Genomic DNA, 58,973 nt, shown 5'->3' with positions numbered 1-58,973 from the left:
AATTGATTTCTTTTTAAGGGTGTAGGTTATTATTTTCACTGTAGAGGAGAGGTGACAACCTCTGACTGAGATTGATCCAGGGTGCCTCCTAAGGACCTCTGGACTGGTCTGAAAAAGGGTCCCTTGAGGCAGTGGGGACAACCTTGCTGCACATCTCCACAAGCCCACCATGACTCTCACCAGCCAACTGGGACTTGCATCCCTTGTCCTTACATTAGGTCTCTGCTGCACTCCACAGTGGGGCATTACAGCCCCTCTGTACCAGCTCCCCTGCTTTCCTTAGAGAACTGGCTGCAAACAGCCAGCACAGAGGGAGTTATTTTCCCTTCAACAGAAGAAACTTGACAAGATTCATCATTACATTCAACACTCCTCACTCTATGCCAAGTGCAATCTGCCACCAGTGAGGTTCACCTGCCACAAAGCTTAACCCTGTGAGAAATGTTCTAGTGAGGAAGGAGGCTTTGAAATCACCACAACTCAAGAGCTGGCTAAAGACAGAATGAGTCAGACAACTGCCAGAAAGGCAAGGGTTTAACTCCCTGAAACTCAGAGAAGCAGCTGGATGGTTGAGAGGTGTCTGAATGGTCCTAGGGGAAGTAGAAGGGAAATTTTGAGAGCAACCAGAAGCACTGGTGTGCAGATCCACTGTTGGAACAATAATTTCAGACATGGACAATTGACTTTGGAAAGGTAGAAATACGTGACAGACAGGGGAGATTAAATGCACAGCTGTCCTGCTTCTGGACAGGCAAGAGTTCACCTCCCCAATTAGCCAGCAGTGGTGACTTGAGTTAGTACAGTTGAGCTGAGTGTGCCCAGGCTGTTTTCCTCACCACCTCACATCACTCCCCCATAAAAGGGGCTGGTTGGGGAGCGGCACTCCTGGGTTCCTTAAGGGCAGTCTGAGTGTGGCTGTGGCGTTTGGTTGGTCCTTGCATTGTGCAGTACCTTGTGATCCTTTGGTCAATAAAGTACTCTCTGTTATCACTGGATGTGAGTGTAGTTTGCAATGTGCTGTTATCATTTTTTCACAGTGATTTTGTCAGTAAACTGTCTTCCTCCAAACCCAAAGAGGGTCTGTCTGTTTCTCCTCGAGGAGTGAGCATTATAACCTGATCCTTGTACATGAGGGAGCTGGGAGAAATGAGAAAAGGTTTCAGCTGCCTTCCAGGGGAGCACATCATCACCTGGCTTCTCCGATGCTGAGACAATGGGGCAGGCAGCCTGGAATTAGAAGGCAGGGAGACCAAGCAGCTGGGATCCCTGTCCAGAAAATGAGTCATTGACAAGGCGATTGGAAAGAAGTCTCAAGCCCTCAGGATCTGGAGGCAACTTCTGTCAAGTCTGGGGGAAAGGTACCTGTTCAGTGAGTATGTCATGTGTTGGCCAGGCAAGTGCATGACCATGGATCAGAGTATGCAGTGTTTGAGGGGATTAACCATGTGAGAGATGAATTACTATGATCCTGATGATCTGCAGCTACCCACCAATCCTGATGAAGTCCCATGCATGATGACATCATCAGTGAGCAGGGTTAAATCTCAACACTCACCCATCAAGGGAATTCAGACATGACTGGTGGAGCAGCAGTGTCAAGGAGGAGGCTTTGGGCATTCTGAGGGATGCCACAGCAGCCAGGGCTGCTACACAGGAATGTTGCCATGAGCACATTGGGCAGCACTGGAAGCAGTACAGCCACCCAGGCAAAGGCACTTACTGTCAGTTTGACTCAGCACTGGTGTGGCAACCATCAGAGTCCAGGAGATGGGGGGTCCCCAGTCAGGACGAGTGTGGAGGAACTGTCACGAGGTTGAGAAAAATTCTGCCAAGATAGGGTTAGGGGTCTTGTGTGGAGAGGCTATGAGACCCAGGCTTCTTTAGCCTGGGGAAGGCGAGTCTGTGAAGAGTATAGGGGTAGCTCAGAGAGCTTGAAATTTCCTTTTCAAATGAATGGCAATTAAAAATAGAGGTGCAGATGGGTTATGAGCCTAAAGAAATGCCATTCTGAGGGTAGTGCTGTGGTGTTTGGAGTTACTTGGTGGAAGTGTGTATGAGCTGGTTGCTTGGTTTATCTGGGAACAACTGGCGAGGAGGGGGAGACAGCAGTACAGGCAGGGACATCCTGGGGTGAGAACAAATTGGGGAAAGTGGTTAGGTGCCTGCAGCCTGCAGGGAAACAGGCACAGGTGTGGGGCAGTGGTGCAGAAGGTCAAGGGTGTTGGCCAGGATGAAAGGGCCTGATAGAAACAAGGTCTTTTCCCCCTTGGCAATGGCTGATGTCCCTGCAGAGGCCTCAGAAGAGACACATTGTCCTCGTGGCCATGGAACATCATTGCCTCGCTGAACCTAGGGACAACCTAGGGAGTCATCCATGTGTCATACCCCTGTCCTACCCTTGGCATCACACTGCCCACATCCCATGAAAGAGCCCTGAGACACAGGTGAGGGTCAGGATCTCCGTGCCCAGGGGCTGGGGATAAGCGCTTGGCATTTCTGTTTCATCAGAACAAGCCAGGGTGTCCTCAGCATCAGAGCTGCCTGCCCTGTGCCCGTGTTTGTCCTCATGGCCTCCACTTGCGAGGTGTAAGATGTTCATGGGGAGGCTTTGTCAGTAATGGCTCCCAGCAGGGCCCATGAATGCTTCAAGGTTCTTTGGACATTAGGTCTGAGTTTGACATTTTGAGAGGTTTCTTCAGTGTCCTCTTAATATCTGAGGTCCGTGGACGCAGAAGCAAATACAAAATGGGACTCATGAAAATACAGAAAGCCTTAAAAAGCATATCCTTTAAGTGCTTTTCATAAAAAATATCCAGACTTCTACAAATAATTGGATTACAGTTAGGTATTTAATGATGAACAGTTCAAAGGAATATTACAATGGAGGATATTTTCCCTTCATTGGTATTTCCTGTCATGGCTCAGTTGATAGAAGAAGTGACAGCAGCATTCTGTGATGGGTATCACTCTCCTAAGGAGATCTGGACAGGCAGGTAAAGCAGTCTCTGGAGATCCAACCCTGCATGGAGAACCTTGCTCTTCCCCAAGCCCAGCAGATCCCTCACTGGCCTCCTGGGACTCCCAACACTTTTCCTGGCACAGACAGATTTCTCTGACAACAAACAGCAGTTCAACATGACACAGTTTAATACCCATGAAATCTCTCTCCTCAGCTGCCTGCTACGGCCAAGCAGCGTGTGAAGGGGGTCAGCTTTCAGAGGAGATTCTCTCCCAGAACAGTTTTAATCAGATACATAGAAAGGTCATTTATCAACACACTGACCTCCTGACAGAACCGTTCATTAGACTTCTGAGAGATGGGACATTTTCATGCTCTCTGGAGCTCAAAGCAGAAACCAGAGAGGTGAGCTGCAGCTGAATAAACAAAGAGCAACTGGAGGTGGAATCCTGTGAACAAGGTGAAGTGCATACATCCAGCCAGTCTGATGAAAAGATGTACTTAGGCATGGCTGTGCAATCAGGAGAGGTGGAAACAGCTGAATGACTAGGGAGATGAAAGAGACACACTGGAGGTAATGCAGGTATAGGTGAGTATGTCTTCTGCTGCTGTGGGTGCCAATACTGGAAATTCCTGCTCTGTGCAGGTGGGAAGTCACTGCCATTCCAGACATATGATTCAGCTGATGAAAATTTGCTTGTAAATTATTTCTAAATGTATGGGGAAAAAAAGAAAGGAAAAATTGTAGCCCTTTGGAGGCAGATATGATGCAGAGAGCACAGCTCGTCATTACGCGGCATCTGGGTCACACAAGACCAGAAGGTGCTGCATTAGAAATGGGATGAACATGAAACATGCTTTTACATGATAGTCAAAATGGAAGGAAAAACAACCAACAACTAAGAATACTACAGACTACAGCTGGTCATAATGAGTTCCATGGCCAGTGATATGCAGAATATGATCAGTTTATTGTTTCTTAGAAACATCCAGTCATCAGTTTCCACACGGCATCCTTGAGCTCCTGGTTCCTCATGCTGTAGATGAGGGGGTTCACTGCTGGTGGAACCACTGTGTACATAAATGCCAATACCATGTCCAAAAATAGGGAGGAGATGGAGGGGGGCTTCAGGTGGGCAAACACAACAGTGCTGACAAAAAGGGAGACCACGGCCATGTGAGGGAGGCAGGTGGAAAAGGCTTTGTGCCGTCCCTGCTGTGAGGGAATCCTCAGCACAGCCCTGAAGATCTGCACATAGGACACCACGATGAACACAAAACACCCAAAAACTAGACAGGAACTGACCACAATGGCTCCAATTTCCCTGAGGTAGGCATGTGAGCAGGAGAGCTTGAGGATCTGGGGGATTTCACAGAAGAACTGGTCAACAGCGTTGCCATGGCAGAGGGGAAGGGAAAATGTATTGGCTGTATGCAGTAAAGCATTGAGGAACCCACTGCCCCAGGCAGCTGCTGCCATGTGGACACAAGCTCTGCTGCCCAGGAGGGTCCCGTAGTGCAGGGGGTGGCAGATGGCAACGTAGCGGTTATAGGCCATGATGGTGAGGAGAGAATACTCTGTAGAGATTGAAAAGAAAAAGAAAAAGATTTGAGCCATACATCCTGTGTAGGAAATGGCCCTAGTGTCCCACAAGGAATTGGCCAAGGATTTGGGAACAGTGGTGGAGATGCAGCCAAGGTCAGTAACAGCGAGGTTGAGGAGGAAGAAGTACATGGGGGTGTGGAGGTGGTGGTCACAGGCTATGGTGATGATGATGAGGCCATTGCCCAGGAGAGTAGCCAGGTAGATGCCCAGGAAGAGCCAGAAGTGCAGGAGCTGCAGCTCCCGTGTGTCTGGAGGAACTGGCTGATGGAGCTGCTGTTGGACATCTGCTGCTGTCAAGTGTGGAGACCTGTCCAAGGAGGAAAAGGCAAAGAGAAATTAGGGAATCTTTCCTTGAGGAAAATCCCTTCCACTACTTATGGAATGCCCTCAGGTTGACTCTCTGTATTCAGGGAGAATTTTGTCAGGTCCCTTTTGGGAGGTCTGCTTTGTGCTGGCTTGATTCTACCACTGCTGGAAAGAGGGAAGTCCTACATATTGGGGTCCTGAAGTGAGGGTCATCTCAAGGTCAGCCCCACCAATGGACATGCCCAGAGCTCCAGGTAACGAGGAGACAAAGGCAGTAAGGACAGGAGAGGAAACAGGGAGAAATGCTCCAGCCCAGGCGGGAAGTACAGGGACAGACAGACAGGTACTCGGGGGTTTTTCCTCTCTGTGGGTTGGGCTGCCAAGGAGAAGGCTCAGCCTGAAACCCTGGCACTCTGTGTGCAGAGTCTGTGCTGGGTGACAGAAACCAGGAGGTCGGTGAGGGAAGGGGTCTGCACTGTTGGGGATGTCAGAGAGGTACCAAATCGCCACTGCCAGGGCATTTATGGGAGCAGCTTCTTCTCCCTCCCTGACAATGTCTCTGCTGCCTGGAGATGACCCTGAAGATGCTTCTCTTTGCCCATGTCACCTCCTGCTCTGTGCTCACAGACCTCATCCAAACTGCCCTGTGCTCAGCTCTGCTCTGCAGATCCCTCCTGGCATCAGGGCACTGCCCTGGGAACCTCTGTGTGTGCAGGGCTCAGGAGAAGCTCAGACAAGTCTTAATGACCAATGAGTTTGCACAGCCTGCTGCAAAGTTATTAATAAAAGCTCAGCTCCCACTTCCCACCCAGTCACCAGGAGCAGAAAATACAAAGCAAAGTCTCTTTACCTTTCTCCTGCAGTGAGCTCTCAGCATCCATCAGCTCTCTCAGCCTCACAGGTCTCCCCTCAGTGCCTACAGGCAGTGTCCCCAGCCCTGTGTGCTTGGCAGAGGAGCTGCTCCTGGGCAGAGCTGTCTCTGCAGCACTGCTGGGTTGCCATGAGCTCCTTCCATCCCAGGAGCCTGGCCCAGCTCAGCAGAAGACCAGTTCTTGTAGGCTCCCTCTTGGTGTCTCAGGCCTCATGGGGATCATTCTATGACCTCATCTCTGAGATCATTCTACCTGGGAGCAGATTGATCAGGACAGGGAGATATCATGCAGGGAGAAAGCACAGGAGGAGGCCATGCAGCTGTTACTCTCACTGGCAATACAGACTTGACACCAACAATAAAATCAATCTAATTCATTAGTCAATCCAAATAGAGCAGAGGAATGAGAACAAAACCTAAAGAAATGAAATTTTAAACACCCACCTACGACCCTCCCTTCATATCCCAGGGTCCACTTCACTCTTTCACTCTCTCTTCTCTCTGAGTGAGTGGCACTGGGGGACAGGGAATGGGGGTTGGGGTCTGTTCATCACACATCATCTCAGCTGCTCCTTCCTGGTCAGGGGGAGGGTTCCTCACAGTCTCCCCATGTTCCAGCATTGGGTTCCACCCACAGGAGACAGTCCTCCATGAACCCCTCCAACGTGAGTCCTTCCCAAATGGCTTCAAATCATCACCAACTTCTCCAGGGTGGGTCACTTTAGTGGGGTGCCGTCCTTCAGCAACAGACTGCCCCAGCGTGGGTCCTCCAAAGCCCTGCCAGCTAACCTGCTGCAGCACAGGCTTCCTATGAGGTCACAGCCTCCTTCAGTGTCCTCACATGCTCAACATTGGGGACTTCTACAGGCTGCAGGTAGAATCACTGTTCCACATCATCCAACATGGGCTGCGGGGTACAGCCTCAGTCATCATGGTCTTCTCCACAGGCTGCAGGGGAATCTCTGCAGTGAGGCTTGGAGGACCTTCTCCCCCTACATCACCGACCTTGTTCTCTGCAAATTCCCTTACTCTTTCTCACTCCTTTGTCTGGTGGCAAAAAGCAGCTGCTGGTTTTTATTTCCCTTCTTAAAAATACTGTCCCAGCATTGTGATTCACAGTGCTCTGATCCCCACAGCCAATACATTGTCACTGCGCCTCTGCAAGGGCAATGCCTGTGACCAGTTCTTCTGAGAAATCTCCCAGATCCTCAAGCTCTCTCACTCATGGTCCTACCTCAGTGAAATTGTCATCAGAGCATGTCTAGCTTTTGGGTGTTTTGTGTTCATCGTGGTGTCCTATGTGCAGATCTTCAGGGCTGTGCTGAGGATCCCCTCGCAGCAGGGATGGCACAAAGCCTTTTCCACCTGCCTTCCTCACCTGGCCGTGGTCTCCCTGTTCCTCATCACTGCTGTGTTCACCTACCTGAAGCTTCTCTCCATCATTTGCACCTGGTAGTGACAGTTTTTAGTCAGTGGTTCCTCCAGAATTAAAATTTCCCATCTACAGCATGAGGAACCAGGAGCTCAATGATGCTGTTTGGAAAGTGATGACTGGATGTCTCGAAGCAGCAACAAACTGCTCACTCTGCGTATCACTGGCCATGTAACTCATGTTAGGACCAGTCTGTATTTAGTAGGGGTTTTAGCTGTTGGGTTTGGGTTTTGTTTTCCCCCTCCTAGTTTGTCTAAGCTTTAATAACACGGACCACCTTCATCCCATTGCTAATGCAGTATCTCCTGGTCTTGTGTGACCCAAACACTGCGCAATGATGAGCTGTGCTCAAATTCCATCCTGTCTGCCTGGAAAGGGGCACAACATTTTCTTCTTTCCCACCCCCCCCCCCGACATTTATAAAAGCTTTACAAGCACATTTCCAACAGCAGAACCACTCAACTATGTTTCTGAAATGACAGTGCTTTCCCACCATGACAGAACAGGAATTTCCTGGAACTGTACCACAGAATCATAGAATCACTTGGGTTGGACGAGGCCTTTATGATCATTGAGTCCAACCAAAGCCAACCCCTGCCTAGTCCACCTTTAGGCCATGTCCTCAAGCACAACATCTATAGGAACCTTTTAATTCCCTCCAGGGATGGTGACTCCACCACTTTCCTGGGCAGCCTGTTCCAATACTTGACTAATGTTTCAGTAATGAAATTCTTCCTGATATCCAACCTAAATCTCCCCTGGTGCAATTTGAGACCATTCCCTCTCATCTTGTCACTTGTTCCCTGAGAGAAGACACTGGCTCTCACCTCTCTACATTCCTCCTTGCAGGTAGTTGTAGAGAGCGGCAAGGTCTCCCCCTCAGCCTCCTTTTCTCAAGGCTAAAATGCCCCAGTTGCCTCAGCTGCTCATCATAGGAGCTCCTCATAGGATTTGTGCTTCAAATCCTCCATGAGCTCCTTTGCCCTTCTCTGGACATGCTCCAGCATCTCAGGGTCCTTGTAGTGAGGGGCCCAAAACCCGACACAGCACTTGAGGTGCGGCCTCACCAGAGCTGAGGATAATGGAACAATCACTTCCTACTCCTGCTGGTCACACTATTCCTGATCCAGGCCAGGATGCTGTGTGCCTTCTTGGCCACCTGGGCACAGTGCTGGCTCATGTCCAGCCAAGGTATCCACAGACACCCCCAGATCCTTTTCCTCCAGGGAGTCTCCAACCACTCTGACCCAGGCCTGTAGCGTTGCCTGGGGTTATTCTGATCAAAGCGCAGGACCTGGCACTTGGCCACAAGAACCCAAGAACCTCATACAATTGACCTCTGCCCATCAATCCAGCCTGTCCAGATCACTCTTCAGAGCCTACATGTCGTCCAGACAATTAATACTCCCACACAATTTGGTGTCATCTGCCAGTTTACTGAGGGTGCACTCGATCCCCTCGTCCAGATCATGAATAAAGACGTTAGAGGACAAGTCCCAGCACTGAGTCCTGGAGAATACACCTTGTGACCTGCTGCCAGCTGGATTTAACTCAGTTCACCACATCCCTTTGGGCCTGGCTGCCCAGCCAGTTTCTAACCCAGCACAGAGTGTACCCATCTAATCCATGAGCGGTTAGTTTCTGCAGAGGGGGAAATGCTGTGGGAGACAGTGATGAAGGCGTCACTGAAATCTAGGTAGACCACATCTACAGCCTTCCCCTCATCCAATAAGAACAGGTCTCCTTGTCATAGAAGGAGATCGGGTTGGTCCATCATGATTTCATAGAATCATAGAGAGAGGCAATAATATGTTTATTGATATAAAACAAAAGGGTGTAACTGTGTTTGGTAATAAACGCGACAATGATTAAGATTCGATGGTAAGGTACTCTTGATTAGTTAGTGCATAGAGAAAAGGGTCAGATGAATCTATCAGGGAGACCCTCCCATTGAGTCACGAGGTTCAGAAAGAATCCCCTTGCTTTCTGAACTCCTGCTCAGAGAGGAGCCCAGGTGCAGCTGGATTCAGTCTTAGTCCCAGACTTGGTCAACGGTTTATGTCTAAAGGATTATATGTACAATCAATCCTTTCTATTTCTTAGCTAAGGTCACAAATGTTAGTGCACTTATTCTCAACTCACTTACTGAGGATCTGTTGCAGATCTGTTGTGGCAAGGATTCTCTCGACCTCGAGGAGCAACCTTGAGAGGCGTGCCTTTCAAGGGGAGATCCTGACGTGCAGCCAGCTGTCCTCTCAGGAGAGCTCAAAGGGCTCTTGGACTGCTCACTATTTATGGAGTAAGATGATTGGCTTGTAGTCATATTTACATACCACCCATATATGCCAGTGCACACTGACCAGTGTTTGGTGGGCACATTAGCATAGAAAACCCTTGGCTATTGTGTTGTTATCTGTCTTCCTCAACTCTGAGATGGATGGAGAAATCACAATCAGCACCAATGGTTATCAATCAATCCATGTAAACAGGATAAACAGGAAAACATGGGGGCAACGGGGGAAGCATACTGTCACAAGGGGCTCAGCCAGGACAAGGGAAACGCTCCCAATGGTTGGCATTTCTACCAAGACTGGCTGACCAGCAGAGAAAACTGGCTTTTCTGGGGTGCTGGGAGTGTGGGGTTTGGGGATTAAAGATGGGGGTTTAGTTGGGACATCCATTTCTTCCCCAGCAATCATTGACTTGGGGAACTGCATCCCAGAGTCGTTCTGCCCAGTGTGGCTTGTGAGCTTTTAGAAACCCTTTCAAAAGCCCATTAGTTCTCCCCACTATCCCATTAGCTTGGGGGTAACACGGGGGGTGAAATCCCCACCTGACTCCTCCTTCCTTGGCCCACTCCTGCCCCTTGGCAGCAGTGAAATGACTGCCCTCCTTTGACTGAACAGACTGGGGGTTGGCAGAAAGCAAAACCAGTTTGTCAGGGCCCGCCCTGGCTGTTCTCCTGCTGCTCCTGGAAATGCCTGGGCTGGGACTAGGCCAGAAATTATTTCCACTCCCACTAATACTCTTGTTTCCCCTCCGCCTTCCCAAGGGCTCCAATAGAGTCGATTTGCCAGGCCTCCCAAAGGGTCTTTTTCTCTCTCAGCTGGAGGGGGGTCTCTTCCATGGGGTGCCGCTCTAACCGCAGGCAGCATTGTTCACAGGCCCAGAGCCAGGTGGGGCAAGCTTCCCAGTGACAGGCCACCCCCTGGCATGTGCCTCCCTGTGGGAATCCTTGGATCCTGCCTGGCCACATTTCACATGCAGCCATTCCAGGAGCCTGTCCCAATTTTCTGAGTTGGTCCTCTTTCTGCAGAGGGGCAATGCTGGCCAGTTCCTCTGAGCTGAGGGCGCTGGGCCTCGTTACCTTGGAGAAGAGGAGACTGAGGGGTGGCCTTATTCAGGTTTAGAAATAAGCAAAGGGCAATGGGTAAAGCTGGAGCAGAGTTCCATGTGAATAAAAGGAGAAACTTTCTCACTGTGAGGGTGACAGAGCACTTGGACAGGCTGCCCAGAGAAGTTGGGGAATCTCCTTCTCTGGAGACATTCAAACCCACCTGATTGTGTTCCTGTGCAGCTTAGTCTGGGTGATCCGGCTCTGGCAGGGAATATTGGACTAGATGATCTTTTGAGGTTGGTTCCAGCTCCTAACATTCTATGATTCTTGGACCTTGGATCCCCCTGCACATCTCATGGACTCCCTCTGGCCACTCAGGTTTCACCGGGTGTTGGTGTTTGACACCTCCTTCCTGGCCTCCCCCCCATTAAGTCCCATGGGAGCTGGGACCAGCAGCTCCCAGGAAGTAGGTCCCTGTTTTGTGCCCATTGGAATTGGGGCAAGAGTACACCCAGCTTCGGTGAGTTTGAGGCAGCCATGGGCCAGAGCTGCATCCCTATCCAGCCCCAGCGCTGCAAACCAAGGATGAGGGGCCAAGAGTGACTTGTCATACACCTTACCGTCCCCAAGGGGAAAGAGTCCCTTTCCTCTCCTTGCCTGGGTGTCCTGTCTGATGGGGAGACAGGGAAGGGTGATTCTTCTGCCCAGCTCTGGTTTGATCAGGAGAAAGGTCTCTGCTGGACACAAGGATTTATCCCCAGCCAAGGGTGAGAACATCAGTGAGAACTTCAGTTTCTTTCCAAGTAGTTTCCCTGGAGCTCCTGGGAGGAGCCCAGAGGGGATGAAGGGTATGATGTCTTCACCTGCTCCTCTGCTCTGAGCTCAGCTGGGCTCCTGGGATGGACAGTAGGACCTGAAGAAATATTGCAGCGCTGCAGAGAGACAGCTCTGCCCAGGAGCAGCTCCTCTGCCAAGCACACAGGGCTGGGGACACTGCCTGTAGGCACCGAGGGGAGACCTGTGAGGCTGAGAGAGCTGATGGATGCTGAGAGCTCACTGGACGAGAAATCTCCACAGCACTCTGCCTGGTATGTCTGTGGGTGCAGGGCAATGCAGGTTCCGTCCCTGGAGGGATCTCCCAAAGCTGGGACATGGGGCAGTGTGTGGGGTCTGTCAGGAGGACAGTTCTCTATAGGACCAGAAAGTGCTGCTTGGAAGGGATGCCCTTCTGCCCCATCAGAGGGACAGGGCAGGACAGCTGTCTTCTCCTGGGCATGGCTGCAGAGGTGTGAAGCAGTGTGTGCACCCAGGAGTGCCCAGTGCTGTCCTTGCGAGCAGGGTCCCTGTGCCCTGACTGTCTGTGTACTGGGGCAGACACTGCTGCTGTAAGGGTCAGCACTAAGCCTGGTTTGTGGGCTTCAATCAGGGATATAGACAGGACCTCAGGATTAAAGTAGTGACCCAGGGGAGGACAACATAAGGAACTTGTATTGTAAGAATGTGTTGCATGGGTCAGCTTTGCTCCCAGCCAGAGCTGATCCTTGAGAAATGCCAAAGAAAATATTTCTCCAAAGGCAGAGTCTTTGCTTTGACTTTTCCTCTCCTGTGGGCTGTCCTGAGTGTGGTAGATAAGAAATTATTTCTCCCCTCGAGAATATGCAGTGAAAACTTGATTCTCATGAAGATGTCAGTGCCTGGCCTGAGCCCTGTACACAGAGAGGTTCCCAGGGCAGTGCCCTGATGCCAGGAGGGGTCTGCAAAGCAGAGCTGAGCGAAGGGCAGGTTGGGTGAGATCTGTGAGCACAGAGCAGGAGGTGACATGGGCAAAGAGAAGTAGCTCCAAGGACAACTCCAGGCAGCAGGGACATTGTCAGGGAGGGAGAAGGAGCTGCTATCAGACATGCCCTGGAAGTGGGGATTTGGTACCTCCCTGACATCCTCCTCAGTACTGACACTTTCCCTCAGTGACCCCCAGGTTTCTGCCACCCAGCACAGGCTCTACACCCAGAGTTCCAAGGTTTCAGGCTGAGTCTTCTCTTTGGCAGCCCAACCCACAGTGAGGAAAAATCCCTGAGTTGTGTCTGTTTGTCTCGGTCCTTTCAGCCTTTGCTGGAGCATTTCTTGCTGTTTCCCCTTCTGTCCTTGCTGCATTTGTCCCACCGTTACCTGGGGCTCTGGGCACGTCCATTGGTGGGTCTGGAACTGAGCTGACCCTCATCTCAGGACCACCATCTTTAGGACTGAGAACTTCCTGGGTTCTCCTGCTCGGCCGCAGGCTGCCATCCAAAATGGCCCCTAGGACCGCCCTCCTAAGGACTCTTGTGAATAGAAAGACAAAGTGAATTGAAAGAGCTTTTCCTGAAAGAAGAGTTCCATAACTTCTCATTGTGCCTTTTCATCCTTGGACAGGTCTCCTCACTTGACAGCAGCAGATGTCCAACAGCAGCTCCATCAGCCAGTTCCTCTTCCTGCCCTTTGCAGACACACGGGAGCTGCAGCTCCTGCACTTCTGCCTCTTCCTGGGCATCTACCTGGCTGCTCTCCTGGGCAATGGCCTCATCATTATCACCATAGCCTGTGACCACCACCTCCACACCCCCATGTACTTCTTCCTCCTCAACCTCTCTCTTACTGACCTTGGCTGCATCTCTACCACTGTTCCCAAATCCATGGCTAATTCCTTGTGGGACACCAGGGCCATTTCCTACACAGGATGTGTGGCTCAACTCTTTCTCTTTCTATTTTTGATCGCCACAGAGTTCTGTCTTCTCACTGTCATGGCCTATGACCGCTACGTTGCCATCTGCCACCCCCTGCACTACGGGACCCTCCTGGGCAGCAGAGCTTGTGTCCACATGGCAGCAGCTGCCTGGGCCAGTGGGTTTCTCTATTCCATGTTGCACACAATCAATATATTTTCACTGCCTCTCTGCAAGGGCAATGCTGTTGACCAGTTCTTCTGTGAAATCCCCCCGATCCTCAAGCTCTCCTGCTCAGATTCCTACCTCAGGGAAATTGGCTTCCTTGTGGTTGGTGCCTGTTTATGTTTTGGATGTTTTGTGTTCATCGTGGTGTCCTATGTGCAGATCTTCAGGGCTGTGCTGAGGATCCCCTTGCAGCAGGGACGGTACAAAGCCTTTTCCACCTGCCTCCCTCACCTGGCTGTGATCTCCCTGTTTGTCAGCACTGGAGTGTTTGCCTACCTGAAGCCTTCCTTCCTCTCCTCCTTCTTTCTTGACCTGGTATTGGCATTTCTGTACTCAGTGTTTTCACCAGTAGTGAACCCCCTCATCTACAGCATGAGGAACCAGGAGCTCAAGGATGCCATGTGGAAACTGATGACTGGATGTTCTAAGCAGCAATAAACTGCTCATATCAACAACAATGTAGTCTCTATTTAGTAGGTTTTAATTTTTGCAAGTATTTTTCCTTTTTAGATTGTCTATGTTATAATTAAATGGTGCACATTAGTCCTATTCCTAACCCAGTATCTCTAAGTGTTCTCTGCTTCAGACACTACGAAATGACAAAGTATGCACACTTTGCAGCATGTCAGCCTCCAAAGGGACACAATTTTTCCTTCTTTCTTTTTTTTTTTTTTTTTTTTTTTTTTTTTTTTTTTCTAATTTACAAGCACCTCTTCATCCTCTGAATCACTCCTCTGCTTGTCTGGAATGGCAATGCTTTCCCACCAGCACAGAATGGGAATTTCCAGGATTGGTATCCAGGACAGCAGAAGAAATACTCACCTTCCATTGTACCTGTCTTACCACTAGTTTGTCTCTTTCACCTCCCACATCATGCAGGTCCTTCCATCTCTACTGATGATGCGGCCATGCCTAAGGACAGGTTTTCAGCTGACCAGATGGACAGATCCTCACTGAATTCCATCTCAGATTGCTTTTTGGTCTTTCAGATGCTGCTCAGTCTGTTGTTCCTGCTTTTAGACTCTGAGAGTTGGAGAATGTCCCATATTTCAGAAGTCTAATGAACTGAACTGTCAGGAGGTCAGTGTGTTGATAAGTGACCTTTCCATGTACCTGATTAAATCTGTTCTGGGAGAGAATCTCCTCTGAACGCTGACCCCCTTCACACGCTGCTTGGCCGTAGCAGCAGCTGAGGAGAGAGATTTCTTGGTTATTAAACTGCATCATGTTTAACTGCTGTTTGTTGCCAGAGAAATCTGTCTGTGCCTATGAGCACAGATGATATGAGGAAAAGAGTTGGCAGTCTCAGGAGGCCAGCGAGGGAACTGCTGGGCTTGGGGAAGAGCAAGGTTCTCTAGACAGGGTTGGATCTCAAGAGACTGCTTTTCCTGCCTGTCAAGATCTCCTTAGGAGACAGATATCCATCACAGAATGCTGCTGTCACTGCTTCTATCAACTGAGCCATGACAGAAAATACCCGTGACTGAAAAAAAGGTCCTTCAGGAAAATTCCTTTGAAATCTTCGTCACTAAGGACCTAACTAACATCCAAATAGTTGTAAAAAGCTGATTTTTTTAATGAAAATGAGTTGGAGAGACATGCTTGTAAGGGCTTTCTGGATGATTAATGAGCCCCATGGTGCCTTTTCTTCTGAGTCCACAGACCTCAGCTACCACACGGAGAGTGAAGAATCCTCTCAAGAAGTCCGAGTCAGGAGTAATGCCCAAAGTACCTTGAAGCCTTAACAGGCCACATTGGGAGCCATTACTGACAAAGGCTCCTCATGGGCTCGTTAGAGCAGACAACTGGAGGGCATGAGGACAAACACAGGCAAAGCGCAGGCAGCTCTGATGCTGAGGACACCCTGGCTTGTTCTGATGAAACAGAAATGCCAAGTGCTGACCCCAGCTCCTGGGAAGCAAGATTCTGGCCCTCACCTGTGGCACCCTCCTTAGGTGTGTGATGCCAAGGGAAGGACAGGCCTATGACACATGTGGCCTCCCCTGTAGTGGGTGCAAAGAGGAAATGATGCCCCATGCCTATGAGGACAATATGGCTCCTCTGAAGCCTTTGTGTCAGGGACATCAGACATAACCAAGGGGGCAAAGACCTTGTTTCTATCAGGGCATTTCAACCTGGCCACCACCCTTTGCCATCTTCACCACAGCCCATCCCACCCTGCCCCACGCCTGTGCCTGTTTCCCTGCAGGCTGTAGGAACCAAATGCACTTCCTCACCTCATTCTCACCCCACCATGTCCCTGCCTGTACTGCTGTCTCTCCCTCCAAACACAAAGCCACCAGCTCAGCCAGGTTTCCTCCAAGGGATTTCTTGATCCACAGCACTACCTGAAGGTCAGAATGACATTTCTTTATCGTCATGTCCACTCTCTGACCTCCAAAGCTGTGGTTTCACGTGGATTTCCTTTCTTATTTCTACATAGCACAAAGATGGCTTCCCTCAGCACTCCACCGGCCCCTACAAAGAAAATTTACTTTGTCTTGGCTGAAACCAGGCCACCTTTGCAGACAAAAAGTGCAAGACAATGGTGGGCTCACTCCTGTAGTCACACAGTATGGACAAGCCCGTTGGTCAGCTCTGGTCAGCTGGGGCTGTTCTGTCCCCTTCCAGGTACTTGTGCACTCCCAGTTGACTCATTTCTGGAGCAGAATTAGACAAAAGCCCTTGATGCTGTGCAAGCCCTGCTCAGCAAGCAACAAACAGGTTTATTCAGACTCTTTTGGTTACAAATCCAAACCACAGAACTCTAGGGGCTGCCAGCATGAGAATTCATTCCAGTCCAGCCAAAATATGGTCAGGAGGAGAAGATCTCTCTGGTTTAAAATATTCTCAAAATTCCTGTTCATCAAACTCCCAGAGTTTCCCAAGGTCTGTTTGAAGTGAAGTGCCATTTTCTTAGCAGTTCACATCTCCTTGCAGGTGGCTCTTCAAAGTTGTGGTGCATTAAAAAAAATGACAGCAAGAGGTGTCAAAGAACCTGGGACTCTATTGCTGGATGTTTGGCATCTTCAAAGGTCAATTATGGTAGAGCCTGAAAATGACATCAGGCATTGCTAGGACCATTCCCATGGCTGGGAATGCCCTGAGATCCAAGTGTAATGGTGCTTCTAGTGTGGTACCTGGGGAGATTTCAGGCCAGGAACATCTTTCAGCCCTCACACCTTCTGTTTTGGTGGTGTAGTTGTACATTCAGAAGTTATGAATGTGGATGCTGGCAGAGCCAGAAAATGACATCCAGCACTGTTAGGATGATTCCCTTGGCTGGGAATGCCCTGAGCCTCAAGGTTACTTGGGCTGCTTGTGGGCTACCTGGGGAGGTTTCTGGCCCAGAACATCTTTCATCTCTCCCACCTTTTGTTTGGGAAATACTGCTGGACCATTAGCATGTTTGAAGGTGGACACTGGTAGATCCCAAAAATGACGTCAGGCAGCGTTAGGACGGTTCCCTTGGAAAGGACAGTCCTGACCCACAAGGATACTGGGGCTTCTTGTCTGTTCCCTGAGGTGATTTCAGGCCAGGAACAGCTTTCATCCCTCACAGCTTTTCTTTGCGTGCTATTACTCTGCATTTTACATGTTCAAAGTCAGATGCTGGTAGAATCCAAAAATGACAGCAGGTACTTTTAGGATTGACCCTTTAAAAACAAAGCCCTGAGGCCCAAATTTCTTGGGGCTGCCAGTGTGCAACCTGAGGAGGTTTCAGGCCAGGAACATGTGTCATCCCTCTCACCTTTTGCTTGGAATGTACTGCTCTATGGTTAACAGGTTGAAAGGTGGAGGGTGGTATAGCTGGAAAGTATAGCACCATATTGCTCCCATAATTTTCCTCTTCCCCCACCCAGATCCCCCCATATCCACCCCCAGAACCCTCCTTCAAAATCCCTATGTCCCCTCCCAGCACCTGTGATTGCTCATCCACTCACACCTTAAACCCTACCTCAGCCCGCCCTTAACCCTCTGTGGTGGTTTGGCCCTGGCTAAAGGCCAAATGCCCACCAAGCTGCTCTGTCAATCCCCTTTTCAGCCAGAAAGTGGAGAAAATATATATCAGGAGGCTTAGGACTTGAGATAAGGACAGAGGGATCACTTTCCAATTAGAACAATGGGCAAAACAGACTCAACACAGAATAAAAGAAAGAAAGAAAAGTGATTTATTACTACCACAACTACACACTGAGTGAACCAGAGTCGGGTAATGAGAAGCACAGCCAGGTCTTAAAGCACCTTCCCCCCGTCCCTTTCTTCTTAGCAGAGTTAAACTCCATCTCAATTTTACTCCCTTCTTCCCCCACCCAACATGGCGTGGGGAGGGGCAGGGAATGGGGAGTGGGGTTCTGGAGGTTCCTCACAAGCTGCTTTCCTTGCCCAGGTCTTAACACTTTGTCTTCCCCCACCCCCACCCCCCCCCTCCTTTCTTCACACACTTGACTTTAATCATCAATTCGCTCCCTTCTTTCCTCCATGGCAGCACAGGGAGGGTCAGGGAATGGGGGTTTGCAGTCCATTCCTCCCAAGTTCTCTTCCATCTTAGCTCAGGGGGGTGCTCCACACACACCCCCTTCCCCTGCTGCACCGTGGGGTCCCTCCCACACAAGTCATATCCACAAACTTCTGCAGTGTGAGTCCTCTCTACCGAGGAATCATCTCCTCACCACAGGCCTCTCAGCAGGACTCCCTTCCATGGGTGCTGATGTTCAGGCCCAGACTCCCCTGGCCTGGTCCCCCACAGAGTCACAACTCCCCTGGCAAACCTGCTGCAGGGTGGGTCAGTCTGTGCACAGGCCATAGATGGTCTCTGCTCCCTGTCCTTATCCATGGGCTGTGAGGGGACACCCGCTCCACCATGGTCTTCTCCACGATCTGCAGGGGAATCTCTCTCTCTGGCACCCATGGGTGGGGATAAGGACAGTTTACTGCCAAAATCACCATGAATGTGGAACAATAATGGTTAGATACACTCACACCCAGTGCTAACACAGAGTACCTTACTGACTCAATGATAACAGAAAGCTGCCTGATAGCAAGGCCAGACCAACAGACCCACCATCCCAGCCACACTCAGACTATCCTGGAGGCAGCCAGCCAGCTCCTCCCCAACCAGCTGCATTTATGGGGAAGTGGTGTCAGGGGCTGTGGGAAACAGCCTGGGCTAACTCAGCTCAACTGGGCTAACTCAGAACACCTGACATGGCTGATTGGGGAGGTTAACCCTGGCCTGGCCAGAACCAGGCAGGACAGTTGAACAATTAATGGGTTGACACCCAGGGAAGATACAAGGATTTCCACACCTGAAGGTCCAATCACACACACTACGACCAACAAAACCTCCATTGTTGTAGTTCCAATTCAGACAATATTCCCCCTTTTCTGGAACTGGGGTTTTCCATGGGATTGCTTCCTCATTCCAATAGAATTAATCATTACCAAAGGTTATGTCACTTAGATCACTCAGGAGCCATTTAGGGGATACTGTTTCAAAGTCCATGGCCAGTCTTTAAATCCTGAAGGGCTCCCACATCCCCAACCATTTGTCAGGTTAAAAGCGTTGGGCACCTGCTGGCCTAAAGTTATAAATCCATTTTGCCACCCCAGGCTGAAGAGGGGGGCACAAACGTTACCCCAGATATAATAGGTGGTGAGAATGGTCGACTAAAACAATGTTTGTGATAGTCTGCTAAACCTCCTATAAATATTAACAAAGCAATTATTAACTAAACTATACAGACAATTAACAGCTTCATCTATTCCTTCAAGCAGGTGTCAGAGATTCTATATGGAAAAGAAAAGAAGAAAGAAGCTGGACTAGGTTCTTTTTAAGAAACCAGAAGTAGATTGTTATTAGAAGGATGGAATAATCCACCTTGTATTGACTTTGTGTTCCTTTCCATGGGCATCTTTTGCTTTCCCAGCGTATTTGTTGAGGGGCTCAGCCAGTACTTGGGGAACGGTCCCAATGGTCGGCATTTCTAGCAAGACTGGCAGACCAGGAAAGAAAATGCCTTTTCTGAGGTGCTGGGAGTGTGGGGTTTGAGGATTAAAGCTGGGGTTTGGGACAAAAGGCATTGAGTTGAGACATCCAGTTCTTCCCCAGCAATCATTGACTTGGGGAACTGCATCCCAGAGTCGTTCTGCCCAGTGTGGCTTGTGAGCTTTTAAAAACCCTTTCAAAAGCCCATTAGTTCCCCCCACTATCCCACTAGCTTAAGGGAAACACGGGGGGTGAAATCCCCACCCGACTCCTCCTTGCTTCGCCCACTCCTGCCCCTTGGCAGCAGTGAAATGACTGCCCTCCTTTGACTGAACAGACTGGGGGTTGGCAGAAAGCAAAACCAGTTTGTCAGGGCCCGCCCTGGCTGTTCTCCTGCTGCTCCTGGAAATGCCTGGGCTGGGACTAGGCCAGAAATTATTTCCACTCCCACTAATACTATTGTTTCCCCTCCACCTTCCCAAGGGCTCCAATAGAGTCGATTTGCCAGGCCTCCCAAAGGGTCTTTTTCTCTCTCAGCTGGAGGGGGGTCTCTTCCATGGGGTGCCGCTCTAACCACAGGCAGCATTGTTCACAGGCCCAGAGCCAGGTGGGGCAAGCTTCACAGTGACAGGCCACCCCCTGGCATGTGCCTCCCTGTGGGAATCCTTGGATCCTGCCTGGCCACGTTTCACATGCAGCCATTCCAGGAGCCTGTCCCAATGTCCTCTCAGCTGGTCCTCTTTCTGCAGAGGGGCAATGCTGGCCAGTTCCTCTGAGCTGAGGGTGCTGGGCCTCGTTACCTTGGAGAAGAGGAGACTGAGGGGTGGCCTTATTCGGGTCAGTGGGTAAAAGCTGGAGCAGAGCAAGTTCCATGTGAATGTCAGGAGAAACTCTTTCACTGTGAGGGTGACAGAGCCCTGGACAGACTGCCCAGGGAGGTTGTGTCGTCTTCTCCTCTGGAGACATTCAAACCCACCTGGATGTGTTCCTGTGCGGTTTAGTCTGGGTGATCCTGCTCTGGCAGGGGGTTGGACTAGATGACCTTTTGAGGTCCCTTCCAACTCCTAACATTCTGTGATTCCTTGACCTTGGATCTCCCTGCACGTCTCTTGGAGCACCTCTGGCTCCTCAGGTTTCATCAGGTGTTGGTGTTTTAACACCTGCTTCTTGACCTCCACCCCCCCATTAATTCCCATAGGAGTTGGGACCAGCAGCTCCCAGGAAACAGGTGCCTCTTTTGTGCCCACTGGAACTGTGGGAAGAGGAATCCCAGCTTTGGTTGGATTGAGGCAGCCATGTGCCAGAGCTGCATCTCCTTTCAGCCCCAGGGCTGCAAAGGAAGGATGAGGTGCCTCTAGTCACTTGTCATACTTTTTACACTCCCCAAGGGAAAGAGTTCCCTTTCTGTCCCTGTCTGGGGGTCCTGCCTCATGTGGAGACAAGAAAAAGTGATTCTTCTGCCCAGCTCGTGTTTGATGAGGAGAAAGGACTCCGCTGGACAGAAGGATTTCTCCCTAGACTAGAGAGCAGATGGCAGGGAGGACTTCAGTGTCTTTCCAAGTTGGTTCCCTGGAGCTTCAGGAATACCTCAGAGGAGCCGAGGAGTACGTGACGCCTTCAGCTGCTCCTCTGCTGTAGCTGGGCTGGACTCCTGGGACAGTGGGAGCTGATGAAACATTACAGCACTGATGAGGGACAGCTCTGCCACAGAGTAGCTCCTCTGCCAAGCACACAGGGCTGGGGACACTGCCTGTAGGCATTAAGGGGAGACCTGAGAGGCTGAGAGAGCTGACAGATGCTGAGAGCTCACTAGTGCAGAAATATTATCAGCACTCTACCTGTGAGTATGTTCCTGGTATGTCTGTGGGTGCAGGGCAATGCAGGTTCTGTTCCTGGAGGGATCTCCTAAAGCTGGGACATGGCATAGTGTGTGGGGTCTGTCAGGAGGAAAGGTTCTCCATAGGACCAGGAAGTGCTGCCTGGAAGGGATGCCCTTCTGCCCCAACAGAGGCACAGGGCAGGACAGCTGTCTTCTCCTGGGCATGGCTGAGGGGTGCCCAGGGCTGTCCTTGTGAGCAGGGTCCTTGTGACCCTGGGGTCTGTGTGCTGGGACAGGGACTTTGCTGCTGCCAGGGTCAGCACTAAGCCTGCCTGATGGGCTTTCTACAGGGATATAGACAGCACCTCTGGGTTAAAGTAGTGACCCAGGGAAGGACAATGTAGGGTCCTTCTGCTGTAAGAATGTGCTGCCTGGGTCAGCTTTGCTCCCAGCCACAGCTGATCCTTGAGAAATGCCAAAGAGAATATTTCTGCAAAGGCAGAGTCTTTGCTTTGACTTTTCCTCTCCTGTGGGCTGTGCTGAGTGTGGTAGATGAGAACTTATTTCTCCCCTTGAGAATATGCAGTGAAAACTTGATTCTCATGAAGATGTTGGAGCCTGGGCTGAGCCCTGCACACACAGAGGCTCCCTGGGGCAGTGCCCTGATGACAGGAGGGGTCTGCAGAGCAGAGCTGAGCATAGGGCAGTTTGGATGAGGTCTGTGAGCACAGAAAAGGAGGTGAGATGGGCAAAGAGAAAGAGCTGCAGGGACAGCTCCAGGCAGCAGAGACATTGTCAGGGAGGGAGGAGCTGCTCCCTGAAATGCTCTGGCACTGGGGATTTGGGACCTCCCTGACACTTTCCAACACCCACCCCCTGGTTTCTGCCACCCAGCACAGGCTCTGCAACCAGAGTTACAGGGTTTCAGGCTGAGTCTTCTCGGCAGCCCAAACAGCAGTGAGGAGAAACCCCTGAGTGCCTGTCTGTCTGTTCCTGACCCTAAAGGTTTTGCTGCAGCATTTCCTGCTGTATCCCCTCCTGTCCTTGCTGCCTTTGTGCCACCATTACCTGGGGCTTTGAGCATGTCCATTGGTGGGGCTGGCACTGAGCTGACCCTCACTTCAGGACCCCCATCTGTAGGAATGAGGTTTTCCAGGCAGCTCCTGCTGGGCTGCAGCTGCCTCCCACAATGGCACTGCTCTCCCAGGGACTCTTGTCCCCCAAAGAGGAGCCCCATCCAGGACACATCTCGGCACAGAGGCCGTGGCAATGCCACTCATCACCTGTGTGTGGACAGCTGCACTGTGCCCTGTGTGTCCCTGGCTGGGAGCGAGAAGCTGAGATCCTCCTTGGGTGGGATGAGACCGCAGGAGGGCTTTGGAGCTCTGCCCTGCGAGACTGGATTCCTCAGCTCTCTGTGGGGTCCAGTTTCTTTTGCAGGGAACAGCAGGGTGTGATCAGAGAGTGTCCAGAACAGGGCAGCTGAGAGCAGGGCTGATGGACAGAGCAACTCTCCCCACTCTGCATTCAGGGTAAGGTTTCACTGGCACTGCAGCAGCAATGTCAGGGAGTTCTGACGGAAGAAACAGTCCTCAGCTCATTTCACAGGGGATTTAGTCTGAGATCAGGCCATCCTTCTATTTACTGACTGCTGCCAGGCAGGACTGAGTTCTCCAGAGCCCACATCCAACCCTCCTCACAGCAGTGGCACGTTTAAGCCAGCACAAAGCAGACCTCCCAAAAGGGACCTGACAAAATTCCTCCTGAATACTAAGTCAATCTCAAATGATTCTGTTAGAACTGGAAGATGTTTGCCTCAAAGAAGAGTTCCCTAACTTCTCATTTTGCCTTTTAATCATTGGAAAGGTCTCCATGCTCACAGAAAGCAGAAGATGTCCAACAGCAGCAGATCCATCAGCCAGTTCCTCCTCCTGACCTTTGCAGACACACGGGAGATGCAGCTCCTGCACTTCTGGCTCTTCCTGGGCATCTACGTGGCTGCTCTCCTGGGCAATGGCCTCATCATCATCACCATAGCCTGTGACCACCACCTCCACACCCCCATGTACTTCTTCCTCCTCAATCTCTCTGTTCTTGACTTTGGCTGCATCTCCACCACTGTTCCCAAATCCATGGCCAATTCCTTGTGGGACACCAGGGCCATTTCCTACACAGGATGTGTGGCTCAGTTCTTTTTCTTTTTAATTTTTATCTCTACGGAGTACTATATTCTCACCATCATGGCCTATGACCGCTACGTTGCCATCTGCCACCCCCTGCACTACGGGACCCTCCTGGGCAGCAGAGCTTGTGTCCACATGGCAGCAGCTGCCTGGGGCAGTGGGTTTCTCAGTGCTGTGCTGCACACAGCCAATACATTTTCCCTCCCCCTCTGCAAGGGCAATGCTGTTGACCAGTTCTTCTGTGAAATCCCCCAGATCCTCAAGCTCTCCTGCTCAGATGCCTACCTCAGGGAAACTGGACTAATTATGGTCAGTTCCTGTTTAGCTTTCGGGTGTTTTGTGTTCATTGTGGTGTCCTATGTGCAGATCTTCAGGGCTGTGCTGAGGATCCCCTCGCAGCAGGGACGGCACAAAGCCTTTTCCACCTGCCTCCCTCACCTGGCTGTGGTCTCCCTCTTTGTCAGCACTGCCATGTTTGCCTACCTGAAGCCCCCCTCCATCTCCTCCCTATTTCTGGACCTGGTAGCAGCATTTCTTTACTCGGTGTTTCCACCAGCAGTGAACCCCCTCATCTACAGCATGAGGAACCAGGAGCTGAGGGAAGCCGTGTGGAAACTGAGGCCTGTATGTTTTGAATTAGCCATGAACTGATCATCTTCGGCATATCACTGGCCATGTAGCTGTCATTAGGACCAGTCTGTATTTACTAGGGGTTTTGGTTGTTGTTTTGTCTTTTCATTAGCCTAGAGGGATGTATGGACTTCACTTGCTCAGCAGGTTTCCACCTCTTCTTGCTGTTTGGTCATTCAGGAGCTGTTCATCTTTCCAGTGTCTTCTTTGAGCTTCACAACATTTGAAAACGTCCCGTCTTTCAGATGTCTAATAAACGGTTCTCTCAGAAGTTCAGTGTGTTGATAAGTGACCTTTCTATCTATCTGAACAAAAGTTGGTTTGGAGAGAATCTCCTCTGAAAGCTGAACCCCTTCATATGCTGCAGGATGAGCATGAGCCAGCAATGTACCCTCCTGGCTAAGAAGGCCAATGGCATCCTGGGGTGTATTAGAAGGGGTGTGTTCAGTAGGTCAGACAGGTCTTTCTCCCCTTTGCCCTGGTGATACCACACCTGGAATGTTGTGTCCAGTTATGGGCTTCTCAGTTCAAGAAGGACAGAGAGCTCTTTGAAAGAGTCCGGACAGGGCCATTCTGTGGCTCTATGATTCTGTGGTACCTGCACAATGGAATGATCCTAAAAGCTCCTGTTATCATTTTCAGGCTCAACCAGTGTCCACCTTAGGAAGTGCTAAATGTGCAGGTAGGGCTCCAAAGCAAAAGATTTGAGTGCTGAAAGATGTTCCTGGCCTAAAACCTTCCTAAGTACCCAGTAGCAGTCCAAGTAACCTTAGGGCTCAGGGCTTTCCTTTCCAAGGGAACAATCCTAACATGCCTGTGGGCACTGACAGGCTCTCCCAGCATCCAACATTGAACACACTAAATGTAAAGCAGTAACCTCAAACATAACATGTGAGGTTATAAAAACTCCCCTTGTAGCCCACTAGAACCCCATTAACCTTGGGGCACAGGGTTTTCATAGACAATGCAATGGTATGACATTTGCCTGTTGTCGTTTTCCAGCTCTAAGAGTGTCCATCTTCAAAAACATTCAATGTCCAGCTGTAAGTCCCAAAGAAAAAGTTTGAGGTGTGAAAGATGTTTCTGACCTTCAACCTGCCTGGGTATCCCACTAGCAGCCCCAGTAACCCTGGGGCTCAAGGTTTTCTTTACAAAGGGAACAGTGTGATGCCATTTTGGAGCTATATCTGCATACACTGTCAAACTGCTTAATCAACAGCAAGAGATCCCTTACAAAAGTGTGAGAGATGAAAGATTCTCCTGGCCTGAAACCTGCCTAGGTAGATCACCGGCAGCTCCAGTACCTTAGGGCTCAGAGCGTTCAGAGACAAAAGAAGGGTCCTAACATTACTTGATGTCATTTCTGGCTATACCAGCGTCCACCTTTGAACCTGCTAAATGCCCAGCAATACATCCCAAACTAAAGGTGTGAGGGATGAAAGATGTTCATGGCCTTACATATCCCCTGGTATCCCAATAGCAGCTCCAGAAATATGGGGGTGAGGGCTTCTGTAGCCATGGGAGTGGATGTAACTCTGCTCAACATAATTTTCCAGATTCAACACTGTCCACCTTTGAAACTGCACAATGTCCAGCACCAGCTCCATGGCAAAAGGTGCGAGGGCAGAAAAAGGTTTCTGGCCTGAAACCTCCCCAGGTAGCCCACTAACAGCCCCAGTAACCTTGGGGCTCAGGGCATTCCGAGCCATGGGAACAGTCCTAACAATGTCATTTTCAGGCTATAACATCATTCACTTTCAAACATGCTGAACAATCAGCAATAGAGTCCCTGGTTCTTTAGCACTTATTGCTGTCATTTTGTTAGAAGCACCGTAAGTTGGAGAGCCATCAGCAAGCACATGTGAACCATTAGTGAAATGGGCCTTCCCTTCAAATGGACCTTGATGAACAGGAACATCAGGAAGATTTCCAAGCAGAAGAGATCTTCTCCTCCTGCCCATATTTTCTATGCGGCTGGAATTAATTCTCATGTTGGTGGCCCCCATAGTTCTGGTGTTTGGATTTGTAAGCCATAAAGTCTAAATAAATATGTTTGTTCCTTGCTGAGCAGTGCTTGCACAGCATTAAGGCCTTTTTTCTAGTTCTGCTGCAGAAATGAGTCAACTGGGAGTGCACAAGTGCCTGGAAGGGCACAGGAGTGAGCCCACCATTGTGTTGCACTTGTTGTCTACAAAGGTGGCCTAAATTTGTGAGGAATACATTTGACTTTCTTTCTAGCAGTCAGTGTGGTGTCACGTGTGGGTGTTCGGATGAGAGCAGTGCTGGTAACAGGGAGGCTTTAGTTGTGTCCAAGCAATCAAAGACTTTTCTGTTGTTCATACTCCACTACTAATGAGAAGGTGGGGGGGACCCAGGGAGCTGGGAAGGGACACAGCCAGGAGAGGTGACCCAAACTGCCCAAAAGAGCATATTCCTTTCAAATTGCACCATGATCAGCATAAAGGAGTGTGGTGGGGGCAGGAGAACTCTGTTCTAGGACACACGTGTTTTCGGGATGGCTGTGAGCTGTGCGGCCAGAGCTGTGGGGTTCAGTGAGAAACTGCACTGTGCATCACCTGTTGTGTGTATTTTGCTACAAAGTCCTGTTGTTGTTGTTTCTCTCTCTTCTGTCCCAGTAAACTGTCCTTATCCCAGCCCACAAGGTTTAGGGCTTTTTGGTTTCCTTTTCCCATCCTTTCCCCCCACCCCCAATCCCCCTACACACACCCCCTCTTAGAGAGAGAGCGGCTGCGTGGTGCTCGGCTCTGGGCTGGGGTGAAACCATGAGAAAAGGTTCCAGCATAACACCCCCACATCAAGGCAGCTCAGACATGATGGGTGGAGAACCAGCCACAAGGAGAAGAATTTGGGCCTTGCAGGGGCTGCCATAGCAGTCAGAGGTGCTGAACAGGGATGTGGCCATGAGCGCATTGGGCTGCACTGGGAGGAGCGTGGCTGCACAGACAAGGGCCTTTCTGGTCCATCTGGCCTCAGCACTGGTGATGCCACCTCTGGAGCAGTCAGTCCCAGTGTGGGGCTTCCCAGTCTGTAGGAATGAGGAGGAACATGTTTGTGGTCAGGGAAAGTCTGCCAAGAGACCTGGGCTTCTTTAGCCTGGGGAAGGGGAGACTGGGGGAAGCCCTTGTTGTGCTATGTGAAAAGAACAGAAGAAAGGAAGTCCATGTGAACTGATGGCTCTAAAGGCCAGGGTGGACATGAGGATAAAGAAATGTCATTCTGAGGGTAGTGCTGTGGTGCAAGCAGTCACTGGGAGGAAGTGTGGATGAGCTGGTGGCTTTGTGCTTGTGGGAACAGCTGGCGAGGAGGGAGAGACAGCAGTACAGGCAGGGACATTGTTAGGTGACAATGAGGTGGGAAAGAGTGTTGCATCCCTGCAGCCTACAAAGAACCAGGTACTGTGGTGAGGCCATGTGGGATGGGCGGTGGTGCAGATGGCCAGGATGAAAGGGCCTGATAGAAATGAGATCTTTGCCACCTTGGCTGTGGCTGATGTCCCTGCCACAGAGGTCTCAGGGAAGACACATTATCCTCATGGCCATGGAGCATGGCTGACCCCTTGCACCCACCCCAGGGGAGGCCACCATGTGTCATACCCCTCTCCTTCCCTTGGTGTCACACTCCCCACATCCCAAGGAAGAGCCCTGAGACACAGTTGAGGGTCAGGATCTCCCTGCCCAGGGGATAGGGGTCAGCACTTGGCATTTCTGCTTCATCAGACCAAACCAGGGTGTCCTCAGCATCAGAGCTGCTTGCGCTTTGCCTGTGTTTGTCCTCATGGCCTCCAGTTGTCTGCTCTAACGAGCCCCTAGGGGAGGCTTTTTTAGTAATGGCTCCCAGTGGGGCCTGATAGTGTTTCAAGGTACTTTGGGCATTACTTCTGGCTTGGACTTCTTGAGAGATTTCATCATTCTCCACTTGGTATCTGAGGTCTGTGGACTCAGAAGAAAAGACACCATGGGGCTCATTAACATCCAGAAAGCCCTTACAAGCATGGCTCTTCAAGTCACTTTCATTTAAAAAAACTCAAAACTCGTACAACTAATTGGATTTCAGTTAGGTCCTTAGTGATGAAGATTTCAAAGGAATTTCCCATGAAGGACCTTTTTCCAGTCACAGGTATTTTCTGGCATGGCTCAGTCTATAGAAGAAGTGACAGCAGCATTCTGTGATGGGTATGGGTCTGCTAAGGAGATCTGGACAGGCAGGAAAAGCAGTCTCTTGAGATCCAACCCTGAATGGAGAATCTTGCTCTTTCCCAAGCCCAGCAGGTCCCTCACTGGCCTCCTGGGACTCCCAGCACTTTTCCTGGCATCATCTGTCCTCACAGGCACAGACAGATTTCTCTGACAACAAACAGCAGTTCAACATGAACCAGTTTAATACCCATGAAATCTCTCTCCTCAGCTGCTGCTACGGCCAAGCAGCATGTGAAGGGGGTCAGCTTTACTGTGGCTCCCAGTGCACAACCTGGGGAGGTTTAGGTGCTCTTGGTGGACATTTTGCATTCTTGAAACTTGACGCTGCTGGAGCCGGAAGATTATGTCAGACACTTGTAAGGACTGTTCCCTTTGACAAGGACAGTCCTGAGCTCCAAGATTACTGGGGCTGCTAATGGGATGTCTGAGTAGGTTTCAGGCCAGGAACAGCTTTAATCACTCGCTCCTTTTGGTTTGGTGCTATTGGTGGACATTCAGCACATTTGAAGTTGGATGCTGATAGAGACTGAAAATGACATCTGGCAATATTAAGATCGTTCCCTCAGCAACAAAAGCTCTGAGCCTCATGGTTACTGGGGCTGCTTTTGGGCTACCTGGGGAGTTTTCAGACTCCCAAGATATTTCAGCCCTCAAACCTTTTGTTGTGGAGCTATTGCTGGGCATTTTGCGTCTTTGAATGTGGACGCTGGTAGAGCTGGAAAATGATGTCTGGTGTTATAAGACAATTCCCATAGCCAGGAATGCCCTTTGCCCAAAGTTTACAAGAGCTGCTTGTTGGCTAACTGGTAAGGTTTCAGCCCAGGAACATCTTTCAGCCTTCACAGAACTATTTGGGAGCTATTGATGTTTAGAATTTTCAAAGGCGGAACCTAGTAGAGCCACAAAAATTGTGTGGGGCAATCGTAGGACTGTTCCCCTGGCTAGGAAAGCCCTGATCCCCAAAGATACTGGGGCTACTAGTGGGCTACCTGGGGAGGTTTCTAGAAAGGAAATTTTTTCAGCCCTTGCAACTTTTCTTTGCAACCTACAATAATGGTGGGGGATTCTCCCTGGTAATCCTTTTGTTATTAATTCTATAAATTCATTAATAACAAAAGGAGGGCCAGGGAGAATCTCCCACCTTCACTGGATCGGGGGGAACCACTGTGATGGAGGATGAAGAAAAGGCTGATGTACTTTGCCTAAGTCCTTAGTAGTAACACCATTGGTCCCCTGATACCCAGACCCTTGAGTGGAAAGATGGGGATGGGAAGTGGACTGAAGTCCCCATCATCCATGGGGAACTGGTTACTGACCTGCTCAGCTGCTTAGATCCATACAAGTTGATGGGTCTGGATGGGAAACACCCCAAGGTACTGAGGGAGCTGGTGGATTTCCTCCCCAAACCACTTTCCCTTAGTTACCAGCAGTCTTGACTGACCGTGGTGTTTCCACCTGGCTGGAAGCTGGCACATGTGACACCCATCTACAGGAAGGGACAGAAGGAGGTCCTGGGGAACTACCGGCCTGTCAGCCTGTCCTCACTGCTGGGGTAGGTGATGGAACAAATCCTCTTGAGTACCACTATGCAGCATATGCACCACACTCAGGCCATCAGGCCCAGTCAGCATGGGTTTAGGAAAGGCAGATTGTGCTTCAAGCTGCTGATCTCTTTCTATGACAAGGTGACCTGCTTAGTGGAGGAGGGGAAGGCTGTGGATGTGATCTACATGGACTTCAGTGAAGCCTTCATCAGTTTCCCCCAGGGCACCCTGCTGAAGCGTCTGTTCATGGATTAGATGGGTATACCCTTTGCTGGGTTACAAACTGGCTGAAGGCTGGGCCCAAACAGCTGTGGTGAATGGAGTTAAATCCAGCTGGCAGAACGTCACATGTGGTGTTCTCCACGGCTCAGTATTGGGGCCCATCCTCTCTAACATCTTTATTAATGATCTGGATGAGAGGATTGAGTGCAGTCTCAATAAGTTGGTACATGACACCAAATTGTGGAAGGCAGGAAGGCTCTGCAGAGCAACCTGGACAGGCTGGATCAATTGGCACAGACTTTATGCGGCTTGGTCATGAACTTTGGTCACAATAACAACAGGCAGGGTTAAGGTCCTGGAGCAGAGTGGCTGGAGAGCTCCCTAGAAGTATAGGATATGGGGGTGTTAGCTGAACATGAGCCAGCGCTGTGCCCAGGTGGCCAAGGCGGCCAGCGGCATCCAGGCCTGGATCAGGAATAGTGTGACTGCCAGGAGTAGGGAAGAGATAGTTCCATTATACTCAGCTCTGGTGAGGCCACACCTTGAGTACTGTGTCCAGTTTTGAGCCCCTTGCTAAAAGAAGGACGTTGAGATGCTGGATTGTGTCCAGAGAATGGCAGAGTAGACAGCGAAAGGTTTGCAGCACAAGTCCTGTGAGGATCAACTGAGGGAACTGGGGCGTTTTAGTCTTCAGGATGCTGAGGGAGACCTTATCACTCTCCACAAGTACCTGCAAGAAGGATGTAGAGAGGTGGAGGTTGGCCTCTTATCTCAGATAACAAGTGATAGGATGACAGGGAATGGCTTGAAATGATACTAGGGGAGATTTAGGTTAGACATCAGGAAGAATTTCTTTATGGAAAGGGTATTCAGCTATTGGAACAGGCTGCCCAGGGACGTGGTGGAGTAGCCATCTCTGGAAGTATTACAAAGGTGTGCAAATGTTGTGCTTGATGACATGGTCTGGAGGTGGACTAGGCAGGGTTAGGCTGTGGTTGGACTTTGTAAAAGGCTTTGTGACTGTATGTTTGTTACGCTTCAAGGAAATTCCTGTTCTATCATGGTGGGAAAGCATTGCCATTCCAGACAAGCAGTCAAGTGATTCAGTTGATGAAAATGTTCTTATAAATATTTAATAAATATCAGGAGAAATTTTAAGAAAGAAAAATTTGTGCACCTTTTCATGCAGATGTGATGCAAAGAGAGCACAGCCCATCGTTACCCAGCGTGTGGGTCATACTGTATCAGCAATGAGATGAATGTGGAACATTATATTCCAGTTTAAATAAACTAGAGGGAAAGAAAGAAACAGGAACTAAAAGATCATACTAAATAGAGACTGGTCCTAATGGGAGTTACATGGTCAGTGATATGCAGAAGAAGATGAGCAGTTCGTTGTTGCTTAGAAACATCCAGTGCTCAGTTTCCACATGGCATCCTTGAGATCCTGGTTCCTCATGCTGTAGATGAGGGGGTTCACTGCGGGTGGAAACACCGAGTAAAGAAATGACACTACCAGGTCCAGAAATAGAGAGGAGATGGAGGGGGGCTTCAGGTAGGAAAATATGCCAGTGCTGACAAACAGGGAGACCACAGCCAGGTGAGGGAGGCAGGTAGAAAAGGCTTTGTGCCGTCCCTGCTGCGAGGGGATCCTCAGTACAGCCCTGAAGATCTGCACATAGGACACCACAATGAACACAAAACACCCAAAACCAGAAAAAGCACCGACCACAATGAGTCCAGTTTCCCTGAGGTAGGCATCTGAGCAGGAGAGCTTGACGATCCCGGGGATTTCACAGAAGAACTGGTCAACAGCATTGCCATTGCAGAGGGGCAGTGAAAATGTATTGGCTGTGTGCAGCAGAGAATAGAGAAACCCACTGCCCCAGGCAGCTGCTGCCATGTGGACACAAGCTCTGCTGCCCAAGAGGGTCCCGTAGTGCAGGGGGTGGCAGATGACAACGTAGCGGTCATAGGCCATGACAGTGAGAAGACTGTACTCTGTGGAGATGAAAAATACAAAGAAAAAGATTTGAGCCACACATCCTGTGTAGGAAATGGCCCTGGTGTCCCACAAGGAATTGGTCATGGCTTTGGGAACAGTGGTGGAGATGCAGCCAATGTCAGTAACAGAGAGGTTGAGGAGGAAGAAGTACATGGGGGTGTGGAGGTGGTGGTCACAGGATATGGTGATGATGATGAGGCCATTGCCCAGGAGACAAGCCAGGTGGATGCTCAGGAAGAGGCAGAAGTGCAAGAGCTGCATCTCCTGTGTGTGTGCAAAGGCCAGGAGGAGGAACTGGCTGATGGAGCTGCTGCTGTTGAACATCTGCTGCCGTCAAGTGTGGAGACCTGTCCAAGGAGGAAAACGTTAGTGAGAAGTTGGGGAACTCTTCTTTGAGCAAAACAGTTTCCAATTCACATTAACTCCCTGTATTCAGGAATCCTTTTCTCAGGTCCCTTTTGGGAGGTCTTTTTTGTGCTGGCTGGGAGGAGGGTTGGCTGTGGGCTCTTGAGAACTCAGTCCTGCCTAGCAGCAGTCAGTAAAAAGAAGGATGGTGTGATCTCAGACTAAATCCCCTGTGGATAGGAATGAGCTTTTCAGCACTGTCACCCCATTTTCACCCAAGGGCAGAGCAGAGCTTTGGAGCTTTGGTTTTCTCCTGATTGAGAGCTGAGGAATCCAGTCTCCCAGGAAAGAGCTCCAAAGCCCTCCTGCGGTCCCATCCTACCCAAGGAGGATCTCAGCTCCCCGCTCCCAGCCAGAGACACACAGGGCTCAGTGCAGCTGTCCACACACAGGTGATGAGTGGCATTGCCACGGCCTCTGTGCCGATATGACTCCTGCATGGGGCTTCTCTCTGGGGCACAAGAGTCCCTGGGAGAGCGGTGCCATTGTGGGAGGCAGCCGGCAGCCCAGCAGGAGCTGCCTGGAAAACCTCAGTCCTAAAGATGGGGGTCCCAAAGTGAGGGTCAGCTCAGTGCCAGCCCCACCAATGGACATGCTCAAAGCCCCAGGTAATGGTGGCACAAAGGCAGCAAGGACAGGAGGGGATGCAGCAGGAAATGCTGCAGCAAAAGCTTTAGGGTCAGGAACAGACAGACAGGCACTCAGGGGGTTCACCTCACTGCTGGTTTGGCTGCCAAGGAAAAGACTCAGCCTGAAACCCTGGAACTCTGTGTGCTGGGTGGCAGAAACCAGGGGGTGGGTGTCGGAAAGTGTCAGGGAGGACCCAAATCCCCACTGCCAGGGCATTTCTGGGAGCAGCTCCTCCCTCCCTGACAGTGTCTCTGCTGCCTGGAGCTGTCCCTGCAGATCCTTCTTTTTGCCCATCTCACCTCCTGCTCTGTGCTCACAGACCTCATCCAACCTGCCCTGTGCTCAGCTCTGCTCTGCAGACCCCTCCTGGCATCAGGGCAGTGCCCCAGGGAACCTCTGTGTGTGCAGGGCTCAACATCTTCATGAGAATCATGTTTTCACTGCATATTCTCAAGGGGACAAATAAGTTCTCATCTACCACACTCAGCACAGCCCACAGGAGAGGAAAAGTCAAAGCAAAGACTCTGCCTTTGGAGAAATATTCTGCCTGGAATTTCTCAAGGATCAGCTCTGGCTGGGAGCAAAGCTGACCCAGGCAGCACTTTCTTACAGCAGAAGGACCTTACGTTGCCCTTCCCTGGGTCGCTGCTTAACCCAGAGGTGCCGTCTATATCCCTCTGGAAAACCCAGCAGGCAGTCTGAGTGCTGACCCTGGCAGCAGCAGAGTCCCTGCCCCAGCACACAGACCCCAGGGTCACAAGGACCCTGCTCGCAAGGAAAGCCCTGGGCACCTCTCAACCATGCCCAGGAGAAGACAGCTGTCCTGCCCTGTCCCTCTGATAGGGCAGAAGGGCATCCCTTCCAGGCAGAACATTCAGGTCCTAGAGAGAACCTGTCCTCCTGACAGATCCCACACACTGCCCCATGTCCCAGCTTTAAGAGATCACTCCAGGAACAGAACCTGCATTGCCCTGCACCCACAGACATACCAAGGACATACTCACAGGTAGAGTGCTGAGGGTATTTCTCCTCCAGTGAGCTCTCAGCATCTGTCAGCTCTCTCACCCTCTCAGCTGTCCCCTTGATGCCTACAGGCAGTGTCCCCAGCCCTGTGCTCTTGGCAGAGGAGCTACTCTGTGGCAGAGCTGTCCCTCATCAGTGCTGTAATGTTTCATCAGCTCCCACTGTCCCAGGAGTCCAGCCCAGCTACAGCAGAGGAGCAGGTGAAGGCGTCACGTACTCCTCGATTCCTCTGAGCAGTTCCTGAAGCTCCAGGGATCCAACTTGGAAAGACACTGAAGTCATCGCTGCCATCTGCTCTCTCGTTTGGGGAGAAAACCTTCTGTCCAGCAGAGTCCTTTCTCCTCATCAAACATGAGCTGGGCAGAAGAATCACTTTTTCTTGTCTCCACATGAGACAGGACCCTCAGAAGATGAAGGGGACTCTTTCCCCTTCGGGAGGGGATGCAGCTCTGGCACATGGCTGCCTCAATCCAGCCAAAGCTGGGATTCCTCTTGCCACAGTTCCAGTGGGCACAAAAGAGGCACCTGCTTCCTGGGAGCTGCTGGTCCCAGCTCTCATGGGAATTAATGGGGGGGAGGCCAAGAAGGAGGTGTTCAAACACCAACACCCGGTGAAACCTGAGGGGCCAGAGGTGCTCCGAGAGACATGCAGGGAGATCCAAGGTCAAGGAATCACAGAACTTCAGGAGTTGGAAGAGACCTCAAAAGGTCATCTAGTCCAACGCCCTGCCAGAGCAGGATCACCTGGACTAAACCACACAGGAACCCATCCAGGCGGGTGTGAATGTCTCCAGAGGATGAGACTCCACAACCTCTCTGGGCAGCCTGTCCCAGGGCTCTGTCACCCTCACAGTGAAAGAGTTTCTCCTTACATTCACGTGGACCTTCCTCTGCTCCAGCTTTTACCCACTGACCTGAATAAGGCCACCCCTCAGTCTCCTCTTCTCCAAGCTAAAGCTTTCTGGCCTAGTCCAAGCCCAGGCATTTCCAGGAGCAGCAGGAGAACAGCCAGGGCGGGCCCTGACAAATTGGTTTCGCTTTCTGCCAACCCCCAGTCTGTTCAGTCAGACCAGGGCAGTCATTTCACTGCTGCCAAGGGGCAGGAGTGGGCCAAGGAAGGAGGAGTCAGGTGGGGATTTCACCCCCCGTGTTACCCCCAAGCTAATGGGATAGTGGGGAGAACTAATGGGCTTTTGAAAGGGTTTTTAAAAGCTCACAAGCCACACTGGGCAGAACGACTCTGGGATGCAGTTCCCCAAGTCAATGGTTGCTGGTGAAGGAATGGATGTCCCAACTAAACCCCCATCTTTAATCCCCAAACCCCACACTCCCAGCACCCCAGATACCCAGTTTTCTCTCCTGGTCTGCCAGTCTTGTTAGAAATGCCGACCACTGGGAGCGTTCCCCTCGTCCTGGCTGAGCCCCTCAACAAATACGCTTGGAAAGCAAGAGATGCCCATGGGAAGGAACACAAAGTCAATACAAGGTGGACTATTCCATCCTTCTAATAACAATCTTAGACCAGACCCTTAATACAAACTGAAATGATTTGATAGCTTTTGGTCTAATACCAATCTTATGGGAGTTGAGATACTGAGGGAATCCAACCCTTTGGCTTGTGGCAGAACCTGGTTGGCATAACCAACCAGGAAGTTACCATTCAGTGTAACTATAGCAATCAGGTAGGAGCATGGAGAGGCAACCTTTGGATTAATGGAATAAAATCAAATAATAGAATTAAGCATCTTTTGGGTTTAAAAAACACTAATTATTTTGAAACTCCATGTAGTTCCAGTTTAAGTCTCAAAGGGAATGGACAATTTGTCTTTAAACTGTCGTAACTGGATTGGTGGCCACCATGCTTATTGAAAATGACCAAATATTTGGAGCAGAACATGTTATGTGGGTTATATACACCCCTTCTTTTTGTTGTTGTTGTGTTCAGACCAAAATGGAAACAGTTTGGGAATGAAGGTCTATGACGACCTCAGTCGGTATCGAGGGTCCCTTGATGTTTCTATAGCAGGTCATTGCAAAGTGTGTGGGCCACACAGGACCAAGAGATGCTGCATTGGGAAGGGATGGAAGTGAACCATGTTATCACAGCCTAGACAAACTAGGAGGATAAAACCAACAACTCACAAAACTACTAAACACACACGGGTCCTCACGTGAGTTACATGGCCAACTCTGTGCACTATAGGATGAGCAGTTTATTGCTGCTTAGAAATACCCAGTCCTCAATTTCCACACAGCATCCTTGATCTCCTGGTTCCTCATGCTGTAGATGAAAGGGGTTGACAACTGGTGGAAAAACCGGGCAAAGAAATGCCATTACCAGGTGTAGAAGGTAGGCAAACACAGCATTTTGAGGATAGTGCTGTGGTGCAAGAAGTCACTGAGAAGAAGTGTGGATGAGTTGGTGGCTTTGTGTTTGTGGGAACAGCTGTTGAGGACAGAGAGACAGCAGTACAGGCAGGGACATCGTGGGGTAGGAATGAGATTGGAAAGCGTGTTGCGACCCTGCAGCCTAAAGGAAACATGCAGAGGTGTGAGGCAGTGTGGCACGGGCTGTGGTGCAGATGGCCAAGGGTGCCATTCAGGCTACAAGTGCCTGATAGGTCTTTGCCCTCTTGGCTCTGGCTGATGTCCCTGCCACAGAGGCCGCAGAGGAGGCACAGTGTCCTCATGGCCATGGAGCATGGTTGTCTCCTTTCACTCATCCCAGGGGAGGCCACCATGTGTCGTATCCCTTTCCTTCCCTTGGTGTCACACTGCCCACATCCCGAGGAAGAGCCCTGAGACACAGGTGAGGGTCAGGATCTCCCTGCCCAGGGGCTGGGGGTCAGCACTTGGCATTTCTGCTTCATCAGACCAAACCAGGGTGTCCTCAGCATCAGAGCTGCCTGTGTTTTGCCTGTGTTTGTCCTCATGGCCTCCAGTTGTCTGCTCTAAGGAGCCCCTGGGGAGGCTTTGTCAGGAATGGCTCCCAGTGGGGCCTGTTAGTGCTTCAAGGTACTTTGGGCATTACTCCTGACTTGAACTTCTTGAGAAGTTTGGTACATGAGGTCTGTGGACTCACAGGAGACACCATGAGGCTCATTAACATCCAGAAAGCCCTTATAAGCATGTCTCTTTATGTAATTTTCTTTCCCAAATTAAGACTTGTATAAGTAATTGGAGAGGTTTTAGTTGGGTGATGAAAAAAATCACAGTAATTTCACAATGGAGGATTTTTTCACAGAAAAACAAAAGTGTCTGTCATTTTTCAGTCCATGGAAGATGTTTTAACACCATTGTAAAATGGATGCTGGCCCAGAAGTCTCCTAAATAGTTCTGGAAGGGCAGGAAAAGCAGTCTGCTGAGATCCAACCCTGCATGCAGAACCTTGTTCTTCCCCAAGCCCAGCAGTTCCCTCACTGGCCTCGTGGGACTCCCAACCCATTTCCAACCATCATCTGTGCTCACAGGCAGGGACAGATTTCTCTGACAACAAACAGCAGTTAAACATGATACAGTTTAATACCCATGAAATCTCTCTCCTCAGCTGCCTGCTACAGCCAAGCAGCGTGTGAAGGGGGTCAGCTTTCAGAGGGGATTCTCTCCCAGAACAGTTTTCTTCAGACAAACAGAAAGGTCACTTAGGAACACTCTGTTCTTCTGACAGACCAGTTCATTAGACTTCTGAAAGATGAGATATTTTCCAGTTCTCTAAAGCTCAAAGTTTATCAGCATCTGAATGACCAAAGAGCAAGCAGAGGTGGAAACCTTTGAGCAAAGTGAGGTGCACACATCAGGATAGTCTGGAGATGTCGTTAGGCATGGATGTATCATAAGGAGAAACAGCCCAATGATGATGGAGATGAAGAGACAGACTGGGGGTAATGCTGGTACAGGGAAAGGTGAGTATGACACTTCCTGGAAATTCCCAAGTAGTCAAGTGATTCAGCTTATGAAGATGTGCTTGTAAATTCTTTGTAAATGTGAACAATCATGCAGGCAGACAGGATACTAAGAGAGCACAGCTTGTCATTCCATAGTGTCAGCGTCACACAAGGCCTGGAGATACTGCATGAGGAATGGGATGACTGTGGCCCATGTTGTTATAGCTTAGACAAACAAGAACGAGCAAGGCCCACGCCTTTTGAAATACCAACAGGGATGGTGACTCCGCCACTTCCCTGGGCAGCCTGTTCCAATACTTGACTACCCCTTCAGGAAAGAAATTCTTCCTGATATGAGAAATAAATCTCCCCTGGAGCAATTTGAAACCATTTCCTCTCATCTCAACTCTGTTCACCACAACTCTTTGGGCCCGGCCTTCAGCCAGTTTGTAACCCAGCACAGAGTATACCCATCGAATCCATTAGAGGCCAATTTCTCCAGCAGGGAGGCAGTGATGAAGGATTTACTGAAGTCCAGGTAGATCACATCCACAGCCTTCCCCTCATCCACTAAGCAGGTCACCTTGTCATAGAAGGAGATCAGCTTCCTCAAGCACATTCTAAACCCATGCTAACTGGGCCTGATCACCTGAGTGTGCTGCATGTGCTGCATGATGGTACTCAAGATAATTAGTTCCATCCCCTTCCCCAGCACTGAGGTCAGGCCGACAGGCCTATAGTTCCCTGGGTCCTCCTTCTGTCCCTTCTTGTAGATGGGTGTCACATGTGGAGCTTCCAGTCAGGCAGAACCACCCTGGTCATCCAGGACTGCTGGTAAATAAGGGAAAGTGTCCTGGGGAGCACTTCTGCCAGTGCAGTGGCAGAAGTGCTCTTCTGAGGGCAGTGCTTTCGGGTGTGTCCCATCCAGACACATTGAGCTTTGCAGATCTAAGCAGGGCTTCAGTCTACTTCCTGTCCCCATCTTTCCATTCTGGGGTCTGGGAATGGAGAGACAACTGTTCTTACCACTAAGGTAAAAAAAGGCATTCAGTACATCAGCCTTTTCTTCATCATCCATCACAGTGGTTCCCCACCCCGGATCCAATAAAGTTGGGAGATTCTCTCTGTCCCTCCTTTTATTTGTAATTATATAGATACATTACTAACAAAAGGAGGGCCAGGGAGAACCTCCCACCTTCATTGTAGGTTGCAAACAAAACATGCAAAGGCTGAAAAAGCTTCCTGGCCAGAAAACTCTCCAGTTAGCCCACTAGCAGCCCCAGTAACCTTGAGGGTCGTGGCTTTCCTAGCCAAGGGAATGGAGCTAAGAGTACCTGATGTCATTTTCTGGCTCTACTAGTGTCCTCCTGGTAAAATTCTAATCATCATGCATCAATAGTTCCTAAATATATCAGTGAAGGTTGAATGATGTTCCTGGGCTGAAACCTCCCCAGGTAGCCCACACGCAGCCCGGGAACCTTGGGGGGAAGGGCATTCCTAGCCGAGGGAATGGTCCTATAATATCAGACATTATTTTCTGGCTCTACCAGCGTCCACTTTCAAAAATGCTAAGAGTCCAGCAATAGCTCCCAAACAAAAGGTTTAAGAGGTGAAATAACTGGGGAGCCCTAAACTTCCTCTGGCAGTGGGATCAACCCCAGTAATTTCGGGGCTCAGAGCTTCTGTAGCTGAGGGAATGGTCTGCAGAGTGCCTGGTGTCATTTTTGGGCTCTACCCACGTCCAACTTCAAAAATGCCAAACGTCAAGTACGAGCCCCCAAACCAATTGGTGTCAGGGCTGAAAGATGCTTCTGGTTGACACCTCCTCAGGTAGTAGACTAGCAGTACAACAAACCTTGAGGCTCAGGGCATTCCTAGCCAAGGCAACAGTCCTAAGAGTGCCTGACGTCATTTTTCAATCTACCAGCAACAACCTCTAAAACTGCTAAACCTCCAGCAACAGGTCTCAAACAAAAGAAGTGAGGGCTTGAAGATATTCCTGGCCTGAAACCTCCACAGGTATCCCACTAGCAGCCCCTGTATACGGTTGGGCTCAGGGCATTTCTTACAAGGAAATGGTCCAAACTCTATCAGAGATAATATTCCTGATCTAAAAGCATCCAAATTTGAAACTGGTAAATGTCCAGTAATAACTCTAAACGAGTGCTGAAAACATGCCTGGCTTGAAACCTACCCAGATGGGGCACTAGCAGCCCTGTTAACATGTCAGCTCAAAGCTTTCACGGTCAAGGGTATCATCCTAACAGTCCCTGCAGTCATTTTCAGGCGCTACCCGTGTCCATCTTCGAAACCTCTAATCATCCAGCAACAGCTCCCAAACAACAGTGCGAGAGCTTAAAGATGTTACTGCCCTGAAACCTGCTCCAGATGTGGACAAGCAGCCCCAGCAACAGTTAGGATCAGGGCATTCCTAGTGGGGGGGAATGGTCCTCACAGTGCCTGATGTTGTTTTCAGGCTCCACCAGCGTCCAGATTTGAAACTTCTAAATGTCCAGCAATAGTTCCTAAACAAAGGATTGAGGGCTGAAAGAGGTTCCTGGCTTGAAATCTCCCTTGTTATACCTCTGGCAGCCCCAATAATCTTGGGGCTCAGCTTTCTCCTTACCAAAGTAATGTCCTAACAGTGCCTGACATCATTTTCAGGCTCTCCCAGCGTCAAACTTTGAAACTTCTCAAAGTCCAGCAAGAGCTGCCAAACAAAAAGGGTTGATGGCCTAAGATGATACTGACCTGAAATCTCCCTAGATAACCCACTGGCAGCATGAGTAGCTTCTAATCATCTCATCCCATTCCTAGCCAATGGAACAACCCTAATAGTGCCTGACGTCATTGCACAGCTCTGCAGTCCTCCAACTTTGAAACTGCTGAACTGTCTGAATAGTTCCAAAACAAAAGGTGCAGGGGTTGAAAGAAATTCCTGTCCTGCAACCTCCCCATGCAGAATACAAACAGGACCACTGACCTTGGCGCTCAGGGCTTTCATAGCCAAGGAAAGAGTCCTTAAACATGCCTGAAGTAATTTTCAGGCTCTACCAGCTTCCACATTCTAAACTGTTAAATGTAGAGCAATAGGTGGCAAGCTGAATGTGTGTGGTCTGAAAAAGGTTTGTGGCGCTAAACCTCCCCAGGATGCGCACTAGAAGAACCAGTAACCTTGGGGTTCAAGGCTTTCCTATCCAATGGGATGGTCCCAACACAGCCTGACCTCATTTTCTGTCTCTATCAGCATCAAGTTTCAAAATACTAAATACCCAGCAACAGCACCCAAACAAAAGTTGTGAGGGATGAAGGATCTTACTGGCCTGAAAGCTCCCTAGGTTGTGCACTAGAAGAACCAGTAACCTTGGGGCTCAGGCACCCACTTGCAAAACTGATAAACGCCCAGCAACAGCTCCCCAAAAAAAGGTGTGAGAGCTGAAAGATGTTATTGGCCTGAAACCTCACAGGGTAGCCCACTAGCTGACCAGGTTACCAATGGGATCAGGGCATTCCTAGCCACAGGAATGGTCCTAAATTTGACTGACATCTTTTTCCAGCTCTACCAGCATCCACGTTTGACACTGCTAAATGTCCAGCAATAGCTGCCAAACAAAAGGACCAAGGGCCTAAAGAGGTTCCTGGCCTGAAACCTCCCCAGGTAACCCACTAGCAGCACGAGGAACCTTAAGGCTCAGCCCATCCCTAGCCAAGGGAACAACCCTTATAGTGCTTGAACTCATTGCACAGCTCTACAGTCCTCCAACTTTGAAACCACAAAACTGCACCAATAGCTCCAAAACAAAAGGTTCAAGGGCTGAAGGAAGTTGCTGGCCTGAAATGTTCCCATGCAGATTAATTTTGGGGCTCAGGGTTTTCCCTTCCAAGGAAGGTCCTAACATTTCCTGACTTCATTTTCATGCTCTACCAGCATCCGCCTTCAAATATGCTAAATATCCAGCAATTGCACCTTAAAAAAAGGTATGAGGACTGAAAGATGTTCCTCACATGATCCTCCTCAGGGACTGGATGAGAAGCACCAGTAACCTTGGGGTTGAGGGTGTTTCTTGCCAAGGGAACAGACCTAACATTGCCTGAAGTCATTTTGGGGCTCTACCAGTGTCCATCTAGGAAACTGCAAAATGTCCAGCAAAAGCTCCCAAGCAAAACATGCAAGGGCCAAAAGATGTTCCTGACTGTAAATCTCCCCAGGTATCCCATAAAACACCCCAAAACTAAACAGCTGCTGGATACAAGAAGATTAATCTCCTTGGGGTAGGTGTATGAGCATGTGAGGCTGAGGATCTGGGGGATTTCACAGAAGAACTGGTCAACAGCATTGCCCTTGCAGAGGGGGAGGGAAAATGTATTGGTTGTGAGCAGCACAGCATGGAGAAATCCACTGCAGCTCCTGTGTGTCTGCCAAGGGCAGGAGGAGGAAGTGTGGAATGAAGCTGCCATAGGACATTCTCTGCCTCTTTGCATGAAGAACAAGGCAGTGAGAACTTGGGGCACTCTTCTCTCAGCAAAACGTTCTCATTGCCAACCCAAGGACTGCTTCTCCCTGTTCTATTAGACATTGGAAAGGTCCTTTTTGGGGGGTTTATTTCCTGCTGGCTGAGGGTGCCACTGGCTGTACTGGGCTCTGATGTGAGCTCTCCAGGTGTCAGTTTCTCCTTGCAGCAGAAGGTCTATATTTTTTGATCTAAAGGATCTTGTCTGGATTGTGGTTTCCATTTCCCCCAACTGCAGAGCAGAGCTTTGTAGATTTGTTTTTCCTGATTTTGTTCTTGGGAAACCCTGAGAAATGCCCAAATGCTCACCTAAACCACTTGCTTTCACAGGGGGAAATAGTCCACTCCCTGTCCCAGACCTGGGAGTCCTTTCTCATGGTGGAGACAAGGGAAGGTGATTCTCCTGCCCAGCCCTGGTTTGGTCAGGAGAAATGACTCTGATGGACAGAAGGATTTCTCTCCAGATGAGGGAGGAAACATCAGAGATGAGATCACAGAATGATCCCCATGAGGCCTGAGGCACCAGGAGGGAGCCTATAAGAACTGGTCTTCTCCTGCTGAGCTGGGACAGGCTCCTGGGATGGAGGGAGCTCATGGCAACCTGGCAGCACTGAAGAGAGACAGCTCTGCCCAGGAATAGCTCCTCTGCCAAGCACACAGGGCTGGGGACACTGCCTGTACGTACCGAGGGGAGACCTGTGAGGCTGAGAGAGGTGATGGATGCTGAGAGCTCACTGGAGGAGAAATCTCTGCAGCCTCTCCCTGGTATGTCTGTGGGTGCAGGGCAATGCAGGTTCTGTTCCTGGAGGGATCTCCTAAAGCTGGGACATGGGACAGTGTGGGGTCTGTCAGGAGGACAGATTCTTTCTAGGACCAGAAGGTGCTGCCTGGAAGGGATGCCCTTGTGCCCCATCAGAGGGACAGGGCAGGACAGCTGTCTTCTGCTGGGCATGGTGGCAGAGGTGGGAAGCAGTGGGTACAAGCAGGGGTTCCAAGGGCTGTCCTTGTGAGCAGGGTCCCTGCACCCCAGGGTCTGTGTTCTGGGGCAGGGACTCTGCTGCTGCCAGGGTCAGCACTCAGCCTGCCTGCTGGGCTTCCATCAGCATCACTGCAGAAAGAAGCAGCGGGTGGCAAGTGTGACCCATGGAAGGGCAGTGCAGGGTTCTTCTGCTATCAGCGTGTTGGGTAGGACAGGTTTGCTCCCAGCTCCAGCTGATCCTGGGAAACTTCCCAGGGTCTTTTCAAGAACACCAGGGATGCATTTTCCACTCCAGGTAGAGAATTTGCTTTGAATATTCAGCTCTTGAGGGCTGTATGGGAAGTGGGAACTGAGCTTTTCTTGATAACTTTGCAGCAGGCAGTGCAAACTCATTGGTCATTAGGACTTGTCAGAGCTTCTCCTGAGCCCTGCACACACAGAGGTTCCCTGGGGCAGCGCCCTGATGCCAGGAGGGGTCTGCAGAGCAGAGCTGAGCACAGGGCAGGTTGGATGAGATCTGTGAGCAAAGAGTGGGATTTGACATGGGCAGAGAGAAGCAGCTGCAGGGACAGCTCCAGGCAGCAGAGACATTGTCAGGGAGGGAGAAGGAGCTGCTCCCAGAAATGCCCTGGCAGTGCGGATTTGGGACCTCCCTGACTTACCCTGCAGTGCTAAAACGTTCCAACAGAGAACCCCTTGTTTCTGCCACCCAGCACAGACACTTCAAAAAGAGTTCCAGGATTTAAGGATGAGTCTTCTCCTTTGCAACCCAACCTGCAGTGAGGAGAAACCCCTGAGTACCTGTCTGTCTGTCACTGTCTTTCCAGCCTGGGCTGGAGCATTTCTTTCAGTTTCCCTTCCTGTATTTGCTGCCTTTATCCCACCATTACCTGGGACTATGGCCAAGTCCATTGGTGGGTCTGGCAGTGACCTGAACCTCACTTCACGACCCCCATCTGTAGGACTGAGGTTCACCAGTGTGTGGGCAGCTGCACTGAGCCCTGTGTGTCCCTGGCTGGGAGCGGGGAGCTGAGATCGTCCTTGGGTAGGATGAGACTGCAGGAGGGCTTTGGAGCTCTGCCCTGCGGGACTGGATTCCTCCGCTCTCTGTGGGGTCCAGTTCCTTCTGAGGGGAACACCAGGGTGTGATCACAGAGCATCCAGCACAGGGCAGATGAGACCAGGGCTGATGACAGAGCAGCTCTCCACACTCTGCACTGAGGGGAAGGTTTCACTGGCACTGCAGCAGCAATGTCAGGGAGTTCTGACAGAAGAACCACTCCTCAGGTACAGGTAGGAGAAAACCAAAGCTCCAAAGCTCTGCTCTGCCCTCGGGTCAGATCAGAGGGACTGTGCTGAAAAGCTCATTCCTATCCACAGGGCATTTAGTCTGAGATCACACCATCCTTCTATTTACTGACTGCTGCAAGGCAGGACTGAGTTCTGCAGAGCCCACAGCCAACCCTCCTCCCAGCAGTGGCACACTCAAGCCACCACAAAGCAGACCTCCCAAAAGGGACCTGACAAAAGTCTTCCTGAAAACAGAGGGTCAATCTGAGGGTGTTCCCTAAGAGTTGGAATATGTTTTTGACCGAGAAGTGTTCCCTAACTTCTCACTGTGGCTTTTCCTCCTTGAACAGGTCTCCACACTTGACCAGCAGCAGATGTCCAACAGCAGCTCCATCAGCCAGTTCCTCCTCCTGCCCTTTGCAGACACACGGGAGCTGCAGCTCCTGCACTTCTGCCTCTTCCTGGGCATCTACCTGGCTGCTTTTCTTGGAAATGGTATCATCATCATCACCATAGCCTGTGACCACCACCTCCACACCCCCATGTACTTCTTCCTCCTCAACCTCTCTATTGTTGACCTTGGCTGCATCTCCACCACCATTCCCAAATCCATGGCCAATTCCTTGTGGGACACCAGGGCCATTTCCTACACAGGATGTGTGGCTCAAATCTTTTTCTTTTTATTTTTGATCTTCACAGAGTACTATATTCTCACTGTCATGGCCTATGACCGTTACGTTGCCATCTGCCACCCCCTGCACTACAGGACCCTCCTGGGCAGCAGAGCTTGTGTCCACATGGCAGCAGCTGCCTGGGGCAGTGGGTTTCTCTATTCTGTGCTGCACACAGCCAATACATTTTCACTGCCCCTCTGCCATGGCAATGCTGTTGCCCAGTTCTTCTGTGAAATCCCCCAGATCCTCAAGCTCTCCTGCTCAGATGCCTACCTCAGGGAAACTGGACTCATTGTGGTCACTTCCTGTTTATGTTTTGGGTGTTTTGTGTTCATTGTGGTGTCCTATGTGCAGATCTTCAGGGCTGTGCTGAGGATTCCCTCACAGCAGGGACAGCACAAAGCCTTGTCCACCTGCCTCCCTCACCTGGCCGTGGTCTCCTTGTTCCTTAGCACTGCCATGTTTGCCTACCTGAAGCCCCCCTCCATCTCCTCCCTATTTCTGGACCTGGTAGCATCATTTCTTTACTCAGTGTTTCCATCAGCAGTGAACCCCCTCATCTACAGCATGAGGAACCAGGAGCTCAAGGATGCCATGTGGAAACTGAGGACTGGATGTTTCTAAGCACCTCATCTTTGGCATATTACTGGCCATGGAACTCACATTAGGACCAGTCTCTATTTAGTATGAATTTTGGTGGTTGTTCGGTCTTCTCAGTAGCCTAGATTCATGTATGCACTTCACTTTTCTCAGCAGATGTCCACATCTGCTTGCTCTTTGGTCATTTCGATGCTGCTCAGCTCTCCAGTGTCTTCCGAGACTTGGAAACTTCCCATCTCTCAGATGTCTAATAAACGGTTCTCTCAAAAGTTCAGTGTGTTGATAAGTGACCTTTCTATGTATCTGAACAAAAGTTGGTTTGGAGATAATCTCCTCTGAAAGCTGACCCCCTTCATATGCTGCAGGATGAGCATCAGCCAGCAATGTGCCCTCCTGGCTAAGAAGGCCAATGGCATCCTGGGGTGTATTAGAAGGGGTGTGTTCAGTAGGCCAAGAGAGGCCTTTCTTCCCTTTGCCCTGGTGATACTGCACCTGGAATGTTGTGTCCAGTTCTGGGCTTCTCAGTTCAGAAATGACAGGGAACTCCTTGAAAGAGTCCAGTGTTGGCCATGCTGTGGCTCTATGATTCTGTGATTCCTACACAGTGCAATGATCCTAAAAGCTCCTGTTATCATTTTCAGGCTCAACCAGCATCCACCTTAGGAAGTGCTAAATGTGCAGGTAGGGTTGCAAAGCAGATTTGAGTGCTGAAAGATGTTCCTGGCCTGAAACCTATCTAGGTAGCTCACTAGCAGCCCAAGTAGGCTTAGAGCTCAGGGCTTTCCTTTCCTAACAGTGCCTGTGGGCATTTACAGGCTCTCCCAGCATCCAACATTGACACACTAAATGTAAAGCAGTCACCTCAAACATAACATTCAAGGGCATAAATATTTTATTGGCCTGAAAACTCTCCTTGTAGCCCACTAGCAGCCCCAGTAACCATGGGGCACAGGGTTTTCATACACAATGCAATGGTATGAAATTTGCCTGATGTCTTTTTCCAGCTCTAACATCGTCAACCTTCAAAAACATTAAATGTCCAGCTATAACTCCCAAAGACAAAGTTTGAGGTGTGAAAGATGTTTCTGACCTTCAACCTGCCTAGGTATCCCACTAGAAACCCCAGTAACCTCAGGGCTCAAGGCTTTCCTTAGAAATGAAACTGTCTTAAAACTACCTGATGCCATTTTGGGGCTCAACCCACATACACCTTCAAACTGCTAAACGAACAGCAAGAGATCCCTAACAAAAGTGTGAGGGATGAAAGATTCTCCTGGCCTGAAACTTGCCTTGGTAGACCACTGGCAGCTCCAGTACCTTAGGGCTCAGAGCATTCAGAGACAAAAGAAGGTTCCTAATGTAATTTCTGGCCATACCACTGTCCACCTTTGAACCTGCTAAATGCACAGCAATACATCCCAAACTAAAGGTGTGAGTGATGAAAGATGTTCATGGCCTTACATATCCCCTGGTATCCCACTAGCAGCCCCAGGAACATGAGGTCAGGGCTTCTGTAGCCATGGGAGTGGTTGTAACTCTGCCCAATGTAATTTCCAGCTTCAACAGTGTCCACTTCTGAAACTGCTCAATGTCCAGCACCAGCTCCATGGCAAAAGGTGCGAGGGTGGAAAAAGGTTTCTGGCCTGAAACCTCCCCAGGTAGCCCACTAACAGCCCCAGCAACCTTGGGGCTCAGGGCATTCCAAGCCATAGGAAGAATCCAAACAATGTCATTTTCAGGCTATAACATCGTTCACTTTCAAACATGCTGAACAATCAGCAATAGAGTCCCAGGTTCCTTAACACTTATTGCTGTCATTTTGCTAAAAACACCGGAAGTTGGAGATCCATCAGCAAGCACATGTGAAAAATTAGTAAAATTGGGCTTCCCTTCAAATGGACCTTGATGAACAGGAACATCAGGAAGATTTCCAAGCAGAAGAGATCTTCTCCTCCTGCCCATATTTTCTCTGTGGCTGGAATTAATTCTCATGTTGGTGGCCCCCATAGTTCTGGTGTTTGGATTTGTAAGCCATAAAATCTAAATAAATATGTTTGTTCCTTGCTGAGCAGGGCTTGCTCATCATCAAGGCCTTTTTTCTAGTTCTGCTCCAGAAATGAGTCAACTGGGAGTGCACAAGTGCCTGGGAGGGGACAGAACAGGCCCAGCTGACCATAACTGACCAAGGGGATTATCCATACTGTCTGACTACAGGAGTAAGCCCACCACTGTGTTGCACTTGTTGTCTACAAAGGTGGGCTGGTTTCAGGAGGAATACAGTTGATTTTCTTTCTAGCAGCCCATGTGGTGCCACATTTGGCTGTTAGGATGAGAGCAGTGCTGATAACAGGGAGGCTTTAGTTGTGTCCAAGCAATCAGACTTTTCTGTTGTTCATTCTCTACTACTAATGGGAAGGTGGGGAGCACCCTGGGAGCTGGAAAGGGACACAGTCGAGACAGGTGACCCAAACTGCCCAAAAGGCCTATTTCATTCAGATCACACCATAAAAGGAGTGTGGTGGGGGCAGGAGAACTCAGCTCCAGGACACACGTGCTTTCAGGATGGCTGTGAGCTGTGCAGCCAGAGCTGTGGGGTTCAGTGAGAAAATGCACTGTGCATCACCTGTTGTGTGTATTTTGCTACAATGTCCTCTTGTTGTTGTTGTTTCTCTCTCTTCTGTCCCAGTAAACTGTCCTTATCCCAGCCCATGAGGTTTAGGGTTTCTTTGATTTCCTTTTCCCTTCCTTCCCCCACCCCCAATTCCCCCCCACACACACCCCCTCTTAGAGAGAGCGGCTGCGTGGTGCTCGGCTCTGGGCTGGGGTGAAACCATGAGAAAAGGTTCCAGCACAACACCCCCACATCAAGGCAGCTCAGACATGACGGGTGGAGAACTGGCCACAAGGAGAAGAATTTGGGCATTGCAGGGGCTGCCATAGCAGTCAGAGGTGCTGAACAGGAATCTGGCAATGAGCACATTGGGCTGCCCTGGGAGGAGTGTGGCTGCACAGACAAGGGCCCTTCTGGTCCATCTGGACTCAGCACTGGTGATGCCACCTCTGGAGCAGTCAGTCCCAGTGTGGGGCTTCCCAGTCTGGAGGAATGAGGAGGAACATGTATGTGGTCAGGGAAAGTCTACCAAGAGACCCGGGCTTCTTTAGCCTGGGGAAGGGGAGGCTGAGGGAAGCCATCTTTGTGCTAGAGAGAAAGAACATAAGAAAGGAAGGCCATGTGAACTGATGGCTCTGAAGGTCAGGGTGGGCATGAGGATAAAGAAATGTCATTCTGAAGGTCGTGCTGTGGTGCAAGCAGTCACTGGGAGGAAGTGTGGATGAGCTGGTGGCTTTGTGCTTGTGGGAACAGCTGGCGTGGATGGAGAGACAGCAGTACAGGCAGGGACATTGTTAGGTGACAATGAGGTTGGAAAGCGTGTTGCATCCCTGCAGCCTACAAAGAACCAGGTACAGGGGTGAGGCCGTGTGGGATGGGCTGTGGTGCAGATGGCCAAGGGTGCCATTCAGGCTACAAGTGCCTGATAGGTCTTTGCCCTCTTGGCTCTGGCTGATGTCCCTGCCACAGAGGCCGCAGAGGAGACACATTGTCCTCATGGCCATGGAGCATGGCTGACTCCTTGCACCCACCCCAGGGGAGGCCACCATGTGTCATACCCCTTTCCTTCCCTTGGTGTCACACTCCCCACATCCCAAGGAAGAGCCCTGAGACACAGGTGAGGGTCAGGATCTCCCTGCCCAGGGGCTGGGGGTCAGCGCTTGGCATTTCTGCTTCATCAGACCAAGCCAGGGTGTCCTCAGCATCAGAGTTGCCTGTGCTTTGCCTGGGTTTGTCCTCATGGCCTCCAGTTGTCTGCTCTAAGGAGCCCCTGGGGAGGCTTTGTCAGGAATAGCTCCTATTGGGACCTGTTAATGCTTCAAGGTACTTCGGGCATTACTCCTGACTTGGAACTTCTTGAGAAGTTTCTTCACTCTCCTCTTTGTAGCTTGTCATGGTTTCACCCCGGCTGAGGGCCAAGATCCACGCAGCTGCCTGCTCCTTAAAGGAAAAGAGCAGGTTAAAGGGAAGGGGAGGTGGAATGAGAAGTGAGGGAAGGGAGAAGGAAGAGGAAGGGGCAAATAACCCCAAGATCAAGAAATTAAGAGGCCCGTGGGTTGGGATAAGGATAGTTTACTAAGATAACAGAAAGATACAATGTAACAATGCTAACAGGACTTCAAAGCAAAAATATATGAAGCTGTTGATACACAATGCAGTTTCTCACCAAACCACACAACTCAGGCCGTGCCACCCAGAGCCGTCCCGGAACCCGACCGTCCCCCAAGCACAGCGCGTCCCGGAGCCGCCCTCGGCCTTCCTCCCACCAGCCCCCGATATCCTGGGCAGGATGTAATTGGCGTGGAATACTCTCTTTGGTCAGTTGGGTCACCTGTCCTGGCTTCGCCCCTCCTTTCTCATGAAGAGCTGAGAAAGTCCTTGACTGTCTGACAGCAACTAGAAACATCAGGGTGTTATCAGCACTACTCCCATTTTACTCTCAAACACAGTATTCACCTGCTGTTACAAATGAAATTAACTCCATCCTGACCAAAACCAGGACATAGCTGAAGTCTCTGGTCTCATCAGAGACACCATGAGGCTCATTAACATCCAGAAAGCCCTTACAAGCATATCTCCTCAGGTAATTTCCTCTAAAAAATTAAGACTTGTATAAGTAATTGGAGAGGTTTTAATTGGGTGATGAAACTTTTGAAGGAATTTCACAATGGAGGATTTTTTCATACAGAAAAAAAATGTTTCTGTCATTTTTCAGTTCATGGAAGAGGTTTTAGCAGCATTCTACAGTGGATGTTTTTACAGAGGTCTCCTAAATAGTTCTGGAGAGGCAGGAAAAGCACTCTCTCCTGCATGGAGAACCTTGCTCTTCCCCAAGCCCCGCAGTTCCCTCACTGGCCTCCTGGGACTCCCAACACTTTTCCTCACATCAGCTGTGCTCACAGGCACAGACAGATTTCTCTGACAACAAACAGCAGTTCAACATGACCCAGTTTAATAACCATGAAATCTCCCTGCTCAGCTGCCTGCTATGGCCAAGCAGTGTATGAAGGGGGTCAGCTTTACTGGTGCTCCCAGTGCACAACCTGGGGAGGTTTCAGACCAGGGAGATCCTTCATCTCTTGCAACTTGTGCTTGGCTGCCCTTGCTGGATATTTAGCATTTTTGAAACATTTTCTGGTAGAGCTGGAAAACTACAGCACAGTTAGTGGGATAGCTGGGGATGTTTCAAGCCAGGAATATCTTCAAGCCCTCACTCCTTTTCTTTGGCACCTGTTGCTGGAGGTTTAGCAGTTTCCAAGGTGGTTGCTGGTAGATTGAAAAATGACGTCAGGCACTCTTAGGACCGTTGCCTTGGCCAGGAATGCCCTGAGCCTCAAGGTTTCTTGTACTGCTACTCTACTACCTGGGGAGCTTCAGGCCACAAAACCTTTTCCAGACCTCACATCAGTTTGTTTGGAAGCTGTTACTGGACATTTATCAGTTTCACAGGTGGATGCTTGTAGAGCCTGACAATGAAGTCAGGCAATCTTAGGACTGTTCTTTCACCTATGAAGGGGGGCCTGAGCCCCAAGGTTACTGGTGCTGCCTGCAGGCTCCCTGGGGAGATTTCCTGCCAGAAAATTCTTTCCTCCCTCACACCTTTTGTTTGGGGCTCTTACTGGACATTTGGCATTTTTGAAGTTGGACGCTGGCAGAGCCCGGAAATGACATCAGACACTCTTAGGACAGTTACCTCAGCTACGAAAGCTCCGAGTCCCAAATTTACTTGGGCTGCTTTTGCTCTACCTAGCAGGGAAAGTTTTCAGGCTCACAAGATACTGTAGCTCTCAAACCTTTTGTTTGGAAGTTATTGCTGGACATTTAGCACTTCTTGTGGACACTGGTAGAGCCAGAACATGATGTCTGGTGTTATAGGACCATTCCCTTGGCTAGGAATGCCTTTCCCCCCAAGGTTCCCGGGGCTGATTGTGGCTACCTGGGGAGGTTTCAGCATAGGAACATTGTTCAGCCTTCACAGATTTACTTGGGAGCTATTGCTGTATATTTAGAAATATCTAAGGGGGAACCTAGTAGAACCCAAAAATGATGTGAGCCATTCTTAGGACCATTCTCTTGACTAGGAAAGCCCTGACTCCCAAGGTTACTGGGCTGCTAGTGGGCTACCTGGGGGGATATCAGTTAAGGATGCTTTTACAGCCCTTGTAACTTCTGTTTGTTACCTACAGTAAAGGTGGGAGATTCTCTCTGTCCCTCTTTTTGTTATTGTACTTAAAGAATTAAAAAAATAGAATCTATTAAACCTATAAAGTATTAAAAATAGAATCTCCCACACCTATTGGATCTCAGGGGAACCACTGTGATGGAGGATAAAGAAAGAGCTGATGCCTTTTTTGCCTCACTCCTTAGCAGCATGGTCACTTGTCTCCTGATACCCAGACCCCTGAGTGGAAAGATGGGGATGGGAGGTAGATGGAAACCCCCATAATCCTAGGAGAATTGGTTCCTGACCTGCTCAGCTGCTTAGATGTGCAGAAGTTGATGGGCTTGGATGGGATACACCCAAAGGCACTGAGGGCGATGGTGGATTTGCTCACCAAGCTACTTTCCCTTATTTACCAGCAGTCTTGGCTGACCAGGGTGGTTCTGCCTGGCTGGAAACTGGCACAAGAAGGGACAGAAGGAGGACCCAGGGAACTACAGGCCTGTCAGCCTGACCTCAGTGCTGGGAAGGGGATGGAACTAATCATCTTGATTACCATCATGCAGCACATGCAGGACACTCTGGCCATCAGGGCCTGTCAGCATGGGTTTAGGAAAGTCAGACTGTGCTTGACCAAACTTATCTTCTTCTATGACCAGGTGACCTGCTGTATATTGGATGAGGGGAAAGCTCTGAATGTGATCTACCTGGACTTCAGTGAAGCCTTCAACACTGTCTCCCACAGCGTCCTGCTGGAGAAACTCACTGCTTATGGGTTAGATGGGTACACTCTGTGCTGGGTTAGAAACTGGCTGGACACATGGGCCCAAACAGTTGTGGTTAAATCCAGCTCATGGCAGGTCACAAGTGCTGCTTCCCATGGCTCTGTGCTGGGTCCCATCCTCTTTAACATCTTTATTAATGATCTGGATGAGGGGATCGAGTGCACTCTCAGTAAATTTGCATGAGACACCAAATTGTGTGGGAGTGTTGATCTGCTGGAAGACAGGAAAGCTCTTCAGAATGACGTGGACCGGCTGGATTGATGGGCAGAAGCCAAGTCTACGGGGTTCAACAAGGCCAAGAGCCAGGTCTTACACGTTGGTCACAATAACCCCAGGCAAAGCTACAGGCCTGGGGCAGAGTGGCCGGAGAGCTTCCTGGAAGAAAAGGATCTGGGTGTGTTAGTCGTCAGCCAGCTGAACAGGAGCCAGCATTGTTCCCAGGTGGACAAGAAGGCCAATGGCATCCTGGTCTGGGTCAGGAATAGAGTGTCTGGCAGGAGTTAGGGAAGTGATAGTTCTGTTGTACTCAGCTCTGGTGAAGCCCACCTTGAGTACCATGTCCAGTTATGTGCCCCTCACTACAAGAAGGATGTCGAGATGCTGGAGCGAGTCCAGAGAAGAACAACAAACCTGGAGTAGTGTCAGGGAAGACAGCAGGCCTGCTAGCGGCCTAGAGTTCTTCTCCCAAGACAGCAGGCCTGCTAGCGTTCTTCTCCCAAGACCTAGGTTCTGATAATATCCTCCTGTTCCTATGAGACAGGAAAAGTTGCTCATGCTGAGAGGAACTTAATAATCACAGTCTCAACACACAGCGGCCTTGATGACAGGGGTACAGGGTGCCCTAAACCAAGAGGTTGTTATGGGAAGAACTTGGGAGTAGCAGAACATGTTCAGAACCAGCCATAATAAGATGGTCAAAACAGCCGGTGTGCGGATGTTTTTAGGCACCAAAGGTAAACTAATGATATTCAGCTATAAGATATGTTTATCAGAACTCATTATAATCACTAACAAATCAGTGGCATGTAAACAGGGTATGTAACCAATCAGCAGTTTTTTAGGTTGCCACGTTTGCAGCAACAAAAGTCTCCTATCTGTGTGATTTCAACCAATAAACGGCTTCACCTAAAATTCATATCTAATTGTGTGTTGCTCAGTGCCGGACTCCACAGAGAAGAGTTTGGAGCACAAGTCCTTTGAGGATCAGCTGATGGAACTGGGGCTTTTTAGTCTTAAGAAAGGGAGGTTGAGTGGAGACCTTACTGCTCTCTACAACTTCCTACAAGGAGGGTGTATGTTGGTGGGGGTTGGTGTTTTCACTCAGGTATCAAGTGATGAGAGGAAATCTTTCCAAACTGAACCAGGGGAAATTTATTTTTGATATCAGGAAGAACTTCTTTACTGAAATGGTAGTGAAGCGTTGGAACAGGGTGCCCAGGGAAGTGGTGGACTCACCATCCCTGGAGGTATTGAAATGTGTGTAGATGTTGTGCTTGAGGACATGGTCTAGAAGTGGACTAGGCAGGGTTAGGCTGTGGTTGGACTTGATGACCCTAAAGGTCTTTTCCAACCCAAGTGATTGGATGATTCGATGGTACAGAGGGCACAGGAAATTCCTGTTCTGTCATGGTGGGAAAGCATTGCCATTTCAGACAATTAGTGGAGTGACTCAGCTGATGACAATGTGCTTGTAAACATTTTATAAATGCCAGGAGAAACATAAATAAAGAAAAAAATGTGCACCTTTCAAGATAAACATGATGCAAAGGAAGCACAGCTTGTCATTACACAGTGTCTGGGTCACAAGAGACACCTAGATAATGGATTAGGAATGGGATGAATGTGCACCATGTTATTACAGTTTAAACACCATAGAAGGAAAAAACCCCTACTAAATAGAGACTGATCCTAACGTCAGTTACATGGCCAGAGATATTCATAACAAAATGAGCAGTTCTTTGTGGCTTAGATACATCCAGTGCTCAGTTTCCACATGGCATCCTTGAGCTCCTGGTTCCTCATACTGTAGATGAGGGGGTTCATTGCTGGTGGAAACACAGAGTAAAGAAATGACACTACAAGGTCCAGAAATAGGGAGGAGATGGAGGGGGGCTTCAGGTAGGCAAACACAGCAGTGCTGAGAAACAGGGAGATCACGGCCAGGTGAGGGAGGCAGGTGGAAAAGGCTTTGTGCCGTCCCTGCTGCGAGGGGATCCTCAGCACAGCCCTGAAGATCTGCACATAGGACACCACAATGAACACAAAACACCCGAAAGCTAAACAGGCACTGACCACAGTGACTGCAATCTCCCTGAGGTAGGCATCTGAGCAGGAGAGCTTGAGGATCTGGGGGATTTCACAGAAGAACTGCTCAACAGCATTGCCATAGCAGAGGGGCAGTGAAAATGTATTAGCTGTGTGCAGCACAGCATTGAGAAACCCAGTGCCCCAGGCAGCTGCTGCCATATGAACACAAGCTCTGCTGCCCAGGAGGGTCCTGTAGTGCAGGGGGTGGCAGATGGCAACGTAGCGGTCATAGGCCATGACAGTGAGCAGACAGTACTCTGTTGAGAGCAAAAATAAAAAGAAAAAGATTTGAGCCACACATCCTGTGTAGGAAATGGCCCTGGTGTCCCACAGGGAATTGGCCATGGATTTGGGAACAGTGGTGGAGATGCAGCCAAAGTCAAGAACAGAGAGATTGAGGAGGAAGAAGTACATGGGGGTGTGGAGGTGGTGGTCACAGGCTATGGTGATGATGATGAGGCCATTGCCCAGGAGAGCAGCCAGGTAGATGCCCAGGAAGAGGCAGAAGTGCAGGAGCTGCAGCTCCCGTGTGTCTGCAAAGGGCAGGAGGAGGAACTGGCTGATGGAGCTGCTGCTGTTGAACATCTGCTGCTGTCAAGTGTGGAGACCTGTCAAAGGATAAAAAGGTAGGGAGAAGTTAGGGAACTCTTCTTTGAGGGTAACAGTTTCCAATTCACATTAACTCCCTGTATTCAGGAGGACTTTTGTCAGGTCCCTTTTGGGAGGTCTGCTTTGTGCTGGCTTGAGTGTGCCACTGCTGGGAGGAGGGTTGGCTGTGGGCTCTTGAGAACTCAGTCCTGCCTGGCAGCAGTAAGGAAATAGAAGGATGGCCTGTTCTCAGACTAAATGCCCTGTGGATAGGAATGAGCTTTTCAGCACAGTCTCTCCAATTTCACCCAAGGGCAGAGCAGAGCTTTGGAGCTTTGGTTTTCTCCTGACTGAGAGCTGAGGAATCCAGTCTCACAGGGCAGAGCTCCAAAGCCCTCCTGCAGTCTCATCCTACCCAAGGAGGATCTCAGCTCCCCGCTCCCAGCCAGGGACACACAGGGCTCATTGCAGCTGCCCACACACAGGTGATGAGTGGCATTGCCACAGCCTCTGTGCCGAGATGTCTCCTGCATGGGGCTCCTCTCTGGGGCACAAGAGTCCCTGTGAGAGTGGTGCCATTGTGGGAGGCAGCTGCAGCCCAGCAGGACGTGCCTGGAAACCTCAGTCCTACAGATGGGATTCTGAAGTCTGGGTCAATCAGTGCCAGCCCTACCACTGGATTTGCCCAGAGCCCCAAGAAACGGTGGGAGAAAGGCAACAAAAACAGGAGGAGAAACGGCGAGAAACATTCCCCATGCGGCTAGAAGGACAGGCACTCGAAGGTTATTTCTCTCTGGGACAAGGACCCTGCACCATGTCCCTCTGATGGGGCAGAAGGGCATCCCTTCCAGGCAGCACTTGCTGGTCCTATAGAGAACCTGTCCTCCTGACACACCCCTCAAACTGCCTCATGTCCCAGCTTTAGGAGATCCCTCCAGGAACAGACCCTGCATTGCTCTGCACCCACAGACATACCAGGCAGAGTGCTGTGGAGATTTCTCCTCCAGTGAGCTCTCAGCATCCGTCAGCTCTCTCAGCCTCACACGTCTCCCCTTGGTGCCTACAGGCAGTGTCCCCAGCCCTGTGTGCTTGGCAGAGGAGCTGCTCCTGGGCAGAGCTGTCTCTCTGCAGCGCTGCTGGGTTGCCATGAGCTCCCCCCATCCCAGGAGCCTGACCAAGCTCAGCAGGAGAAGACCAGTTCTTGTAGGATCCCTCCTGGTGTCTCAGGCCTCATGGGGATCATTCTATGATCTCATCTCTGACATTCTCAGGATGTTCATGCCCAGGGGCTGGGGGTCAGCACTTGGCATTTCTGCTTCATCAGACCAAGCCAGGGTGTCCTCAGCATCAGAGCTGCCTGTGCTTTGCCTGGGTTTGTCCTCATGGCCTCCAGCTCTCTGCTCTAACGAGCCCCTGGGGAGGCTTTGTCAGTAACGGCTCCCAGTGGGGCCTGTTAGTGCTTCAAGTTACTTTGGGCATTCCTCCTGACTTGGACTTCTTGAGAGTTTTCTTCACTGTCCTCTTGGTATCTGAGGTCTCTGGACTCACCAGAGACATAATGGGGCTCATTAACATCCAGAAAGCCCTTACAAGCATGTCTCTTCATGTAATTTTCTTTCAAAAATTAAGACTTGTATAAGTAATTGGAGAGGTTTTAATTGGGTGATGAAACAATCACAGTAATTTCACAATGGAGGATTTTTTCATAGAAAAAAAAAAGTGTCTGTCATTTTTTAGTCCATGGAAGATGTCTTAACAGCATTCTACAAGGGATGTTTGTCCAGAGATCTCGTAGAGGGTTCTGGACAGGATGGGAAAGCAGTCCCTTGAGATCCAACCCTGTCTGGAGAACCTTGCTCATCCCAGACCAGCAGTTCCCTCACTGGCATCCTGGGACTCCCAACACTTTTCCTGGCATCATCTATGTTCACAGACACAGGCAGATTTCTCTGACAACAAACAGCAGTTCAACAGGACACAGTTCAATAACCATGAAATCTCTCTCAGCTGCTGCTACGGCCAAGCAGCGTGTGAAGGGGGTCAGCTTTCAGGGGAGATTCTCTCCCAGAACAGTTTAATCAGATACATAGAAAGGTCACTTATCAACACACTGAACCTCTAACAGAACAGTTCATTAGACTTCTGGAAGATGAGATGTTTTCCAACTCTCTGAAGCTCAATGTTTATCAGCATCTGAATGACCAAAGAGCGAGTTGAGGTGGAAACCTTTGAGCAAAGTGAAGTGCACACATCAGGGTAGTCTGGAGAAGGTGTCCTTAGGCATGGCCGTATCACCAGGAGAGGTGGAAACACCTCAATGATGATGGAGATGAAGAGACAGACTGGGGGTAATGCAGGTTCAGGGGGAAGGTGAGTATGACACTTCCTGGAAATTCCCAAGTTGTGAAGTGATTCAAGGAGTCAAGTGATTCAGCTGATGAAGATGCTTGTAAAGTATTTATAAAAATTAAAAAAAAAAAGGAAAACTTTTGGCTGTTTGCAGACAGACAGGATACAAAGAGAGCACAGCTCGTCATTCCGTAGTGTCAGGGTCACACAAGGCCTGGAGATACTGCATGAGGAATGGGATGACTGTGGCCCTAAACTTCCTCTGGCAGTGGGATCAACCCCAGTAACTTTGGGGCTCAGAGCTTCTGTAGCTGAGGGAATGGTCTGCAGAGTGCCTGGTGTCATTTTTGGTCTCTACCCGCGTCCAACTTCAAAAATGCCAAACGTCAAGTTCGAGCCCCCAAACAACAGGTGTGAGGGCTGAAAGATGCTACTGGCATGAAACTTCCCCAGGTAGTAGAGTAGCAGTACAAGAAACCTTGAGTCTCAGGGCATTCCCAGCCAAGGCAACGGTCCTAAGAGTGCCTAACCTCATTTTTCGATCTTTCAGTCACCACGTTTGAAACTGCTAAACCTCCAGCAACAGGTCTCAAACAAAAGAAGTGAGGGCTTGAAGATATTCCTGGCTT

General features: G+C 50.0%; 5 protein-coding genes across 5 annotated transcripts; 3 read left to right on the top strand and 2 right to left on the bottom strand.

Annotated features, from left to right (window-relative positions):
* Window positions 1–3,938: 3,938 nt before the first annotated feature.
* On the bottom strand, window positions 3,939–55,992 carry LOC311199117 (olfactory receptor 14A16-like; the record flags this gene model as incomplete). The annotated part of the gene is made up of 2 exons (XM_084273160.1): window positions 3,939–4,720; window positions 55,845–55,992. The coding sequence occupies 2 exons, from the start codon at window positions 55,990–55,992 to the stop codon at window positions 3,939–3,941; spliced, it is 930 nt and encodes a 309-aa protein (XP_084129286.1).
* On the top strand, window positions 10,601–16,661 carry LOC311199004 (olfactory receptor 7E24-like; the record flags this gene model as incomplete). The annotated part of the gene is made up of 4 exons (XM_084273048.1): window positions 10,601–10,604; window positions 13,086–13,174; window positions 13,613–13,753; window positions 16,641–16,661. The coding sequence occupies 4 exons, from the start codon at window positions 10,601–10,603 to the stop codon at window positions 16,659–16,661; spliced, it is 255 nt and encodes an 84-aa protein (XP_084129174.1).
* On the top strand, window positions 23,139–24,080 carry LOC311199003 (olfactory receptor 14A16-like; the record flags this gene model as incomplete). The annotated part of the gene is made up of 1 exon (XM_084273047.1): window positions 23,139–24,080. One exon carries the CDS (start codon window positions 23,139–23,141, stop codon window positions 24,078–24,080), a length of 942 nt encoding a protein of 313 aa, XP_084129173.1.
* Window positions 31,445–32,371, bottom strand: LOC311199002 (olfactory receptor 14A16-like; the record flags this gene model as incomplete). The annotated part of the gene is made up of 1 exon (XM_084273046.1): window positions 31,445–32,371. One exon carries the CDS (start codon window positions 32,369–32,371, stop codon window positions 31,445–31,447), a length of 927 nt encoding a protein of 308 aa, XP_084129172.1.
* Window positions 45,144–46,333, top strand: LOC311199001 (olfactory receptor 14A16-like; the record flags this gene model as incomplete). Its single annotated transcript, XM_084273045.1, has 2 exons — window positions 45,144–45,953; window positions 46,319–46,333. 2 exons carry the CDS (start codon window positions 45,144–45,146, stop codon window positions 46,331–46,333), a joined length of 825 nt encoding a protein of 274 aa, XP_084129171.1.
* Window positions 55,993–58,973: the final 2,981 nt, after the last annotated feature.

The sequence above is a fragment of the Gallinula chloropus genome, assembly GCF_964237585.1.
Source record: "Gallinula chloropus genome assembly, chromosome: 19".
Classification (NCBI taxonomy): Eukaryota; Metazoa; Chordata; class Aves; order Gruiformes; family Rallidae; genus Gallinula; species Gallinula chloropus.
Note: the sequence above shows the minus strand (reverse complement) of the source record. Positions and strands in the feature narration are given on the sequence as shown.